Here is a 72,089-nt window from a genome sequence, read left to right as displayed (position 1 = left end):
ATTCTCCACATTGTTCCTCTTTTTATGCAACAATCCAACAACCAGAATCAGAACATAAAGGCAGAGAGATGTGATATCAACGTGTTGACTTGAGTTTTCCAGGATTGAGAAACTTGTACTTGGAAAAGGGTTTCAGAGTGCAAAAGGAATGACTTTCACGGTCAATTCCTTTCATATCTTTGGCGCGTAATGTAAAGACAAGCTCGATAAAGCCTGTAATCACAGTCCACTGTGGAAGGCAAATAGATGATGTCCATTTTACTGCAGTTGAATTACAAGCATGGTGTGTGTATAGAGGCGTGGTTAAGAACTCCCTGGAGGGGTCAGCACTAATTTATGCTCTTTTCCCTTCTGTTATTGTTTCTCACGCACATACAGCAGCCTACAGAAGAAAGCTTGGTTTCATAACGGCTCTGAAAAATTTCTTGAATCGAACAAAAAGTTCAAAGCAAAGACACTTCAAGAATTCTTCAAGTCATTATCAGTAACACATGCTGAAATTATAAAGCATTTTTCCTATCAAAGTGATGGTAATTTCCACACCAATTTCCCCATCAATGTGGCAATCATTCTACAGCATATTTTTTATTTTTCGTTACAATAGCCTATGACATGATACACAAATCTGGCACTTTGCCCCACATGGCATTTGTCTAATTACTTGCCTAATTAACAACATTGATTTACATTCTGGTCAATGTAATCTAAGGCCGTAGTTGGGCAGGACGGAGTGTGACTGCTGTCATGACACCGGAGAATGGATACTTCCATAGAACCAATGGGTTCCTATAGCTCAGGTCAAAGCCCTGGGCAGAGGCATTGACTGCCTCAGCCGGATCCCGTGTGTGTGTGTGTTGTCATGGACAGTGCACCAGCCTGAGTGTTCAGAGCAAAGTGTGAAACGGTTCGATTGGAGGCCTGCTTCACTGGAACCAGCTGAGTACGTGACCAGAGAGAGCAGTGCCTGTGTGTGTGGTGATATTCTCCATGTCCCTGTGGGTCTATGTGATCAATGCTCTCATCAGTGGGTTATCATAGTCTGACCATTGATTATTGAATGAGTGTACCCTGCCTGAACCCATGAGAGATGGGTGCAGGGCCAGATTAAGAAATCATAGGCCCCGGGGCTTGGATTTTGTTTTATAGCCCCAGCAGCAGCAGGCTGTCTACACTCGTTGAAAGGGTTTAGGTTCAAAAAAAAGATCAAATATATACGACATATATAATATATTCAGTATATATTTTCTTGAATATAATTTTTTGGAAATCCCAGGGCCTTCAGCCACGTAAAGCCATTCAGAAGAAAGACTCCCCTCCCTCCCTCACCATCTCATGCTTGGACAGGAGAGGCCATACTATATGGAATTCGGATACCCGTTTGAGGAATTCTCACAATTCTATTCCTATAGTAGAATCAACATTCTATTCCTATAGTAGAATCCACATTCTATTCCTATAGTAGAATCCACATTCTATTCCTATAGTAGAATCCACATTATATTCCTATAGGAGAATCAACATTCTATTCCTATAGTAGAATCCACATTATATTCCTATAGTAGAATCAACATTATATTCCTATAGTAGAATCAACATTCTATTCCTATAGTAGAATCAACATTCTATTCCTATAGTAGAATCCACATTCTATTCCTATAGTAGAATCCACATTCTATTCCTATAGTAGAATCCACATTCTATTCCTATAGTAGAATCCACATTCTATTCCTATAGTAGAATCCACATTCTATTCCTATAGTAGAATCCACATTCTATTCCTATAGTAGAATCCACATTCTATTCCTATAGTAGAATCCACATTCTATTCCTATAGTAGAATCCACATTCTATTCCTATATGTAACGGCTGTTGGTGGAAGAAGGTGAGGACCAATGTGCAGCGTGGTACGTGTTCATCTTTTATTAGTTGAACTGAACACTGAATGACAAAACAACAAAGAGAACAACCGAAACAGTTCTGTCTGGTGCAGACACAAAAACAGAAAGCAACTACCCACAAAACCCAGGTGGGAAAAGGCTATGGTCCTCAAACAGAGAACGATAGACAGCTGCCTCTGATTGAGAACCACACGGCCAAACAACAAAGAAATACAAAACATAGAAAATGAACATAGAATGCCCACCCTAGTCACACTCTGGCCTAACCAAAATAGAGAATAAAAGCCTCTCTATGGCCAGGGCGTGACACTATAGTAGAATCCACATTCTATTCCTATGGTAGAATCCACATTCTATTCCTATGGTAGAATCTACATTCTATTCCTATGGTAGAATCCACATTCTATTCCTATGGTATGAGTTACTCTGTGTGTGTGTTTGTGTGGTTCCAAAAGTGCCTGTATATGGGGAAAAATGTGTGTGTGTGTGGGTGAGTGTGTATGTGCACACACAGTGGACAGAGACCCTTTGTCCATTTCTTTTTGGCTTTGCAAATCAGATGCTTGAGTGGTGTGTGTTTGTTAGGTATGGTTTCTGCTCATGACATGATAACATAGAGCCTAATTTATATATATATATATATATATATATATATATATATATATATATATATATATATATATATATATATATATATATAGAGAGAGAGAGAGAGAGAGAGAGAGAGAGAGAGAGAGAGAGAGAGAGAGAGAGGTACCTAAAAGGCCTCGCAGCACTTTCATATTTGATGAGTCACCTCATGAGGAGCTCATGCCCTGGGGGCCTCTGAGATATGTTTGTGTAAGTGCGCTGATGCCCTTGCTTCTCTCCTCCTCTTTCTCTCGCTCCCCCTCCATCTCTCTCTATCTCTACCCCCTCTTTCTATTGCTCTCTCTCTATACCCCTTCCTCTTTCTCTCTCCATCCATCCCTCTCTGTCTCTATGCCCCCCCCTCTCTCTCTCTCTCTCTGTGTCTCTATCGCTCTCTCTATCTCTATCACTCTCTCTACCCCCCCTTCTCTCTCTCTCTCTCCCTCTCCCTCTCTGCTCAGCCAGGCGGCAGTGTGTTAATGCATCATGGCACATTCTGCAGCTCGGGCTTTAAGCATTGACCACACCACGACCTCCCTCAGCTTCCATTCACGCACTGTCACTGTATGAGAAAGGGCAGGGGCATGGGGCAAGGGGCAAGGGGGGTGAGGCAGGGTGAAGAGGGGTTAGGGTGGAGCAAAGGAGGGAGGGGTGAGAGAAGGAAGAGAGGGGACAGTACACAGGTCAGAGGATGACAGGGTGGGGGGCGACGAGAGGAGAGAGGGCGTGATGGCAGTGATTGGAGGGAGGGGCGATGGAGAGGAGGTGGGAGAGTGGTGTGAGGGGAGTGAGAAAGGGAAGGGGAGGGATGGCAGGAAGAGGCAGGGGACATTGTCTCTGTCAACCGGCAGGTACTATCTAAGACAGTGCCAGTGAGACAAATGAAGGACCACGAATGGAGATATGGAGAATAAAGTCAACGTGTGATGTGATGCGATGGGATGGCTTGTGTAACATTGTAGTCTTACAGCGCTTGTGTAACCATGGATTTATATGAGTGTTCAACATTACATTAGTTAGATGAGCTAAAGACATGGAATATAATGGACGCTGTTTTGGATGAATTTACTGCAGATAATGTTTCAATTGTAGAGTTGGTAGTGGAATTTTATATTTTCTAAGAAAAATTATTTGGACTACTGGACCAACAAATATGTTGAACCGTTGATGATCAAACGTCTCATCCAACTGAGATGCACTGTATTTGTTCTCAGTGAGTAGTGGGTATAGTATACATTGTGAGTAGTATGTTTTTTCAGTATGAGTGATGTGTATACTATAGTACACACTGTGAGCCGTCATAGAAAAGCGGAGGCCTCTGCTGCTGTCCCATGAGATGCATCTTTAATGCAGTGTCTCTCTCAGCCCTCGTAGGATAAACAGCTCATCTGTTGGGCCCTGCTCCCTGTGGAGATCCTGCCATCACACTCCCATCTCCTCCCTTCTTCTCTCTTCTCCCTTCTCCTCTCTTCTTCTCCATTCGTCTCCTCTTCTCCTCTCCTCTCTTCTCTTCCCCTCCCTTCTCTCTTCTCCTCTCTTCTCCTCCCTTCTCCTCTGTTCTCTTCATCTCTCTTCTCCTCCCCTTTCCCCCCTTCTCCTCTCTTCTCTTTTCCTCTCTTCTCCTCTCTTCTCTTCCCTGTTCCTCTTTTCTCCTCTTTTCTCCTCTCTTCTCCTCTTTTCTCCTCTCTTCTCCTCTTTTCTCCTCTCTTCTCCTCTTTTCTCCTCTTTTCTCCTCTTTTCTCCTCTTTTCTCCTCTTTTCTCCTCTCTTCTCCTATTTTCTCCTCTTTTCTCCTCTCTTCTCCTCTTTTCTCCTCTTTTCTCCTCTTTTCTCCTCTTTTCTCCTCTTTTCTCCTCTCTTCTCCTATTTTCTCCTCTTTTCTCCTCTCTTCTCCTCTTTTCTCCTCTTTTCTCCTCTTTTTTCCTCTCCTCTCCTCTCCTCTCCTCTCCTCTCCTCTCCTCATCCTCTTAGCCTGCCTAAATTGTAGCACCAGAAGGGAGAGAGAGTGATAAATAAGATAATAGCTGAGGAGAATCAGGTTTAAAGAGAATGGCAGCTGGCGCTGGGTTGATGAAGAATTTATGGAGTAAATGAAGAGTGTGATAATATGGATGAAAGAGGGAGGGGTGAGAGAGAGTGACATGCTAGTCCCTGGCCCCCCGCAGTCGACCACAGTGTGTGTGTGTGTGTGTGTGTGTGTGTGTGTGTTTGTACTATATTACATGTGGGTCCCCTCCCATTGTGGCATGCACAATGCCCGAAGGTTGAAGGAGGAGTGGCCAGTGACTCATCTACCGATCGTCCTACCGGTTGATGGGCAACCTGCAGCACACACACACACACACACACACACCTCAGACAGACAGACACACTACAGCCTCTCTGTGCCGGGGGGGGGGCAGGGCGAGGCACAGTAACAGACAGCAGAACAGTAACACCAGCAATGCTAACCTTTAACCAGGCCCAACATTTCCAATTCCAAGCTTTATTGTCCTTGCAGGCAGAGTCATTCATTGTGCAGTCAGGAGCATAAAAATCCACACAGAATAAATCCAATCTGCACTGTAGCGTAAACTACAGGCTGTCTTCCATCTCGTCTCAACCCTTTACTCCTCTCCTTACCCAGACACCTCAGTAGTTTTTTGTGTAATGTCAATCTGACATGGCTTATCCTGTGCAACAGCTTTTTGATTGTTGATGTTCGCGGTTCTTTATGTGCACTGGTATTGTCATGACAATTTCCGAGGTGATTTGTGTCATGTGTGACAGGGCAGGTGTGAGAGAGAGAGAGAAGGAGAGAGATAGGGAGAGAGAGGCAAGTTAAAACTGGCTCATGGCAGAACTGTCGCTTGCCATTTATTTGTTGGGGGATTCGTTGTGTTGTACAAGAGAGTCATGTCTCTCTCTCTCTCTCCTTCTCTCTCTCTCACTCTTTCTCTTTCTCTCTCCTCTCTCTCTCTGTCTCTCCTTCTCTCTCTCTTTCTCTCTCTTCCCTCTCTCTCTCTCCTCTCTTTTGTGTCCTATTGTGATATGATGTCAAGGCTGATATGCTCGAAGGCTGTTCTGTCAATCTACTGTACTGTAGTTTTAGTATGACATCACAAATGATGTCATTTGATGATGACATCAAACGATACTCTAGTCTTATTAGTCGACTTCACATGTACATTTGTAGATCAAGGAAGTTAGGTTACACCACTTATAGCTGCTTGCGTGCATGCGTGTCTGTCTATGTGTGCGCGTGCAAATGTGTGTGAACACAGACACCATGGCCCTGCTGAATAGTGTGTGGATGGATGCAAAACATCTTAGTATCCATATAGTGGGATTAGCAATATGTTGGACGGTGGCATCAGAGTCTCTCATTGGCCAATAAATAGCATCAGCAATCTAGTGTTTATAAACATTATTGGTTGTATCCATATAATGGGTTGTACACTGTAGGAGCCTGTTTGTGCTAATTTAATGTGTTGTGTAAATATTGTCTGTCTAGGGATGTTTTCACTTGTTCTGTTACACTAGAGGCAAAATAGCTCTCACATGGGGTTATGGGTCCCATGTATATACTGTGCGGGAGAGGAGAGAGAATTATGTTAAACACATGGAAGTTATAGAGTCAACATGATGCTGTGAATTGCAGACCTGGGGTCAGTCATTTCAAAAGCTTTAGCTGTGCTTGATTGAGACTGTTGCCATGGGATCAATATACATTCCCGAAAGTGCAACCCCCCCACCTGGCAGTCCAGTAAAATAAAACACTCAAAACCACAGGACGGGTGGTGTGGGATGGAGAGGGTCCCCCCAAAGAGTGCGTCTGTCTCAGGGGATTGACTGTTGAGCCTGAGGGGTTGGAACATGGAGAGGAGCCAAGAACAACTACATACCAGCTGGGTTTTGTCTCCAGACACGATGGACTAAAAGGCTAGTAGCTCTGTGTGTGTGTGTGTGTGTGTGTGTGTGTGTGTGTGTGTTTCTCTCTCTCTCGCTGTGTGTGTGTGTGTTTCTCTCTGTGTGTGTGTGTGTGTGTGTGTGTTTCTCTCTCTCTTGCTGTGTGTGTGTGTGTGTTTCTCTCTCTCTTGCTGTGTGTGTGTGTGTTTCTCTCTCTCTCTGTGTGTGTGTTTCTCTCTCTTGCTGTGTGTGTGTGTGTTTCTCTCTCTTGCTGTGTGTGTGTGTGTTTCTCTCTCTCTGTGTTTGTGTGTTTCTCTCTCTCTGTGTTTGTGTGTTTCTCTCTCTCTTGCTGTGTGTGTGTGTGTGTTTCTCTCTCGCTGTGTGTGTGTGCAGGGTTGGGCAAGATACTCTGAAGATATAGTTTACCAAGCTACCAATTACTTCACACTGGAAGAAGTTAAGCTACACTATAGCTACCCTTAAGAAATATATAGTTTACTCATCTAAAGTTACTTTGAAAAAGTATTTCACTATATCTGAAATGATTACACATTGCAAGACAGATCACTCTGGAGTCAGATTTAACAGAATGTGTTATTTAGTCTATTAAACACAAACATATTTTTAGGTGTGAATTTGTCAGGTCTGAGGCATATTTTATTATTGCCTGAAAAGTAGTGTGTAGTTCCAGCTGAAAACTCCACCAAGATTTGAATTTAGTTAAACTACCTCCAAGCTACTGAAAAATTACTTGTCAAACTGAATTACTAGTGTGTGTGTATATATGTGTGTGTGTGTGTGTGTGTGTGTGTGTGTGTGTGTGTGTGTGTGTGTGTGTGTGTGTGTGTGTGTGTGTGTGTGTGTGTTCTGTGCGTGTCTCCAGAGTATTCAGCCACCTCAGTCACCTAATTAGCCACTTTAATAATTTAGTGTGGCGGCATCTCTCCTTCTCTTCCCTTCTCTTCCCAGGATTTGGGTGTGGGAGGGTTTGGATCTTGAGAGACAACTTTCAATGCTGATTTTTCAGTTCTTGAATTGAAACTGAACTGAATCAAATTGGAATCAACCCTTCAACAAATCATTACAGGAGCTGGAGTCTGGTGTAACTGTGTCTGTGCCCCTCTAAATCCTCCCTCTATCTTTTCCCCACTGTACTTTCAAACAAACAAAAAATATGAAAAGGGATCGGGTCTTTCATGTCCTTAAAATGTTGTATTTTATAAAAATGTTGAAATGTGAGGACAGTTGGATCAATGCATTACTCTGTCTCCTTATACTGAACTCCCCCTAAAACCACTTTGAGGACTCCCACTCTATTCTTCCCTAAAAACACTGAGGACTCCTACTCTATTCTTCCCTAAAACCACTTTGAGGACTCCTACTCTATTCTTCCCTAAAAACACTTTGAGGACTCCTACTCTATTCTTCCCTAAAACCACTTTGAGGACTCCTACTCTATTCTTCCCTAAAAACACTTTGAGGACTCCTACTCTATTCTTCCCTAAAAACACTTTGAGGACTCCTACTCTATTCTTCCCTAAAAACACTGAGGACTCCTACTCTATTCTTCCCTAAAACCACTTTGAGGACTCCTACTCTATTCTTCCCTAAAAACACTTTGAGGACTCCTACTCTATTCTTCCCTAAAACCACTTTGAGGACTCCTACTCTATTCTTCCCTAAAAACACTTTGAGGACTCCTACTCTATTCTTCCCTAAAAACACTTTGAGGACTCCTACTCTATTCTTCCCTAAAAACACTGAGGACTCCTACTCTATTCTTCCCTAAAAACACTTTGAGGACTCCTACTCTATTCTTCCCTAAAACCACTTTGAGGATTCCTACTGTATTCTTCCCTAAAAACACTGAGGACTCCTACTCTATTCTTCCCTAAAAACACTTTGAGGACTCCTACTCTATTCTTCCCTAAAAACACTGAGGACTCCTACTCTATTCTTCCCTAAAAACACTTTGAGGACTCCTACTCTATTCTTCCCTAAAAACACTTTGAGGACTCCTACTCTATTCTTCCCTAAAAACACTTTGAGGACTCCTACTCTATTCTTCCCTAAAAACACTTTGAGGACTCCTACTCTATTCTTCCCTAAAAACACTTTGAGGACTCCTACTCTATTCTTCCCTAAAAACACTGAGGACTCCTACTCTATTCTTCCCTAAAAACACTTTGAGGACTCCTACTCTATTCTTCCCTAAAAACACTTTGAGGACTCCTACTCTATTCTTCCCTAAAAACACTGAGGACTCCTACTCTATTCTTCCCTAAAAACACTTTGAGGACTCCTACTCTATTCTTCCCTAAAAACACTTTGAGGACTCCTACTCTATTCTTCCCTAAAAACACTTTGAGGACTCCTACTCTATTCTTCCCTAAAAACACTTTGAGGACTCCTACTCTATTCTTCCCTAAAACCACTTTGAGGACTCCTACTCTATTCTTCCCTAAAAACACTTTGAGGACTCCTACTCTATTCTTCCCTAAAAACACTTTGAGGACTCCTACTCTATTCTTCCCTAAAACCACTTTGAGGACTCCTACTCTATTCTTCCCTAAAAACACTTTGAGGACTCCTACTCTATTCTTCCCTAAAAACACTTTGAGGACTCCTACTCTATTCTTCCCTAAAACCACTTTGAGGACTCCTACTCTATTCTTCCCTAAAAACACTTTGAGGACTCCTACTCTATTCTTCCCTAAAACCACTTTGAGGACTCCTACTCTATTCTTCCCTAAAAACACTTTGAGGACTCCTACTCTATTCTTCCCTAAAAACACTTTGAGGACTCCTACTCTATTCTTCCCTAAAAACACTTTGAGGACTCCTACTCTATTCTTCCCTAAAACCACTTTGAGGACTCCTACTCTATTCTTCCCTAAAAACACTTTGAGGACTCCTACTCTATTCTTCCCTAAAAACACTTTGAGGACTCCCACTCTATTCTTCCCTAAAAACACTTTGAGGACTCCTACTCTATTCTTCCCTAAAACCACTTTGAGGACTCCTACTCTATTCTTCCCTAAAAACACTTTGAGGACTCCTACTCTATTCTTCCCTAAAACCACTTTGAGGACTCCTACTCTATTCTTCCCTAAAAACACTTTGAGGACTCCTACTCTATTCTTCCCTAAAACCACTTTGAGGACTCCTACTCTATTCTTCCCTAAAAACACTGAGGACTCCTACTCTATTCTTCCCTAAAAACACTTTGAGGACTCCTACTCTATTCTTCCCTAAAACCACTTTGAGGACTCCTACTCTATTCTTCCCTAAAAACACTTTGAGGACTCCTACTCTATTCTTCCCTAAAAACACTTTGAGGACTCCTACTCTATTCTTCCCTAAAACCACTTTGAGGACTCCTACTCTATTCTTCCCTAAAAACACTTTGAGGACTCCTACTCTATTCTTCCCTAAAAACACTTTGAGGACTCCTACTCTATTCTTCCCTAAAAACACTGAGGACTCCTACTCTATTCTTCCCTAAAAACACTGAGGACTCCTACTCTATTCTTCCCTAAAACCACTTTGAGGACCCCTACTCTATTCTTCCCTAAAAACCTTTAAAAGGAGAGCTTGAATCAGTTCGATGACAGCCATGTTTAAAGGTCACAGGGATCTGTAACTAATGCAGTTGTGTCCCCTTATGAGTCATCCTAACCTGGCTGGTGTGTCCCTTAACCCTCCCGGTAGGGGCAGGGGGCCTCAGAGAGACATGAGATTGTAATTGAATGTGGCACATACAGTGCCTTGCGAAAGTATTCGCCCCCCTTGAACTTTGCGACCTTTTGCCACATTTCAGGCTTCAAACATAAAGATATAAAACTGTATTTTTTGTGAAGAATCAACAACAAGTGGGACACAATCATGAAGTGGAATGACATTTATTGGATATTTCAAACTTTTTTAACAAATCAAAAACTGAAAAATTGGGCGTGCAAAATTATTCAGCCCCCTTAAGTTAATCATTTGTAGCGCCACCTTTTGCTGCGATTACAGCTGTAAGTCGCTTGGGGTATGTCTCTATCAGTTTTGCACATCGAGAGACTGACATTTTTTCCCATTCCTCCTTGCAAAACAGCTCGAGCTCAGTGAGGTTGGATGGAGAGCATTTGTGAACAGCAGTTTTCAGTTCTTTCCACAGATTCTCGATTGGATTCAGGTCTGGACATTGACTTGGCCATTCTAACACCTGGATATGTTTATTTTTGAACCATTCCATTGTAGATTTTGCTTTATGTTTTGGATCATTGTCTTGTTGGAAGACAAATCTCCGTCCCAGTCTCAGGTCTTTTGCAGACTCCATCAGGTTTTCTTCCAGAATGGTCCTGTATTTGGCTCCATCCATCTTCCCATCAATTTGAACCATCTTCCCTGTCCCTGCTGAAGAAAAGCAGGCCCAAACCATGATGCTGCCACCACCATGTTAGATAGTGGGGATGGTGTGTTCAGCTGTGTTGCTTTTACGCCAAACATAACGTTTTGCATTGTTGCCAAAAAGTTCAATTTTGGTTTCATCTGACCAGAGCACCTTCTTCCACATGTTTGGTGTGTCTCCCAGGTGGCTTGTGGCAAACTTTAAACGACACTTTTTATGGATATCTTTAAGAAATGGCTTTCTTCTTGCCACTCTTCCATAAAGGCCAGATTTGTGCAATATACGACTGATTGTTGTCCTATGGACAGAGTCTCCCACCTCAGCTGTAGATCTCTGCAGTTCATCCAGAGTGATCATGGGCCTCTTGGCTGCATCTCTGATCAGTCTTCTCCTTGTATGAGCTGAAAGTTTAGAGGGACGGCCAGGTCTTGGTAGATTTGCAGGGGTCTGATACTCCTTCCATTTCAATATTATCGCTTGCACAGTGCTCCTTGGGATGTTTAAAGCTTGGGAAATATTTTTGTATCCAAATCCGGCTTTAAACTTCTTCACAACAGTATCCCGGACGTGCCTGGTGTGTTCCTTGTTCTTCATGATGCTCTCTGCGCTTTTAACGGACCTCTGAGACTATCACAGTGCAGGTGCATTTATACGGAGACTTGATTACACACAGGTGGATTGTATTTATCATCATTAGTCATTTAGGTCAACATTGGATCATTCAGAGATCCTCACTGAACTTCTAGAGAGAGTTTGCTGCACTGAAAGTAAAGGGGCTGAATAATTTTGCACGCCCAATTTTTCAGTTTTTGATTTGTTAAAAAAGTTTGAAAGATCCAATAAATGTCTTCCACTTCATGATTGTGTCCCACTTGTTGTTGATTCTTCACAAAAAAATACAGTTTTATATCTTTATGTTTGAAGCCTGAAATGTGGCAAAAGGTTGCAAAGTTCAAGGGGGCCGAATACTTTCGCAAGGCACTGTAAGGGGAGGGGGCTTCTGTACTAATCTTTATAGTTGCCATCATCTCATTATCTGGCAACCAGAATTTGCATCCAGAATCTGGCAACCGGGCTAAATATACAGTACTAGCCCTGACACAGCTGTAACCTCCGTAGACGTCATAGTGGAGGCTACACAACCATATCAGGGTTGATGTATTTCAGGGTTGATCTCATATACACTCTTACACATACACGTGTGGTAGATGTATTCTGTGTCAGATATACATACATACTCATGTTGAAAATATTCCTACACACACTGTGCATTGGTGTGTAAGATAAACGCACACAGAGACATATGGTGATAGACCATATATATGCACAGACATACTTTTGAAAGTTCACATATGGGCTCATGTCAGTGTGTGTGTGTGTCTACCCCCAAGAGAAGGACATTTTACCAGTAACTAAGCATGCCCTGTACACTGACTGTCAGGTAATTGCTCTTCAGTCTTCTGAGAGGTGCTAATCTGAGAAACATGAGGCAAGTGTGAAAACGTTCTGAGGTTTACAAGACTAGCTCTTTAAAAACACATAAGAGTCTACGCCCTGTCTACGCCAGGGGATGGGGGGGGGGGGGGGGTTCTACTAAGCTATATGGAATTGTTTTATGAGGGTCATACCAAGGATCATTTTGCTGTTTGATTTTGAATTTCAAGACCCCTTGTCGTATCAGAAAAATATAGAGTAAGTGTGTTCTGAAGTGTCTGTCCTATAACTGACAGATATAATGTCATGAAACATGTTTTTTTAAATGTATTTAACCCTTTCTTTTTGGCACTAAACAGTCTCCATACCTACAGTGGGGCAAAAAAGTATTTAGTCAGCCACCAATTGTGCAAGTTCTCCCACTTAAAAAGATGAGAGAGGCCTGTAATTTTCATCATAGGTACACTTCAACTATGACAGACAAAATGAGAAGAAAAAAAATCCAGAAAATCACATTGTAGGATTTTTTATGAATTTATTTGCAAATTATGGTGAAAAATAAGTATTTGGTCAATAACAAAAGTTTATCTCAATACTTTGTTATATACCCTTTGTTGGCAATGACAGAGGTCAAACATTTTCTGTAAGTCTTCACAAGGTTTTCACACACTGTTGCTGGTATTTTGGCCCATTCCTCCATGCAGATCTCCTCTAGAGCAGTGATGTTTTGGGGCTGTTGCTGGGCAACACGGATTTTCAACTCCCTCCAAAGATTTTCTATGGGGTTGAGATCTGGAGACTGGCTAGGCCACTGCATGTTTGGGATCATTGTCATGCTGAAAGACCCAGCCACGTTTCATCTTCAATGCCCTTGCTGATGGAAGGAGGTTTTCACTCAAAATCTAACGATACATGGCCCCATTCATTCTTTCCTTTACACGGATCAGTCGTCCTTGTCCCTTTGCAGAAAATAGCCCCAAAGCATGATGTTTCCACCCCCATGCTTCACAGTAGGTATGGTGTTCTTTGGATGCAACTCAGCATTCTTTGGCCTCCAAACACGACGAGTTGAGTTTTTACCAAAAAGTTATATTTGGGTTTCATCTGACCATATGACATTCTCCCAATCTTCTTCTGGATCATCCAAATGCTCTCTAGCAAACTTCAGACGGGCCTGGACATGTACTGGCTTAAGCAGGGGGACACGTCTGGCACTGCAGGATTTGAGTCCCTGGCGGCGTAGTGTGTTACTGATGGTAGGCTTTGTTACTTTGGTCCCAGCTTTCTGCAGGTCATTCACTAGGTCCCCCCGTGTGGTTTTGGGATTTTTGCTTACCGTTCTTGTGATCATTTTGACCCCACTGGGGGAGATCTTGCGTGGAGCCCCAGATCGAGGGAGATTATCAGTGAGCTTGTATGTCTTCCATTTCCTAATAATTGCTCCCACAGTTGATTTCTTCAAACCAAGCTGCTTACCTATTGCAGATTCAGTCTTCCCAGCCTGGTGCAGGTCTACAATTTTGTTTCTGGTGTCCTTTGACAGCTCTTTGGTCTTGGCCATAGTGGAGTTTGGAGTGTGACTGTTTGAGGTTGTGAACAGGTGTCTTTTATACTGATAACAAGTTCAAACAGGTGCCATTAATACAGGTAACGAGTGGAGGACAAAGCAGCCTCTTAAAGAAGAAGTTACAGGTCTGTGAGAGCCAGAAATCTTGCTTATTTGTAGGTGACCAAATACTTATTTTCCACCATAATTTGCAAATAAATTCATTAAAAATCCTACAATGTGATTTTTTTTTCTCATTTTGTCTGACATATTTGAAGTGTACCTATGATGGAAATTACAGGCCTCTCTCATCTTTTTAAGTGGGAGATCTTGCACAATTGGTGGCTTACTAAATACTTTTTTGCCCCACTGTACTTCCATACATTTTTGCTTCTGGTACCGGGGTCCTAGAGCAAAACAACCTGAGTCTCACCTTTCCACAGAGGTTTCATATTAGTGTGTAGCCCAAACTGTTCAGACGCTACAGACAAGTTGGCAGATCGGCTGTAATGACGATTCCCAAGATGCTTGTGGGCGTCCTAGAGCAAAACAACCGACATGTACATGTTCATGAGAGTCTCATCTTTCCGTTTGGCCGATTTCCATGATGTCTCATGGTCTGTCAAACACCCTAGCTCTGTCACCTTTCACTGCAGATGCAGAAGTGCGACATAGGAGGACAAAGTGCCTCATCTCTCTCCTCTCCTCCCTTCTTTTGCCTCCTCCAGACTCACCCCTTTCCCTCTCATTTTCTCCTTCTCTCCTCCCCGCCCATCCTCAAATCACCATATGCTAGGGACAGTATAATATTGCAAGGAACTTTTTTGTATGTTTATGCTTCTACTGTGTGAGCTTATTCTAGCTGTAGTCTGTGTGACAGTACTTGTGACTGAGTGTTGACTTGACCTCTAATCTGTGGTGACATCAAGGTTCTTATTAGCTGTCAGGTGACTGGGTTTGAAGACCCCCCCCCCCCCACCTCCCCCATTAGCCAGCTGGATAAATCTTGGGGGAACCTCTATTTCACACTCTCTCTCACTATCTCACACCCATCCCTCTTTCTTTCTATTTTACGGTAGAAAACATCTATCACTTTCCTCTGCTATGACATTCCTTTTGCTTTTGACCCGTGTTGTTTGGTTTAAAGGACCAGTGCAGTCAAAAACATATATTTTTTGTGTTTTATATATATTTCCACACTGAGGTTGGGATAATACTGTGAAATAGTGAAAATTCTGATAATGCCATTTTAGTGTAACATGCTGACCAGATCAGATGCGTTGCGTGAGCGTTTCAAAACTACATTTACACATACATGTTATTCAATCATTGCTCCACACTGCTCTCTTGAACTTGGTTATATTTGTGATGCTCAACGCGCTGCAAGTCCTGCCTCTCCCATCTCCTCATTGGTTTTTAGGAGCATATACCCACGTGGGTGATTGAAAGATGAACTGAGGTCCACACTCCGGTCGGTTGTGTCATTTCAGGTAAAATAACAACCCAATGTTTATATCCCAGGACAAATTAGCTAGCAACAGCAAGCTAGTTAGCTAAATTGCCATGAAGGTTTAATGCTTTTCGACCTGTCCCCAAATTAATATAATTGGTTCAGAGTTTGTTTTGATATTGCAACCTGTGTGTCCTGATCCCGTCTGGTGTGGGGGGACAAAATCAAGGAATTTCTCTTTGCTAAGAAGCATTAAAAAAAAAACATTTTAATTGAAAACAATCACAGTAAGGTACTTAATTATTACCCAGAAATGATTTGATATTTAGATACAAATGTCTGCATTGGACCTTTAAAGCATGCAAGTGAAGGGGACCTCTCTCTCTCTCTCTCATACCCCTCCTTCTTGCTTTCTGTTTTACGGCAGATGATGAATGACTTCTCTCCCGCCCTCCCTTTTGCTTTTGACTTGTTTTAAAGCAGGGATGGGCAACTTTGATTGGGGTGGGGGCCACAAAAAAATCTGAACTCATCATGACGGGCCACAGTTGTTGTTTTTTGTTGGGGTGGGAGGTGAAATTGATCCAAGGACCTTCGAAAGGGGGCCGCCAGTTACCCATCCCTGCTTTTAAGAGATGCTCCTCACCTCACACTCTCCATATTCCTCCCTCTCGTTTAGTCTTTTATCTTCAAATTCCTCCCTTTGATTATTACCACTTAGTCAAGCAAATTTTAATTCAAGTAAAATATAGTTTTGTGTATTCAAATTATGTGTAACAAAGGTGAATCCTGTGTAATCTATCCAACTTGATTGCGAAAGCGTTCAACCTTTCCATTGATGAGTTGTAACAGCCCTGTTGTGTTAGAGTCTGACTGAACTGACTCTAGCTAATGGACTGAAGCTACATGTTGGGATGAAGCCATCCTGCAGTTTGCAAACTTTAGGTGGCAGGGTTCAGTGGAGCACTCATGTGCTCACACGCGCTCACGCAGACGCACGCACACACACATAGGCCTAGGGGCAAATTATTGAAAGGATGGACAACAGAGAGTCAACAGTTCACCCCCTCTCCACCGCCTCCTCTGTCCCCTCCTCTTCCTATGCCCCAGCCTGGATTGCCAGCAGTGGAATTAATTAGCTGATGGCATACATAATTGGTTTAAAAGCACTTCAAGGCATTTTCTTAATGACAGTCGGCTGTATGTAACTCCTTCTGATGATCATGAATGTCGAACCAACTTTGTTCAGCTGCAGGCCTCTAACGTTCAACCTGGGTTCAAATCCTATTTGAAATTATTTCAAGTAATTTATCTGTGCTTGATTGAGTTTGTCTGGCTTAATGGACCAATAGAAAAGTCCCAAGTCTGTATGATACTTTAGGCAGCCTATAGCAAAAGTATTTGAAAGATTTCAAATAGTAACTGAACCCACATCTGACACCGTGGTGTATAAGCTGCTGCTTCTTAGCTGCTGTTTCCTGATGCAGGTCAAGGAGAGGTCAAGCACACTAGGGTTATGTCCCAAATGCAACCCTATTCCATATGTAATGAGCTACTTTTCACCAGAACCATTTTAGAATCAGCCTTAATATCGTACATGGCCCTGCTCAAAGTAATGCATTATGTAGTGGGTTAGGGTACCATTTCAGCCTAGATATTCCATTGAACCGGAAAATACATTTCTGCCTCCGCCATTCGTACAGCATGATAGTAATCTGTCTCAGACCCAGTCTCTGCTCACTACTCCTGCGAGGTCCCTGTAGCTGTATCCAGACCTCTGAATTGTGACTGAATATCTGTGACAGGGTTGAATATGGCGATGTTGGATAGTATTGGTCCCAAACTGGTTTTTATTGTGCATTCTAAACAGGTGTATAGGCGACCTTGTGAACAGGTAACACATGCAGGCTATAGTGCGCTATCATATATATATATTTCCTGACTTGTCCTATGAAACTGGACAGCCGTTGCATTGGCAGGCTATGTGCCAAGGATGGCAGGGGCTTGGACAGACACCAATAAGTGGCAGAGACAGCGTTATCATCCTGGCTACTAGTTCAGCCGATGCCATAATGAGAGATAATGTCGTTGACTGCTATTGTACTGTTTGCTTGCCAAAAGGACGCAGGCTGAGCAAATATTATTTCCCGAACCACTTCTTCCAGTTCCATCTCTGTGTCTGGTGTTCGAAGACCGAGGCCAGAGGACGTTCACTGAGTTGCCCGCCCGCGCCCTGTAACTTGAAGCGGGGAGGCTATTTGCTATGCATCCGCGCGCTAAGTAGACCTGACAACGCTGGCTGCATTTGCTGCTTCGCGCATATAGCGATCTTAAAACGCAGTGCTATTTTCGTTGATGTTAATTTGCTCCGTGTTAGGGCCTCAGTTCACAGCTCGGTCAGCCTTCCACGATACTATATTCCCGTTAGTTTCAGTAAAGGTTCTCCCGTCACATCACATTTAGGTCGAGTACTCCGTGAACTGTGAATGCACCGCGCGCAGGGACATGGGTTGTGCAAAGGTGCCTGCCTTGCATCGCGCCCTGGGTCCTTGGCTCCGTCGGATTCAAGTGATTCCCTCGTATTCTATTTAGAAACGTTCTCTTTTCTTGTCGAAAGGCTGTATGGATGAATGTAAAACATAAAACAAAACCAGCTGAATTAATAGTTAATTAGTTACCTAAATATAAATGCGAAAATAATAATAACCTACATAAAATAGCATTATGTAGGCTAGTCAATTAACAGAAGTTTAGTCAAATTGCATCTCAAGGGATATTGTGATAAATCCAATATAGATATTGTCACAAAGTATAGGACATACATCTATCTGTATGCATGCAACAAGGCTATTCATCTCAGCACACTCGAAAATCAAATTGATTGAAGTCTAAACTTATTTTATACATTTCAATAGCCTATATATATATTTTATTTAAAAACATTACAATAATAAAATACATGTTTTATTGTTATTATTATTAAAATCACCTGGTTTTCTGCGGTTTTGTCCGCTCAACAGACTGCAAGTTTGATCAGCATGTACGCCCGCACGTGGTTGATTGTCCGAACGCATTCTAGGAAGAACGTAGCCAGGCTGGAGTCTCGTGGCAGTCCTTCTTGAGTAGTGCGCAGGTTTCATTTCATTCTCCTTTCTATTTTCATCTGATGTAATAAATGATTCAAATGTATCCCTATCCTCGAATCATAATCAAACTAATGGAGTCTAATCCATCTCAAAAGAAGCATGTAAAATACATGGGAAATAAATATGTATGCTATTGCATTCATTTCATAGGCTATGAAAACAGGAATTTATTGCAAATTAAATTGAATTGTACAGTATTGTATGAGCTAAAATAATGATACAATTGTATTGCAGTTTTAACATTAGGCCTACAATTGTAGCATATTTCAAATTGTGTATAGGGAGAATATCGGTAGATTATCTCTTTCAACGGTTATTTAACCATTGATTTACTCAAGAGCTTTTATAGAAATATTATTGTGCAGGTATTGTACTATTTTATAGGCTACTATAATAACATATATACTCTATACCTTATCAAGACTATCTAACAGGAAAAACCGCATCTGTTTATTTAGTAGCTAATAATTATTATAATTACAAAACCACAATCCACTTCCCAAAGTGTAATCCTAAAATGTCAAGTAACACAAAATACGTTTTTAATTTCTTTCCCTAACCTCTGTTTTTACAATATATATTTTTTATTAAAATGTAATATTGAGATCTTTTACAATTGTGATATGGAGCTAATATGGGCTAATTTTATATTATTTTCATGATAGTTTATAATTGAATCTGTCTTTCCAATGAAGTAGTTTCCTCACACGAGTAGGCTAGAGTAACATAATATAGAATGACTGGACATACTTGGGTTCAGCCGAGCCTAGAGACAGAATGCGCGTGGAGGAGAAATGATGTTTGGCCCCTAAAATTTCATGTCACCTTTCCACTTTAAACAGCCGATGGCAGTTGTCCCAAAACGTTGAAACCGAGGCTACATGTTGTTACAACACAGCACAATAGTCATCCTAACCTCCTGGAGGATTATATACTTCATAAACACATATTGCCAAAATATTTAGGCCCGGGGTGCAAAGATGAAAACACATTTTAATGTTAGCTTCACTACATTGAACATTCATGGCGACAAGCATAGGCACTATTCATGCATCTGTCTCCTATTGTTATCAGACCTCGGTCTATGTGATGGAATAACGAGGGCAACAGCACACATACATTCAAACACACACACACACAAACACACACGTTTATATTGAATGTCTTCATTTTTCCTAGCATGATGCAGGCAACATGAATGCACCATTTTATTCCATTAGGGAAGGTATAAACTCAACAACAGCACAGAGCGTTTAGAATGCAGACCGTGAAGTGCAGACTGTGAAATGCAGACTGTGAAATGCAGACTGTGAAGTGCAGACTGTGAAGTGCAGACTGTGAAGTGCATTCCCCCCATTTCGCCTGCAGACATGAAACATGTTTAACAATAGTAGTAGACGAGGTTGGGATAACCCAAACATGGTTTAATTTAACCATTTATTTTTTACTCTCAAGATTGGTTGACCTAGCAGCTGGGTCTTTTTGAATATAATCCTTAGGTTATTTTCAAGAGGCGGGGCTTATTAGAGGCTGTCTTTCAGCTAGATATTATTGGCTACCTATGAGAGTAAATGTCATTCTTGTTCATCATATTAAATTTACACATTCTTCTATAATATTATTTATTAAATATTATAATAAGGTATAGCATCTTGTTGCCTGATAAGGCATAGACTTTTAGGGAACTCCTACACATCTGTACGCCTCATTGAAGCTATACAAATGGCAATGTTCAACATTAACATGTGATAACTATACAACAGAACAGATGAACAGGAATTACATTTATTCTCATGGGTGACTAAAAATAACTATCTGAAAGCCACGCCCCTACTAAACATACGCCTCCAGTCTTCTGATCTGACCTGCTGGGTCACATCTTAATAACCTAGCACCAATAACCCAGGACCCATCATCAATAACCCAGCAGTTTTGAAAGAAAACAACCCAACTAAGTGACTCAATGCCTGCAACCCAGCACAGCAGGTGGGTCAACCAAACAACCCAGCACAGCAGGTGGGTCAACCAAACAACCCAGCAGTTTTTAGAGTATGCACGTTTTCCGTCAGAGCACATGATCTGCACCTGGGCTGGGACATGGGCTGGAAGATAGCTATGCTATGCATCTCTCACTCTCTCTCTCTCTCTCTCTCTCTCTCTCTCTCTCTCTCTCTCTCTCTCTCTCTCTCTCTCTCTCTCTCTTTCTCACTCTCCCACCAGACCAGACCAGCCCCTAGGCTAGGCAGCAGTCACCATGGTAACAGCAGCAAATGTCAAGCTCTCTCTCTCTCTCTCTCTTCGTGTGATGCGATGTGAACTCTTGACCTCGCTGTTAAAATCCCCCAGTAATGGATCTGGTTTATGAGTATATGACTATTCTCCTGGCCACAGCTTGGCACACCATATGTCACTGTGTCTATTTTACAATAGATATCTTTCCAAGCAGGGACAGGATGATATGGACTATAGACCTATCCCTTACTAGCTTACTTCATAGACAGAAAACAATAATTTTTATCCAACTGTGACTATGATATAGTATTCAAGCAGGCATATCATTTTTGTCTAAGTAAGCTATAGAGAAAATAACCTACAGGCCATTGTAGTGTGTCGGTACACTCACTGTAGTTTGGAGAACATCTTCCTATAGGCACCATCTTCCTATAACTCTTAAATTGACTTGACTGGGATATAGCTCTGCTCTTCTCTGCACTAGATTCCTCTTCTCTTCACTGTGTGTATACACTCTTAGAAAAAAAGGTGCTATTTAGAACCTAAAGTTCTTTGGCTGTCCCCATATGAGAACCCTTTGAAGAACCTAGTTTTGTTCCAGTTAGAATGCTTTTGGGTTCCATGTAGAACCCTTTCCACAGAGGGTTCTACATGGAACCAAAAAGGGTTCTACTTGGAACCAAAAATGGTTATCCTATGCGGACAGCCGAAGAACCCCTTTGGAACCCTTTTGTCTAAGAGTGTAGTCCATTAGTCTGTTTTCACTGGGACTATGTGTTGTGAAATCACTAATGAAAATCCACTGTGGTGGAGGGAGCTAGGGGGTACTCACTGCCAAAAGCCATTTCTGCCCTGGCCGGCTGGAGCCCCAAGCCGCCAAGCCTCTTACTCTACTCTACTCTACTCCACTCTACTCTACTTTCTGCCAGGCTATAGGCTAGGCAATACAAGCCCTGCCACCGATACATCAAAACAAACACAACCAGAGCAGACACACTCAGATCCTTCTTCACGGCCTGGCCACCGAGCCAATGACATCCCTCCATCCCCCTCCCTCTCCGTTAGTCTACTGTATTTGCCTCTGGTCCGTTTGCTCATTGCTGCTTTCTGCTCTCTCTCTCTCTGTCTCTCTCGTTCTCTCTCTCTCTGTCTCTCTCTCTCTCGTTCTCTCTCTCTCTCTCTCTCTCTCTCTCTCTCTCTCTCCTCTCTTCTCTCTCTCTCTCCTCTCTCTCGCTTTCTCTCTCTCCTCTCTTCTCTCTCTCTCTCTCTCTCTCGTTCTCTCTCTGTCTCTCTCTCGTTCTCTCTCTCTCTCTCTCTCTCGTTCTCTCTCTCTCTCTCTCTCTCTCTCTCTCTCTCTCCTCTCTCTCTCTCTCCTCTCTTCCTCTCTCTCTCTCTCTCCTCTCTTCTCTCTCTCTCTCTCTCTCTCTCTCTCTCTCTCTCCTCTCTCTCGCTCTCGCTCTCCTCTCTTCTCTCTCTCTTTTCTCTCTCTCTCTCGTTCTCTCTCTCTCTCTCTCTCTCTTCCTCTCCGATTTCACCCAGTCCCAAGGTAAAGGAAGACTACTCTCAGAAAATGTTGTATTATTCTGTATGTCAATCCGAGACATTCTATTTAATATATGTTATGGTATGTATTCATTTGTGGATGTCCATCACCCATTTTGTTAGGTTAAAGGGTTAAGGATAGGGTTAGTGTCCACTAAAAGGTTTAAATTAGGGTTAGCGGAAGGATTAGCTAAAATGGTTAATGTTAGGGGAAGGGTTAGCTGACATGCTAAGTATTTGCAAAGTAACAAAAAAGTAGTAAGTGATTTAAAAGTTGCTAATTAGCAAACATGCTAAAGTTGTCCGTGTTGAGATGAGATTTGCTAGACATTTGCATTACACGCCCACTCATCCACCCCGACCAACCATCCTACCAACCATCGGTCTTATTTAATCATATTAAACGTAACATGTCATACTAATTTGATTGTCCCGGAATTACAGTACATTTACTATGTTACGTCTAGTCTATGAGACCAGGCTGCCAGGCCAGACCAGGCAAGAGTACCTTCATTATACATAATCAATGTTTAATCTCCTCTCCTGAACCTGACGTGGCTTTTCACACTCTCTGCACAAGCATTACATTTTAATGGCGGTAATCGAGATAAAACCAAAACTGAATCACTTTCCCTTCTATAACCCACCAAGAAAGAGAGAGAGAGAACTTTCACAGGGTGTTAGACAGTGCCAGACAGCACTCTTAGAGTTAGGATTTTTTTGATAAAACTTGTTAATATTTGAAGAGTACCTACATAAGAGCTTCATAACACGTTCATAACCCATACATAACACGTTCATAAGCTGCTCTCTGGCAGAGAAACACACCACTGTGTGAAATTCATTGTTCTGAGCAGAATCCTCCTGTATCCCTTCTAGAACATTCTAATGTTCTAAGATTCTATCTTGGATTCTCACAAACGGACATCCCTCCAAGAACTGCAGATAAATATTCAATAAATATTTTGTTAATGTTTGGACTATTTTACTGTTACACGCAGAAAAACGTACAGAGTAAATCTTGTTCAGATTTAGGTTTGAGGGCACTGTGGTGTGTGCGTGTGTGTGTGCATCCATGCATGTGTGTGCTTATGAGTGTCCATGTGTGTGTGTGGGTGTGTATGTGCATCCATGTGTGTGTGTGTGCTTATGTGTGTCCAAGTGTGTGTGCATCCATGTGTGTCTGTGTGTGTCAGTGTGTGTGTGTGCGTGTCTATCTAATTCTCTGTTAGTCTGTCATCAGTATTTGTTTTCCAAAGCGCTGTGCTGAGCTGCATCATTCTTTAGTGACAGGGCAATAGGATCAGCCCCCCTGTTTGGAATTGTTGTGCGTGTGTGTGTGTGTGTGTGTGTGTGTGTGTGTGTGTGTGTGTGTGTGTGTGTGTGTGTGTGTGTGTATGTGCGTGTGTGTATGAGAGAGAGAGTGACAAATACAAGTAATTGAGACAAATACATCTAAATAAATAGTGCCCAAGGCTTCTATGTGTGTTTTGCGTGTGAGTTTGTCTAATTTATATCTAACTATACACATCTCTAATTGAGTGAGTGTGCGGATAGGTTATCTAGGTGTGGCAGAGGCTGTTTTTAGATGTTTCCAGCAGTTGGACAACCCTAGGGCCTCGGGTAACAGCCATCAGGTGAGCTGTTTCGATTAATTAGGCAAATGCGATCACACACGCCAATAATGACTACATCAAATTGGGATCGACTCCACCATGCACAGGTACAAACAATCATTAAAAGGAAAGAAATTATGCACAAATTTGAAAAAGACAGCGAGATAAACAGAGACAGAGAGGATGAGAGAGATACATATAGACATCGGGGAAAAAGGGCGGTTATAGATGCCAATGTGTTCGTCTGTTGATCCAGCCTGACATTGAGAGAAGCGATGATCTGAATTGAGAATTGCAATGCCTGCCTGGCTTTGACCTGACCCCTATGCATTCCAGACCTGGGTTCAAACAGTATATGAAACAGGTTAAAATACATAAGAGGTGCTTGCCTGGTGCAATAGAACCAATTTAATACTCCTCAAAGTGCAAATCAATCTTGTCTATCTGGCACTCGAGAACAAGCTCAATAAAATACTCAAAAAAGTAATGTAAAAAAAACTCAACTGATTTGAACCCAGGTAGGTCTGATGAATTCTTCCCTGTCCCCTCTTTCCTTCCCCTTTCCCCCTCTCTCTCTGGGTTAGGGTTACGGGGTGGCAGGTAGCCTAGTGGTTAGAGTGTTGGGCAAGTAACCGAAAGGTTGCTGGATCAAATCCCCAAGCTGACAAGGTAAAAATCTGTCGTTCTGCCCCTGAACGAGGCAGTTAAGCCACTGTTCCCCGGTCGGCTGTCATTGTAAATAAGAATTTGTCCTTAATAACTGACTTGCCTAGTTAAATATCTATATTTTAAATACCCAGCCATGTGAGTTCTGTTGACCTCTCTATCTAGCCTTGGGTCCCCTCATTAGCTCCCTTGTTCCAGCGCCCCCTCTCAAGGTTTTAGAGGGGTCTGTGGCGATGACATCGTTTGTTCATTTGGGGAAGCTCACCTGGGACCCGACGGTGTGATGTCACGCTTGTCACGTTGCGTAACCGCCCCTCCCGCCCTGCCACCTGACCTCTCCGTCAACCGTAGCGTTGTCGCCAGGGGTAACATCCCGATCGGGAGGCGAGGACGAGCGATGAGCAACAGCACCTCACCCTTCCTCCTCCTCCTCCTTCTTCTTCTTCCACAAGCAGACGCTGTGGATACAATGGGGTCAGACACTTTCTAAGAGTGTATTGGGGTTTGGGTTGATGAACGGGGAAATATTCATGGTCATAAAAAAACATACAAAAATACAGTGGCGCTGTATGGGACAGAGGCACTCGTCCTGAAATAAACATTTTAAGTATTTAAAGTACAGTTGTTTTTTTAATACAATGAATGGAATCTCAATACAAGAATGAACAGAAGTGGGGAATAAAATGAAATAAAAAGTGTTGAAAAAACATATTCTAGATTCAAGAGCAAGCTGAACAATCTATTCAAGAGAGAAGTGACAGTGAAGGGAAACCATCTCCATGACACCATCTTATGGACAACAACAGTCACTGCATTTCAAACCATCTCCATGACACCATCTTATGGACAACAACAGTCACTGCATTTCAAACCATCTCCATGACACCATCTTATGGACAACAACAGTCACTGCATTTCAAACCATCTCCACGACACCATCTTATGGACAACAACAGTCACTGCATTTCAAACCATCTCCACGACACCATCTTATGGACAACAACAGTCACTGCATTTCAAACCATCTCCATGACACTATCTTATGGACAACAACAGTCACTGCATTTCAAACCATCTCCATGACACCATCTTATGGACAACAACAGTCACTGCATTTCAAACCATCTCCATGACACCATCTTATGGACAACAACAGTCACTGCATTTCAAACCATCTCCATGACACCATCTTATGGACAACAACAGTCACTGCATTTCAAACCATCTCCATGACACCATCTTATGGACAACAACAGTCACTGCATTTCAAACCATCTCCACGACACCATCTTATGGACAACAACAGTCACTGCATTTCAAACCATCTCCATGACACCATCTTATGGACAACAACAGTCACTGCATTTCAAACCATCTCCATGACACCATCTTATGGACAACAACAGTCACTGCATTTCAAACCATGAAACCCAAAATAATCTCCTCCAACCCCTTTCACAGATCTGTTTGAAAACAGGCAAATATTGTTGACTAAAAATAAACTAAGCCATTCTTTGCTATCAGCTCAAACCAATCCAATAGTATTCATGAGATATGAATTAGGCTCACAGACAATTGCACACAGGATTTTAGTAGTCACTCCAACCTGTATATCAACATGGACAAATCCAGACAGATGTAGATTTTCATTGTAAAATGCCTACTATATTTTGAGATAGTCAGAGTATAATTTCTCTCGGATTTAGATGCAAGCTGTATTGGAGCTGGACATACAATACGGTCTCCCTGCCCACCCCATCCGCCCCCTCTCGGCCCTCTCAGCCAATGGGAGCTCGGCAGACCCTCAGGGGTGTGTCTCATTAGCTAGATTCCAGGACCTGGCTCTGTCCCACTGCACGCGCTCAGTCGGAAGAGATGCGCTCCAGAGGGGCCGACATCATCTGCATCATCTCCTTCTGTTGGAAACGGCAGGAGAGGAGATGGAAACGGCAGGAGAGGAGAGTGGAGGAGAGGAAAGTAGAGGAGCGGGGAGGAGAGGAGAGGGAGGATAGGAAAGGGGAGGAGGGCAGAAGAGATAAGAGAAGTTCTGCCATCCAGGTCAAACACTCGCTGTTTATTCATGTCCATCTCTCTCTCAATTTCAATTTCAATTCAAGGGGCTTTATTGGCATGGGAAACATATATTTACATTGCCAAAGCAAGTGAAATAAATAATAAACAAAAGTGAAATTAACAATAAAAAATGTACATTAGACATTACACTCACAAAAGTTTCAAAAGAATAAAGACATTTCAAATGTTATATTATGTCTATATACTGTGTTGTAATGACGTGCAAAAGGTAAAATAAATAAACATAAATATAGGTTTATTTACAATCGTGTTTGTTCTTCACTGGTTGCCCTTTTCTTGTAGCAACAGGTCACAAATCTTGCTGCTGTGATGGCACACTGTGGTATTTCACCCAATAGATATGGGAGTTTATCAAAATTCGATTTGTTTTCGAATTCTTTGTGAGTCTGTGTAATCTGAGGGAAGTATGTGTCTCTAATATGGTCATACATTTGGCAGGAGGTTAGGAAGTGCAGCTCAGTTTCCACATCATTTTGTGGGCAGTGTGCACGTAGCATGTCTTCTCTTCAGAGCCTTGTCTGCCTTCAATTTCTCAATAGCAAGGTTATGCTCACTGAGTCTGTATATAGTCAAAGATTTCCTTAGTTTTGGGTCATTCACAGTGGTCAGGTATTCTGCCAATGTGCATTCTCTGTTTAGGGCCAAATAGTGTGCTCTGTTTTTTTTTGTAAATTCTGTGTCAAGTTTTTGTTTTCTCATGATTTGATTGGGTCTAATTGTGCTGCTGTCCTGGGGCTCTGTGGGTTCTGTTTGTGTTTGTGAACAGAGCCCCAGGACCAGCTTGCTTAGGGGGCTTTTCTCCAGGTTCATTTCTCTGTAGGTAATGAATTTGTTATGGAAGGTTGTCAGGATTTTGATAATTAGCGGGTATCGGCCTAATTCTGCTCTGCATGCATTATTTGGTGTTTTACGTTGTACACAGCGGATGTATATATATATTTTTTTGGATGCTCTACTCTGAGCTTTTAGATAGGACCAAACCTAAGACCTGGCAGGAGAAGAGAGGACAGAGAAGACAGGGCTTGGTGAGTGGGTTTAAATAGCCATGAAGAAAGCCGCCTGTAGCCCAAGCCAAGCGAGCTACCTAATTCAGAGATGCCCCTTGGCGGTGGCAAAGGTAGGTGGGGGGGTGGGGGGGGGGGGGGGGGGGGAGAGATAGGGGAGATGAGCCCCTACCTCATGGTCCATCAGCTTTAAAACATCCTGTACCCCCATGAGACCTGACCTTTCTCGCCAGAGATCTCCCATCTTTCCATCCACTATACTCACATCTATCCCTTCCACCAATGCTTTCAAAACAATTAACTCTCCAATGCCCAAAACTAGGGTTTTCAAAACAATTAACTCTCCAATGCCCAAACCTAGGGCTTTCAAAACAATTAACTCTCCAATGCCCAAAACTAGGGCTTTCAAAACAATTAACTCTCCAATGCCCAAACCTGGGGCTTTCAAAACAATTAACTCTCCAATGCCCAAAACTAGGGCTTTCAAAACAATTAACTCTCCAATGCCCAAAACTAGGGCTTTCAAAACAATTAACTCTCCAATGCCCAAACCTAGGGCTTTCAAAACAATTAACTCTCCAATGCCCAAAACTAGGGCTTTCAAAACAATTAACTCTCCAATGCCCAAACCTAGGGCTTTCAAAACAATTAACTCTCCAATGCCCAAACCTTCAAAACAAGATATAATCAATAGCTTGCCTTTTTTGGGGGGGGGGTATTAGAATACTACCTCGTCACAACTTCCACACTCCAAAGGCTTTCAAAAGCATATATTTAATCAATTGCTGAAAAAGTGTTTGCATTTTTTAAAATTTTATAGATGTTGTTAGTTAAAAAATAAAATATATCGACCATGGCTAAAATGTATTTTAATTCGTCATTCCGAAAGGCTCATCAAAATCTGGCATCTGTTCTTCGTCGTTGAGCATCCGACAGACTAAGTAGGCTTTATTATCTTTACTGTCTATGATGTTGTACAGTAAGCTACTAGCTATTTCTTTGGAAAGCTTCATGGTTTTGAATAATGCATGTGGTGAACACGGTGAAAGGTATGCTAATTGTGTTGGAATATAAGCTATTAAAACCACTTGAATATTAATGGGAACGTTGAAGCAGCATCACTGTCCACATCCCAAATGGCATCCTATTCCCTTGTTCCCTGTTGGCTCTGTTCAAAAGTAGTGCACTACATAGGGAATCGGGTGCCAATTGGAACACAGCACAATGTTTCTTCTCTTGGGTCGAGTGGAGGAAAAACTCCATTGTTCCAAAAGCCATTATTCAAATTCGTTTTTTTTTTGTGTGCATTTTCTTTAATAGAAATCAACCAAACCATTAACTCCTGTGTTAACAAAGCCATAAAATACATCCCAAATGGCACCCTATTCCCTACATAGTTTCACTACCTCCCAAATCGCTCAGGTCAAAAGTTATTCACTATAAAGGAAACCATTTAGGACACAATCATAGATAGATATTTTTTTACTACAGCACCACTTGTGGATGGTAGGTAGGCTAGTGAGTGTTCATTGGGTACACTGTTCTGATCTAGTCTATGTAAATGAAGCTTTACAATCACACAAGCTCTAAAAAAGGTGAAAGGTCATTGTGGACCAATCTAAGCTCAGTCCACCTGGAACCAGTAAGAGGTTGCCTCAAAGTGGCTCCATCTATTTCTATTCGGGCATCCCAAGTGGCACCCTAATTCACTGGGCTCTGGTCAACAGTACTGCACTAAATAGGGAATAGGGAATTATTTGGAGAGCCATTTGGGAAGCAGACTATGGTTCTATCAGCCACCATTATTCCCACCACACCAGGGATACAGGTACAAGTAGGCCTACGCTGATGTGAGTAAAGATGATCTTTGTCTCCCTGCATTAACATCATGGTGGTGTCCCAAATGGCACCCTATTCCTCATTTAGAGCATAGGGCTCTGGTCAAAAGTAGTGCACTGTAAAGGGATGTGGGTGCTATTTGGGTATGCAAGCCATGAGAGTAAGCCTGAATGGATAGAAGGCAGGGAGAAAGCATATGATATAGTGCAATGGGATTCTATCGCATAACATGAGTCACTACATGAGGTTATCAAAAAAAAAACGCATTTTGGTGCAAAACGATAGTAGCCCATGCTATGGTTCTAACGTTTCTCTGAATACAGTCAAAGCTAATGTGTAGCTGAAAAGCTCCAAGGTAGTATTGCCATAGTTCTGAATAAGAAATACCGTACAGTATATGTTAAGTAAACAGCTGTAATGTAGGCCTATATCTAAGACTTTCATTGTGATATCGCCATTGATCATTCATGTTGGGATGTGCCAGTGACACATACGTGAAGTGATGGAAAATTGGAAATAACCTGGGCTCGGTTTCCCCAAAGCATCTTAAGGCTAATTCATCGTTAGAGGTTTCCCCAAAGCATCTTAAGGCTAATTCATCGTTAGAGGTTTCCCAAAAGCATATTTACGTCTAAGTTAATCGTTAGAACCATATGATCCAGTTCTATCAGTGAATTAACCTCCAGATACCTTTGGGAAACCGGGCCCTGCTGTGCCACTGTTTGCGCTGCTGCTACTTGGACGCATTAAAACTGTGGAAAGCCACTTTATTGTAACCTGACTCTTTATCATCAGAGAAGGTGATAGATAATTACATATAGAAATGAGGGTTAGAGACCGCTGGTGACAGCGATTCTAGCTATGCTAAGCTAGCATCAGCGGTACTTTTTTTTTTCCGACCAAGGTGGTGAACTATGAGTGGGTGACTTGGCTATCCCACATTGTTGCAGTGGTGAGTGGACTTTAAGTAAATGATTCAAAGTGGACATTTCGACCTACACAAGCATTGTTTTCACCACACATTCAATATTTGCAAGTTTAGTGAGCAATTACAGTGTAGGCCTGTATTAGCCACTACATACATTTCAATTGGAAATTGAAAGAGTGGGAAGACGAGGACAAGCCATGTATCTTTAAAAAAATCTTCAATAAGTGGTTGATTTAAAACAAAACATTTATCTGAAAGATGGTTGCCCCCTGCAGTGATGTTCAAACACAAATGGACTTCTTTGAAAGAGCATTTCCCGCGTCCACTCCTTGCGCCATGACAGACAGCTGGCATTGTACGATGATTGGTTACAGAAATGGCAACATTCGCAGCAATGACGAGTCGACCACTCCACAATTACCGCTGATTGCGCCGTGAGTGTTTTGGCTCTCCTAGCGGTCTGTGAGCTAGAAAAGCAGTTTGTTTCCATATCTTTTACTTTGGCATAAAAGCTTGATGCTTTTAAAAGCCATATAGACTAGAACCTCCTTTTCTAGCCTCATAATTTACCTGTCAATGGCAGAGCTGTCTTCAGTGAGAGGGCGATTCCCTGCGGTGATAATTGCGGCGGAAGGGTTGGCTCCCCTGCCCTCCTCATGACAAAATATTAGTCAACATTCTTTATAGAGAGCAATTGAAATTCTATGAAAGCCTGTCTAACGCTCTCCCCGACCAATATGTCGTTTTTATTTCTGTGGAAACATGTTAAATTCTCTGGTAGGCCTATCAAATAAAGATCGATGTAGCTCACAAGTTATAGGCCTATCAATCCTGTCTGTAAATACGGCAACAGTGCCTTGTGTGCTTCAACACCAACAAAGCACAGTAGAATAACATCTCAAAAGATTCACTGCAGCAATTCAGTAATATTTAATCATTCACATCTTATGATTGTACAGTTTCTTATATTTTTCTAAATGCTTAAAAAAAAAAAAACATTGGATATCTGTGCCTGTACTCACAAAGCAGCTCAGTGTATGAGTGCTGATCTAGAATCAGTTTAACCTTTTTGATCATAATGAACAAGATGTCATGGAGAGGGGGAACCCGATCCTTGATCAGCACTCCACCTTTGATGTACTTTGTGCATACGGGCCCTCTATGCCCATGTATGCTACTTTATATTTAACCCTGTATACTACCTTATATATGTCCATGTCAAACATTTCTACACCTGTACTGGTGCTGGATACATTTCAACACTCATGAAATGTACTAGGCCCAGTTTCCCAAAGGCATCTCAAGGCTTAAGGCTACGTTCATCGTTAGAATCATAGGATCCTATGGACTTAGCCTCAAGATCCTTTTGGGAAACTGGTCCCAGGTCTGGGCCCAGGTCTGTCATCTACAGAAAGTGACACAAGATCTCCATATTGTGGTAAAACTATAAGCGGTCATATTGGTAATTTTGCATGAAACTGGAAAAAAAATAGTCTTTATTTATGTTTTTTTTTTTTTTACATGAAAACATATTTTGGAGCAAGATTGTTTGTTAGCCCACATATTTGGCATTTGTATGTAAAAGGATTGTTGAGGAATTAATAATTACATTTGGAATATTTGTGACATTTGTGAACGACCCACATGAAAAATCTGTGTTTCCTTTCCTTCTGTTGTTTGGCTCTGTATTTGGTAACTGTAACATATCTGTTTATCAGTGAATTATTTAAAAAAATCTCATAATAAAACATTTAAAAAACACATTCAATACAACTCATCCCACCATTGATCTCTTCACAAAGGTTTCTTTCCAAACAGCTTGTGAGGATTTTCTCTCATCCCAGTCCACCCTCTCATCCAAACTGAGGATCAGTCTCCGTTGTATTGATAGTCACTGGTTCTCTATCTTCTCCATTAGCTCTGCTGTTTGGGACTTGGTCTTCCTGCTGGCCAGAACATAGTACTATATATACCCCCAAGTTGTCCCAGGAGCCACTGGAGGTCCCTGACTTTAAAAAAAAGTTAAGAACAAATTCTTATTTACAACGACGGCCTATGATTGGAGATTCAATCTAGCAACCTTTCAGTTACTGTCCCAACGCTCTAACCACTAGGCTACCTGCCACTTGGAGGTAACTTCTTAATGTCTTAAATGTCCTTATAATTCTCCTCCTCTTCCTCAATTGTTAAAATCACACAATACACACCAGATGATGTAATCAAAAACACGTGTCTTTCTCAATTTTATTTTACTACAAAACATAGAAACGTGCCATTTTAACATATGATGTTGGGGTAGTGCTGGAGATGATGAATAGAAAGTTGAAGATTTGTTTATTTCCCTTTAAGATTGGTTATGTAAATGCTTGTATACAGACCTTCATTTTGTTGTGAACCTGTCTATCTTGATGATTAATCAACTATATTGCATACATATATATATTCTATTTGCAGTTATAGGAAGTATAGAGCAGGGACCGCTACCACACTGCCCTGTGGTAGCAAGGATGGCTCCTCCATTTTGGGTAAATTGTGCCCTCTACTGGGCTTCAATACCAGATTCCTTATGACATTACTGTAGCATTATTTGTACTTAAATGAACATGCACTGTATGTAGATAATTCAAAAAAATAATAATTAGGACATTCTATCAGTAATCAAATAATATTATGCGTTAACTTACACCCTAAGAACACAGACAGTGTTGACTGTGACCGGTGCCCTACAACATCAACGGAGAGAGATGTAGAGGGGAGGCAGGCGTTGGATGACTACTCCCTTTCCACAAATCAGCAAGTGGCAAACATAAGGTAGACACGATCAGATAACTTCTTCTTCTTTAAAGTTTTATGGCCACCACCTACTGTACTGGGTCTTCTTCTTTTATATTATGGCAGTCCATAAAGAAATGCCACAGTTGTATGCCGCCACCCACTGCCCAAATGCTGTAATTAACCAAATAAAACTTAACAAAATAAACAAAAACAAAACGTAATGTACTCCTTTATTCAGATTCAACTGCCTGAGAAGGAAGAACATCTTTGGAAACTATTCTTTGCAATGTTTCGACAGTGAAGTTCTGGAAACCCCAGAAACCATTCAGCAGCAAGTACTAGTATGTCCAGTTTCTTGGCCTTTTTTGTTTGTTTGTGCTGTACAATTAAACACATGCGCAATAAACACCATACAATCCACTTTCTTCACAATCAGCATATCAGTTTCCTTCAACAGTTGGACAACACTGAATTTCCACAGTGTGCGGAGCATCCACCGCCATATTTTCAGCTCCCCTCGCTCCTTCAACTATTTCACGTGCCTCTGTGTAGGAGACCTGCTGTATACCCCTGACCCTTGCCTCTTCATACTCCTTTACCCTAACCGGGCACTCCGGTGAATCACACACTTGATACATCTCCAAAACTTCTGTAATTATGGCAAAATAACTTCTTGGACACAAAAGCTCTCATCACATATTTGGGCTCCAGAGTGTCGCAGTGGTCTAAGACACTGTATCTCAGTGCAAGAGGTGTCAATGTAGTACCTGGTTTGAATCCAGGCTGTATCACATCTGACCGTAATTGGGAGTCCCATAGGGTGGCGCACAATTGGCCCAGCGTCGTCCGGGGTAGGCCGTCATTGTAAATAAGAATTAGTTCTTAACTGACTTAACTTAAATAAAAGTTAAATGTATTTTTTTTTTTTACATATCCATCTTCACATGTGAGATACAGACAGGCTTTCTTATTTTACCCCATCCACGACACGGTTCAGCCGGCGGGCTCCAACTCTTCCTGGTATGCGCCTCGTAAACCACAAGGCATCCACATCCAATGCGACACCAGAGAAGACACCTTTTAACGATGCTCTGTTACAAAAGTCTCCACTTCATAAGTCGATAGTTTGTCGATCCTTAATGCCTTTTCCTTCTGCTCTTTCGACACACAAAAATTAGAAACAAAACCACTTCTGGTCACGCTAACCTACTCTACCTTTCCCAATGCATCGCTTACCATCCTAGAAACTTCAAACGAATCCCCCCAAAAAAGCATCATTGTCAGTGAAACTTATTCCAACCAAAAACTATACTCATTAACAACTTTAGCCCTTTTCGTTCCATTTTCCTTTATCACTGTTTTCCACTCTTCAGCCAAACTGCAAGGGTCCACTCTCTCCACCAATCTCACTCCCACTGGGCCAGAATAATTCTTTACATCCTCGGAACGAGGCCCGAACTAGGCAGTCCTCACCGCGGGTACTTCATCCACGCCAGGTTCCATCTCCGAACTACTAGAGCACGTATCCCTCTTTTAACACTTGTCGCCAACCTTCCTTACCCCTGCTTCCCTCTACACTCAGCTCATTCTCGGCTGTTATCATTACACTTGCCACCGCAGTTGATTCCCCCTCACTCTTTGCACGTTCTATTTCCTTCTCCAGCTCTTCCAGAAGTTCTGTGCAACCCTCCATTTCATATTCACTCAGGACATATTTCACTTTTCTTCTATTTCCCTTGTCTACCATGCAGTGTATGGATCATAAAAAAATATATATATATTTTAGGACATTCTCTCAAAAATCAAATAATATTAAGTTTTAGCTGGCACCCTAAGAACACTCAGTGTTGACAGTGACAGGTGCCATAAGCCAACCCTTTTCCTGGAGATCTACTGACTACCGTCCTGAATGTTTTCAGTCCAACCCTAACATAACAGGGGCGTATTCATTATACTGGTTATGTTGCAAAATGTTAATTAAATGGAATAAAACAGAGTGAAGTGTGGAGTGACCTACCTGAATTTGTCCAATATAAACTCATTTTGCTCTGTTTGCTTCCGTTTGGTTCTTAAATGGTCAACGGTTTTCGTAATGAATGCGCACCAGGGTTATATTCATTACGTCTTGCAACGAAAACCGCTTACCATTTAAGAACCAAACAGAACAATCAGACGTGATGTGACACCTCCCTCAAGGGGTATACCACCAGCAGGATTAATGAGTTAGCCAGCTAACTTTGAAAAACAAGCAGAAATAACTCGATTTTTTGGGGTCATAAAGAAAGCTAAACTTAGATATGTGTTTTTGGTTAGTCAGTTAGACAAGCTTCTCTTTCTAAAAAGTAAAAGTTATTTCTGAATATTTTGGCAAGGTAGCCATGATCTTCCTTTGTAGTATACCCCTCTGGACACAAGTCAGGATGTGGTACAGCACATATCAGGTAGACAGCAGTGGAGGCTGCTGAGGGGAGAACGGCTCACAGCAGAGCAAATGGAATGGCATCAAACACATGGAAACCACGTTTGATGTATTTTCTACCGTTCCACTAATTCCGCTCCAGCCATTACCACGAGCCCATCCTCCCCTATTTACGTGCAACCAACCTCCTGTGGTAGACAGGATACGTTACAAAGAACCAATTTGGACACATTTCGACAGAAGAGTAGATGACAGAAACATTTTAAATCTAGAAAAAAATCCTGACAAAAAGAGAGCGTGGATAGGCAAGGACTTAAATAACTATATTAAAGTTTTCTACACTCACAAAGTTTGTTTAGGTAAGTCGTCAGCGTAGCTTTCAAGGATGACTACAATCTAGGGTCAGCTGTCGTATAAATGGATGAATCTCCCATGAGCAAGCGTGATGGAGAGATCAGAAAGAAGTGGTGCATTTTGTACTTACACACCAGTGTGTTTTATGACTGTTTGTTCTCACAAATACCTGTAACCTGCGTTGTGCTTTGACTGATTGGTTGTTCAAATACAGACCTCAATGTGTTGGGAACCTTTTTATATTGCTGATAAACATTTGTTATTGTGCTGTATTGTATACATACAAAGTATATTTTATTTTTTACCATTATGGGCTGTTTCCTCATGTTAGTGGGTTCTTTGTGACTCTGGGAATGTTGAAAAAACTGATTTAATCAATATTGTAAGCAGCAGTAACATCTCATTCCTGTTGGCTTTCAACATGCAGGTGTTTCTCTCTGAAAGGTACAAACAATTTTAGAGAGAACTGTACTTGTGTATATACTTATGCATATACAGTGCATTCTGGAAGTATTCAGACCCCTTCACTTTTTCCACATTTTGTAACATTACAGCCATATTCTAAAATGTATCAAATAAAGTAAATTCCTCATCAATCGACACACAATACCCCAAAATGACAGAGCGAAAACAGGTTTTCAGACATTTTTGCTAAAGAATACCAGAAATAGCTTATTTACATCAGTATTCAGACCCTTTGCCATGAGATTCTAAATTGAGCTCAGGTGCATCCTGTTTCCATTGATCATTCGTGAGCTGTTTCTACAACTTGATTGGAGTCCACCTGTGGTAAATTCAATTGATTGGACATGATTTGGAAAGGCACACACATGTCCCAAAGTTCACAAGTGCATGTCAGAGCAAAAACCAAGCCATGAGGTTGAAGGAATTGTCCGTAGAGCTCCGAGACAGGATTGTGTTGAGGCACAGATCTGGGGAAGGGTACCAAAACATTTCTGCAGCATTGAAGGTCCCCAAGAACACAGTGGCCTTCATCATTCTTAAATGGGAGATGTTTGGAAACACCAAGACTCTTCCTAGAGCTGACTGCCCTGGCCAAACTCTGCTATAGGGGGAGAAGGGCCTTGGTCAGGGTTGTGACCAAGAACCCGATGGAGATGGGAGAACCTTCCAGAAGGACAACTATCTCTGCAGCACTCGACCAATCAGGCCTTTATGGTAGACTGGCCAGATGGAAGCCACTCCTCAGTAAAAGGCACATAACAGCCCGTTTGGAGTTTGCCAAAAGGCACCTAAAGACTCTCAGACCATGAGAAACAATAATCTCTGGTCTGATGAAACCAAGATTGAACTCTTTGGCCTGAATGCCAAGAGTCACGTCTGGAGGAAACTTGGCACCATCCTACGGTGAAGCGTAGTGGTGGCAGCATCATGTTGTGGGGGTGTTTTTCAGCAGCAGGGACTGGGAGACTAGTCAGGATCGAAGCAGAGATGAACAGAGCAAAGTACAGAGAGATCCTTGATGAAAACCTGCTCCAGAGAGCTCAGGACCTCAGACTGGGGAAAAGGTTCACCTTCCAACAGGACAAAGACCCTAAGCACACAGCCAAGACAGCGCAGGAGTGGCTTCGGGACAAGTCTCTGAATGTCCTTGAGCGGCCCAGCCAGAGCCTGGGCTTGAACCGGATCGAACATCTTTGGAGAGACCTGAAAATAGCTGTGCAGCTCCCCATCCAACCTGACAGAGGTTGGGGATCTGCAGAGAAGAATGGGAGAAACTCTGAAAATAACTGACATATATGATGAACATTTTTAATATATTTAAAACCTTAAATACATTTTCTTGAATTACAATTATTTCATTATCAGACAAAGTGGATGATACTGCCACTAGAAATATCACTGCTTATACAAACTTGTTCTCCTAAAAATGTGCCTTTAGAAGTGAACAAGCAATTACCCACTTAGTGTCTTCCTCATTATTGTCCACCTTGAAAGATCCATATAAATGTTTTTTTTTAAATCTATAATTATATTAAATTAGAAATTGAACATACAAGTGTTTTGGAGGAGAGTCACTGCTATGTCATCTCTCATGATGTTAACATCTTTGTCCGTATTTGAAAAGACAATCGACTCCTCCTTCAGAACACGTTCAGCAAACTGGGAAAAAAATGATGGGCATTTCAGTTTTCCCCAACAAAATTATGTTACACTTAAGATTCTAATTCGCAAGTAAACAACGACACAGCTATGATATAATTTGACAGTTCTGTTTTTCCTTTTAGTCCGTATACTTTCAGTAGGTTAATTGTACATTACTCATACTCTCATACTTACTTTCAAGGCAAAGACCCCACAAGAAGTAAGATGTTGTTGGCATGTGTGAGGAAGGGTACCACACACCCATCTGGAGATATTACACCCCTTCTCTCTCAGGAATGATCAGAGCATATATGTTAATAAAAGTACAGCATTTTGAAACACTTTATTGATTACAATATAGAGATGAATAACAGAGGGGAATCTGAGAATGCAGGGATTCCAGCAGGGTGTGAGATGAAGTAGTCAAATCTGGAGCTCTGACTTGGCATCTTGGGGGCATCGCTGGGTGGTGTGGAGGAAGAAGCAGAACGTTCAGGTTAGGGCTGGAATGTAAATGACATGTGATCATCTCGGATTATCTAACATCTGAGAATGGGCAGGCATTCCCTCGGATGAAGAGCATCTCTGTCTTGCTGATTATGTGCTGTCATCCAGGTGGAAATGTCACCTGTAACGTTGGGAGATTCTATTTTATCTTTGACAGTCTCACAACAAAACATCAGGGTGACATTAACACTCTGATTATGAGTCAAGTTGGCTTGTCTCCAGTACTTGCCCATCTTTCACTGTCTGTCAAACAGAGATGACACATTCCACACCTTCATCCCAAGTTGGTCGAACCGCCTACCCAAAGAGCCCATTGCAATCTAAACTCCTTATACACACAACCACTAACACTGAGACTGTCTCTCTCGCACACACACACACACACACACACACACACACACACACACACACACACACACACACACACACACACACACACACACACACACACACACACACACACACACACACACACACACACACACACACACACACACACACACACACACACACTATCTCTGCCATGGAGAGGGCCCTTCCCTCCCCTGTATATAAGTGGATGCAGAGGGTCCCCATACAGAGAGCCCGTAGCAGCTTTTCTGTGTGAGAGAGACACACTCAGCCGACTGAGGAACAATTCTACCAGTCTACTGCAACCTTCCCCTCTTCAACTTCTACAGAGGTGAGTTTAGTCTTCACTGGTCACTGTAAGACCTTTAATTCGGGCCGTGTCTCCATCTCTTGATTTTGTTACATACTACAGCACCTTAACATTTTTTCTAAACGCTAATAAAAGCCTATTTTAATGTGGGGACCTGGGGGCTTATGAAAGTCCTAAATGGAATGTTCCAGTTCCAGCATGAGAACAGAGTGCTGGTTTGAATTGTTATTTATTCCACACCATGATCTGGTTCAGTTTATTCCACACTGTGATCTGGTTCAGTTTATTCCACACTGTGATCTGGTTCAGTTTATTCCACACTGTGATCTGGTTCAGTTTATTCCACACTGTGATCTGATTCAGTTTATTCCACACCGTGATCTGGTTCAGTTTATTCCACACCGTGATCTGGTTCAGTTTATTCCACACCGTGATCTGGTTCAGTTTATTCCACACCGTGATCTGGTTCAGTTTATTCCACACCGTGATCTGGTTCAGTTTATTCCACACTGTGATCTGGTTCAGTTTATTCCACACTGTGATCTGGTTCAGTTTATTCCACACTGTGATCTGATTCAGTTTATTCCACACTGTGATCTGGTTCAGTTTATTCCACACTGTGATCTGGTTCAGTTTATTCCACACCGTGATCTGGTTCAGTTTATTCCACACTGTGATCTGGTTCAGTTTATTCCACACCGTGATCTGGTTCAGTTTATTCCACACCGTGATCTGGTTCAGTTTATTCCACACCGTGATCTGGTTCAGTTTATTCCACACTGTGATCTGGTTCAGTTTATTCCACACCGTGATCTGGTTCAGTTTATTCCACACCGTGATCTGGTTCAGTTTATTCCACACCGTGATCTGGTTCAGTTTATTCCACACCGTGATCTGGTTCAGTTTATTCCACACCGTGATCTGGTTCAGTTTATTCCACACCGTGATCTGGTTCAGTTTATTCCACACTGTGATCTGGTTCAGTTTATTCCACACTGTGATCTGGTTCAGTTTATTCCACACTGTGATCTGGTTCAGTTTATTCCACACTGTGATCTGGTTCAGTTTATTCCACACTGTGATCTGGTTCAGTTTATTCCACACCGTGATCTGGTTCAGTTTATTCCACACTGTGATCTGGTTCAGAATCAGGATTATTTGATGCTTCTGCGTCTTTTTCTTTTCCTTTACTTTGGCATTTGGTTGTAAAATGCTGTTATACTATTAATGCAGGAGTCACGCTTGCACAAGTGTGTATATTTAATGCATGTACACACCACACTACATACAACTGTATGGGGACATTTTTGTAGTGCAAAGGCATGGCGCAAAGTGGAAAACATGATATAAAGCTGGTTATAATCTGACAGCATGACTACATTTGAAAAATGTCCTCAACCTTCTACCAATACTTTTGGTCTCCTAAAATGGGGGGACAATGTACAAAAAGTACTGTAATTTCCAAATTAAAGCTGAAAATCTGCACTTTATTGAAAGAAAACAACCTAACTAAGTGACCCAATGCCTGCAGCCCAGCGTTTTAGTGTGACTCTATTTCCTCAATATCACTGTGTGTCACATTCTGACCTTAGTTCTTTTGTTATGTCTTTGTTTTAGTAGGGTCAGGGCGTGAGTTGTGTGGTTGACTATGTTCTTTTTTCTATGATTTGGGATTTCTGTGTTTGGCCTGGTATGGTTCTCAATTAGAGGCAGCTGTTTATCGTCGTCCCTGATTGAGAACCATACTTAGGTAGCCTGGTTTCACTTTTGAGGTGTGGGTGCTTATTTCCTGTTTAGTGTTTTTGTCTTTCACCTTACTGGACTGTTTGTTTGTTATTTATTGTTTTGTTCAGTGTTCTAGTACGTCATTAAAAGCTATGAACGCTTACCACGCTGCGCATTGGTCCTCCTCTCTTTCTCCCAACGTTACAGAACACTTACCACGCTGCGTATTGGTCCTCCTCTCTTTCTTCCAACGTTACAGAACACTTACCACACTGCGCATTGGTCCTCCTCTCTTTCTCCCAACGTTACAGAACACTTACCACGCTGCGCATTGGTCCTCCTCTCTTTCTCCCAACGTTACAGAACACTTACCACGCTGCGCATTGGTCCTCCTCTCTTTCTCCCAACGTTACAGAACACTCACCACGCTGTGCATTGGTCCTCCTCTCTTTCTCCCAACGTTACAGAACACTTACCACGCTGCGCATTGGTCCTCCTCTCTTTCTCCCAATGTTACAGAACACTTACCCCGCTGCGCATTGGTCCTCCTCTCTTTCTCCCAACGTTACAGAACACTCACCACGCTGTGCATTGGTCCTCCTCTCTTTCTCCCAACGTTACAGAACACTTACCACGCTGCGCATTGGTCCTCCTCTCTTTCTCCCAATGTTACAGAACACTTACCACGCTGCACATTGGTCCTCCTCTCTTTCTCCCAACGTTACAGAACACTTACCATGCTGCGCATTGGTCCTCCTCTCTTTCTCCCAATGACCAACGTTACAGAACACTTACCACGCTGCGCATTGGTCCTCCTCTCTTTCTCCCAACGATGAACGTTACAGAACACTTACCACGCTGCGCATTGGTCCTCCTCTCTTTCCCCCAACGACAAACGTTACAGAACACTTACCACGCTGCGCATTGGTCCTCCTCTCTTTCTCCCAACGACGAACGTTACAGAACACTTACCACGCTGCGCATTGGTCCTCCTCTCTTTCTCCCCACGTTACAGAACACTTACCACGCTGCGCATTGGTCCTCCTCTCTTTCTCCCAACGTTACAGAACACTTACCACGCTGCGCATTGGTCCTCCTCTCTTTCTCCCAACGTTACAGAACACTTACCATGCTGCACATTGGTCCTCCTCTCTTTCTCCCAACGACGAACGTTACACTGTGACCCCCTAATGTTATAAAGTATAATAATATAGATTATGTAGGTAATATAGAAGTAGGTAATGTAGATGTAGGTAATGTATATAATGTACAGTAGATAATGTAACTAATTCTGTATGCTGAGGCTACAGTGTAAACGTGTGTTTAGTTTACGTCATTCTATTTTATCTTTGACAGTCTCACAACAAAACATCAGGGTGACATTAACACTCTGATTATGAGTCAAGTTGGCTTGTCTCCAGTACTTGCCCATCTTTCACTGTCTGTCAAACAGAGATGACACATTCCACACCTTCATCCCAAGTTGGTCGAACCGCCTACCCAAAGAGCCCATTGCAATCTAAACTCCTTATACACACAACCACTAACACTGAGACTGTCTCTCTCGCACACACACACACACACACACACACACACACACACACACACACACACACACACACACACACACACACACACACACACACACACACACACACACACACACACACACACACACACACACACACACACACACACACACACTATCTCTGCCATGGAGAGGGCCCTTCCCTCCCCTGTATATAAGTGGATGCAGAGGGTCCCCATACAGAGAGCCCGTAGCAGCTTTTCTGTGTGAGAGAGACACACTCAGCCGACTGAGGAACAATTCTACCAGTCTACTGCAACCTTCCCCTCTTCAACTTCTACAGAGGTGAGTTTAGTCTTCACTGGTCACTGTAAGACCTTTAATTCGGGCCGTGTCTCCATCTCTTGATTTTGTTACATACTACAGCACCTTAACATTTTTTCTAAACGCTAATAAAAGCCTATTTTAATGTGGGGACCTGGGGGCTTATGAAAGTCCTAAATGGAATGTTCCAGTTCCAGCATGAGAACAGAGTGCTGGTTTGAATTGTTATTTATTCCACACCATGATCTGGTTCAGTTTATTCCACACTGTGATCTGGTTCAGTTTATTCCACACTGTGATCTGGTTCAGTTTATTCCACACTGTGATCTGGTTCAGTTTATTCCACACTGTGATCTGATTCAGTTTATTCCACACCGTGATCTGGTTCAGTTTATTCCACACCGTGATCTGGTTCAGTTTATTCCACACCGTGATCTGGTTCAGTTTATTCCACACCGTGATCTGGTTCAGTTTATTCCACACCGTGATCTGGTTCAGTTTATTCCACACTGTGATCTGGTTCAGTTTATTCCACACTGTGATCTGGTTCAGTTTATTCCACACTGTGATCTGATTCAGTTTATTCCACACTGTGATCTGGTTCAGTTTATTCCACACTGTGATCTGGTTCAGTTTATTCCACACCGTGATCTGGTTCAGTTTATTCCACACTGTGATCTGGTTCAGTTTATTCCACACCGTGATCTGGTTCAGTTTATTCCACACCGTGATCTGGTTCAGTTTATTCCACACCGTGATCTGGTTCAGTTTATTCCACACTGTGATCTGGTTCAGTTTATTCCACACCGTGATCTGGTTCAGTTTATTCCACACCGTGATCTGGTTCAGTTTATTCCACACCGTGATCTGGTTCAGTTTATTCCACACCGTGATCTGGTTCAGTTTATTCCACACCGTGATCTGGTTCAGTTTATTCCACACCGTGATCTGGTTCAGTTTATTCCACACTGTGATCTGGTTCAGTTTATTCCACACTGTGATCTGGTTCAGTTTATTCCACACTGTGATCTGGTTCAGTTTATTCCACACTGTGATCTGGTTCAGTTTATTCCACACTGTGATCTGGTTCAGTTTATTCCACACCGTGATCTGGTTCAGTTTATTCCACACTGTGATCTGGTTCAGAATCAGGATTATTTGATGCTTCTGCGTCTTTTTCTTTTCCTTTACTTTGGCATTTGGTTGTAAAATGCTGTTATACTATTAATGCAGGAGTCACGCTTGCACAAGTGTGTATATTTAATGCATGTACACACCACACTACATACAACTGTATGGGGACATTTTTGTAGTGCAAAGGCATGGCGCAAAGTGGAAAACATGATATAAAGCTGGTTATAATCTGACAGCATGACTACATTTGAAAAATGTCCTCAACAATGTGCTTCATAAAGAGAACTTGATGTATTGCTTAGTTTTAAAAAAAAGTTTTAATAATCAGCTCCTTATAACACACATTGTTGAAGAAAAGTTACAAACTAAATCACACTGCGAGATTATAATGAGGTTCACTGTATTTAAAAAAAAAAATGTAGCCCTATACAGTATATCTATGGTATAATCCATTGATTTATGGCTGAAAATAGTAATATCCTGAAGCATTTCCACAACAAATAGGCACAGTCCCAAAGAACATCTATAAAAACCTGTGGTGATGTTGTTTCTACAGAATGCACGTTTGTGTGCACTCTAAATGCACACAAAAATGCTGGGTTGTTTGGTTGACACAAATGCTGTTCGGTTGACATAAACCCCAAACCTGTCTCCTGGACCAGCACAGCACACGCCCATGATATAACGACTCCATTCTCAAATAGGTGTTTGTGCCACAAAGCTGCATGACGTATGCTGTGCCATACTAACATTTTAGGAAAACAACCAGTGTATTGAATTATTAAAACTCTTGCATACTCATTTCAATAAAACCCACCCCCCTCCTCCCAACCTATAATAAACAGGCTGTGAAAGTAAAGACCCCCGGGGGGGGGGGTGGTTGGGTGGGGGGATCTTTATCTTAATGCTGCTTTATCAAATCAAATGTTATTTGTCACATGCGCCGAATACAACCTTACAGTGAAATGCTTACTTACAAGCCCTAAACCAACCATGCAGTTTTAAGAAAAAATACATAAAAAAATAATAAATAAAAGTAACAAATAATTAAAGAGCAGCAGTAAAATAACAATAGCGAGGCTATATGAAAGGGGGTACAGAGTCAATGTGTGGGGGGGGCACCAGTTAGTAGGTAATTGAGGTAATATGTACATGTAGGTAGAGTTATTAAAGTGACTATGCACAGATAATAACAGAGAGTAGCAGCAGCGTAAATAGTCTGGGTAGCCATGTGATTAGATGTTCAGGAGTCTTATGGCTTGGGGGTAGAAGCTGTTTATAGAAGCCTCTTGGACCTAGACTTGGCGCTCCGGTACAGCTTGCCGTGTGGTAGCAGACAGAACAGTCTATGACTAGGGTGGCTGGAGTCTTTGACAATTTTTAGGGTCTTCCTCTGACACCGCCTGGTATAGAGGTCCTGGATGGCTGGAAGCTTGGCCCCAGTGATGTACTGGGCCGTGCGCACTACCCTCTATAGTGTCTTGCAGTTGGAGGCCGAGCAGTTGCCATACCAGGTAGTGATGCAACCAGTCAGGATGCTCTCGATGGTGCAGCTGTAGAACCTTTTGAGGATCTGAGGACCCATGACAAATCTTTTCAGTATATTGATGGGGAATCAGTTTTGTCGTGCCCACTTCACGGCTGTCTTGGTATGCTTGGACCACGTTAGTTTGTTGGTGATGTGGACACCAAGGAACTTGAAGCTCTCAACCTGCTCCACTACAGCCCCATCAATGAGAATGGGGACGTGCTCGGTCATCTTTTTCCTGTCGTCCACAATCATCTCCTTGTCTTGATGTCGTTGAGGGAGAGGTTGTTGTCTTGGCACCACATGGCCAGATCTCTGACTTCCTCCCTATAGGCTTTCTCGTCATTGTCGGTGATTAGGCCTACCACTGTTGTGTCATCGGCAAACTTAAGGATGGTGTTGGAGTCGTGCCTGGATGTGCAGTCATGAGTGAACAGGGAGTACAGGAGGTCACTGAGCACACACCCCTGTGGGGCCCCCATGTTGAGGATCAGCGTGGTGGATGTGTTGTCACCTACCCATACCACCTGGGGGCGGCTTGTCAGGAAGTCCAGCATCCAGTTGCAGAGTGAGGTGTTTAGTCCCAGGGTCCTTAGCTTAGTGATGAGCTTTGAGGTCACTATGGTGTTAAACGCTGAGCTGTAGTCAACAAATAGCATTCTCACATAGGTGTTCCTTTTGTCCAGGTGTGAAAGGGCAGTGTGGAGTGCAATAGAGATTGCATCGTCTGTGCATGATCGACTTACAGTATGTGTCTAGAGACTTAATTTACTTCCATGGTTTTGATGTTAGTCCCTATTAGATGGAAGCTTATGGCTCAATGGAGTTTGAACTAATCCAACATTAGTAACTTTGCACCACTGCTTGTAGTTTATGATGGGGTCTAATAGCTTGTTGTTTTATGATGGGGTCTAATAGCTTGTAGTTTATGATGGGGTCTAATAGCTTGTAGTTTATGATGGGGTCTAATAGCTGGTAGTTTATGATGGGGTCTAATAGGTTGTTGTTTTATGATGGGGTCTAATAGCTTGTAGTTTATGATGGGGTCTAATAGCTTGTAGTTTATGATGGGGTCTAATAGCTTGTAGTTTATGATGGGGTCTAATAGCTTGTAGTTTATGATGGGGTCTAATAGCTTGTTGTTTTATGATGGGGTCTAATAGCTTGTAGTTTATGATGGGGTCTAATAGCTTGTTGTTTTATGATGGGGTCTAATAGCTTGTAGTTTATGATGGGGTCTAATAGCTTGTAGTTTATGATGGGGTCTAATAGCTTGTAGTTTATGATGGGGTCTAATAGCTTGTTGTTTTATGATGGGGTCTAATAGCTTGTAGTTTATGATGGGGTCTAATAGCTTGTAGTTTATGATGGGGTCTAATAGCTTGTTGTTTTATGATGGGGTCTAATAGCTTGTTGTTTTATGATGGGGTCTAATAGGTTGTAGTTTATGATGGGGTCTAATAGCTTGTTGTTTTATGATGGGGTCTAATAGCTTGTTGTTTTATGATGGGGTCTAATAGCTTGTAGTTTATGATGGGGTCTAATAGCTTGTAGTTTATGATGGGGTCTAATAGCTTGTAGTTTATGATGGGGTCTAATAGCTTGTAGTTTATGATGGGGTCTAATAGCTTGTAGTTTATGATGGGGTCTAATAGCTTGTAGTTTATGATGGGGTCTAATTGCTTGTAGTTTATGATGGGGTCTAATAGCTTGTAGTTTATGATGGGGTCTAATAGCTTGTAGTTTATGATGGGGTCTAATAGCTTGTAGTTTATGATGGGGTCTAATAGCTTGTAGTTTATGATGGGGTCTAATAGCTTGTAGTTTATGATGGGGTCTAATAGCTTGTAGTTTATGATGGGGTCTAATAGCTTGTAGTTTATGATGGGGTCTAATAGCTTGTAGTTTATGATGGGGTCTAATAGCTTGTAGTTTATGATGGGGTCTAATAGCTGGTAGTTTATGATGTGGTCTAATAGGTTGTTGTTTTATGATGGGGTCTAATAGCTTGTAGTTTATGATGGGGTCTAATAGCTTGTAGTTTATGATGGGGTCTAATAGCTGGTAGTTTATGATGGGGTCTAATAGCTTGTAGTTTATGATGGGGTCTAATAGCTTGTAGTTTATGATGGGGTCTAATAGCTTGTAGTTTATGATGGGGTCTAATAGGTTGTAGTTTATGATGGGGTCTAATAGCTTGTAGTTTATGATGGGGTCTAATAGCTTGTAGTTTATGATGGGGTCTAATAGCTTGTAGTTTATGATGGGGTCTAATAGCTTGTAGTTTATGATGGGGTCTAATAGCTTGTAGTTTATGATGGGGTCTAATAGCTTGTAGTTTATGATGGGGTCTAATAGCTTGTAGTTTATGATGGGGTCTAATAGCTTGTAGTTTATGATGGGGTCTAATAGCTTGTAGTTTATGATGGGGTCTAATAGCTTGTAGTTTATGATGGGGTCTAATAGCTTGTTGTTTTATGATGGGGTCTAATAGGTTGTAGTTTATGATGGGGTCTAATAGCTTGTAGTTTATGATGGGGTCTAATAGCTTGTAGTTTATGATGGGGTCTAATAGCTTGTAGTTTATGATGGGGTCTAATAGCTTGTTGTTTTATGATGGGGTCTAATAGGTTGTAGTTTATGATGGGGTCTAATAGCTTGTAGTTTATGATGGGGTCTAATAGGTTGTTGTTTTATGATGGGGTCTAATAGCTTGTAGTTTATGATGGGGTCTAATAGCTTGTAGTTTATGATGGGGTCTAATAGGTTGTAGTTTATGATGGGGTCTAATAGCTTGTAGTTTATGATGGGGTCTAATAGGTTGTTGTTTTATGATGGGGTCTAATAGGTTGTAGTTTATGATGGGGTCTAATAGGTTGTAGTTTATGATGGGGTCTAATAGGTTGTTGTTTTATGATGAGGTCTAATAGGTTGTTGTTTTATGATGGGGTCTAATAGGTTGTAGTTTATGATGGCGTCTAATAGGTTGTAGTTTATGATGGGGTCTAATAGGTTGTTGTTTTATGATGGTGTCTAATAGGTTGTAGTTTATGATGGGGTCTAATAGCTTGTAGTTTATGATGGGGTCTAATAGCTTGTAGTTTATGATGGTGTCTAATAGCTTGTAGTTTATGATGGGGTCTAATAGCTTGTTGTTTTATGATGGTGTCTAATAGCTGGTAGTTTATGATGGGGTCTAATAGGTTGTAGTTTATGATGGGGTCTAATAGCTTGTTGTTTTATGATGGTGTCTAATAGCTGGTAGTTTATGATGGGGTCTAATAGGTTGTAGTTTATGATGGGGTCTAATAGCTTGTAGTTTATGATGGTGTCTAATAGCTTGTTGTTTTATGACTGCTGGACCTGCGCTAAATGCAAAGCCCATTTCGTGAACTGCCAGGTTTGGACTTGGATATAGAGTATGTAGTTTGTTCATTTATATTATAACCGCCTACTTACTCTTATTACCTCCTACTTTTAAATCTGTTCCATAATATTACTTAAGTTTACCACAAATACTGGCATATTTTTATTGGTGCATAGTCTTTTTCACTACATGCCCAAATTATATAAAAAAAAAAAAATGAATCCAACATGTTGATTCTAAACAAAGAAATGTGATGACATCACTGTTGTGACCCCCAGCTGACACAAAATCAGGGATGATTCAAGTTTAGAATTCCTTGATGGTTAACAACCATTCTTTCATTTTAGTTTGTTCAGCTGAACTGCACAGTTTAATGGCACTCAGAATAACACAACGCCAAAACAAACAACACAAAAATGTTTGACTTTGCCAACCGCTTTTTGGAATTGCGCCCTCGTTTTATTTATACAGCACATAAATAAACAACAAGACAAAAACAAACACAGGCTCCTCTCAGTCAAACCACAAAGCATTTCATACCTAAGTTTGCTGATCTAGTCACTGATATGCAAATAATTTATATATATATATATATATATATATATATATATATATATATATATATATATATATATATATATATATATATACACACATGTGGCTTGTGTTAAAGTTTGCGTGTGTCTCGTCCAGCTCCGTACTTACGTTCACTACTGCTGCCATAACTCAATGTGAAACAGATGGTTGTCGGAACAGTTAATCCCTTGGCATCCACAGTACAACTGTCCTCTCAAAGGGTTAGCTGAATATGAATGGAGTTGTCAGTGATATGCTACCATGGATGGAATTCAGGACCGGTGTTCATTAAGCATCTCAGATTGCTGATCTGGGATCAGATCCCCTCCTGCCCATTTAATATTATTCTTTATGAACTTCTGAACTGTTCTGCGGTGTATTATAACATTATCACTCTGTCTGTCTGCCCGTATGTCTGTCTGCCTGTCTACCTGTCCTTCTGCCTGTCTGTCTGTCCGTCCATCTGAATGTGTCCCAGGCCTGTGAGGTGACATTTCAGCGCTAGTACCATGTCTAACCCGGAGCCCGCAGCCCAGCCACCGCCCCAGGTGTCCCACCGCGGCCGCAGCGCCGCCCCCATCGCCAGCTCCAATGCAGAGGGGGAGGAGGTGCCTGAGTTCGATTCCTTCGGCATAATTGGACCCCGAGGACCTCCTCCACTCAGGGGTGAGGAGGAGAATGAGCTTGTGTGTGTGTGTGTGTGTGTGTGTGTGTGTGTGTGTGTGTGTGTGTACGTGTGTGTGTGTGTGTGTGTACACGTGTGTGTGTGTGAGGAGGATAAGGAGGCACTGTGTGTGTGCCCCCTCGGATGTGTGCTGTTTTAAAACAAATACTACAGTATAGCCACCTAGCAATTTTATGAAGTTTGCTTTAGCTAGCCCAGATAGGAGATTGGGAGATTGGGGACCTAACTAGCTACCAAGAAGACATTTCAGGCTATCGATCAAGTTAGAGTAGCTGGCTTGTTTAACTATCTTAGCTGGCATGCATGCTGGCAAGGTTGGTAGACTTTAGAAAAGCAAGCAATAAATAAATGTACTGAACAAGACTCACATTCCTTTCAATATTTTACCCAGATTTTAGCAGAGATGCAGAAAACCCTTTTCTTTTTTTTATATATTATATATATATTTTAAAAGAACCAGCAGTAAGGAGGACACAGACAGCACAAGAAGTATGCATAGATATGCTGAAATACATACATATTATTTACTTAAAATTAAGCATAAGGATTATGGCTCTAAATTGTTTCATGTGTTTGAAAAATGAAAAATTCTCAAATTTATGGACGTGGGGGGGCATGGCCCCACATTCGGACCACTTCGAACAATACTTCCCACTCTTAATGTGGGGTTTTAATTTGAGTAAATTTGCTACTGCAAGAAAATAATCCTGCAGCAACAGGAAATGTGAATTATGTGGATTATAAGTCATTGACATTTTGGAAATTACAAACTTTCAGAAGCCTTTTTAAATCTCAAATACACTTCAATCGATTACAGGCTTAACTGAATGACAACAAAGATTGAATAGTTTGGGGTATGGCCTCGTCTCACAGGAATGCTCCTTGGAGCCAGATAATGATGACAGGTTGCCCTTTGCAGGTGAATCAACATGAACACTCCCATATAAATACCTGCTATGCTTATGAGGTAACATTATAAACTCTACCACATTTGACATTTTCCACATTGCATCCTGCTTCTGTGTTTCTACTGTATCCCATAAATGTAGGGCCCAGAGTTTTCCATGACCACCTAACTTGACCAGGATAAACTCAGGGCCCAAGTTATGATGACAAAAGTCAGTAATTCCAGTCTTCTTCAAGTCTCTCCTCTTACCTTATACACTTATATATTCTCTCCCTCTCTCTCCCACCCTCCCCTCTCTCTCTCTCTCTCTCTCTCTCTCTCCTGCCCTCTCTCCCACCCTCCCCTCTCTCTCTCTCTCTCTCTCTCTCTCTCTCCTGCCCTCTCTCCCACCCTCCCCTCTCTCTCTCTCTCGCTCTCTCTCTCCTGCCCTCTCTCCCACCCTCCCTCTCTCTCTCTCTCTCCTGCCCTCTCTACCGCCCCCCCTCTCTCTCCCACCCTCCCCTCTCTCTCTCTCTCTCCTGCCCTCTCTCCCGCCCCCCTCTCTCTCCCGCCCCCCCCTCTCTCTCCCGCCCCCTCTCTCTCTCCCGCCCCCCTCTCTCTCTCCCGCCCCCCCTCTATCTCTCCCTCCCGTGCCCTCTCTCTCTCCCTCTCCCCATTTCTCTCTCTCCCGCCCCCCCCTCTCTCCCCCACTCTCCCGCCCCTCTCTCTCCCCATCCTCTCTCTCCCGCCCCCTCTATCTCTCTCTCTCACCCGCTCTCCCGCTCCTCTCTCTCTCTCACCCGCTCTCCTGCCCCTCTCTCCCGCCCCCTCGCTCTCACTCCCGCCACCTCTCTTCCGCTCTCCTGCGCCCTTTCTCTCTCTCTCTTTCCCATCTCTCTCTCACTCTCCCTCTCTCGCTCCCTCCCTCCCCTTCTCCCTCCCTCTAGAGTTCTTGGACATCTGGGACGTGAACATGCTGCGGAGGCCAGATGAGGTCAATACGCCACAGCACAGCACACACCTGTATGCCAGTGACCACCTCATCGTCCGTAGGGGCCAGGAGTTCCAGCTCAAGGTGACCTTTGACCGTCCTTACAAACCCTCCGATGATCAGTTTGCTGTGGAGTTCGTCATTGGTGAGATAAATAAACCCCCACCTAAAAAGCTTCCCAGAATCAAAAACATCTCACTCTGTATGCATAGTTACTAGTTTAGAAGCGGTTCAAAAGTAATGTCATGGAATAAATATACACTGTTAAATGCTCCTGCAGTTTTTAATCTAACAGCTTGAAACATAATCAAACTAAGGAGGGATTCAACAGTGTGCATGTAGTACTGTATTTATCTTTCTTTCTTGAATCAGTGGTTAGGTCTACCATAGCTCTAGTCCAGGGTGTTACCATAGCTCTCGTGCAGGGTTTACCGTAGCTCTAGTCCAGGGTGTTACCATAGCTCTAGCCCAGGGTGTTACCGTAGCTCTAGTCCAGGGTAATACCCTAGCTCTTGTCCAGGGTGTTACCATATCTCTAGTCCAGGGTGTTACCATGGCTCTAGTCCAGGGTGTTACCATGGCTCTAGTCCAGGATTTTACCATGTCTCTAGTACCACATCTCTAGTCCAGGGTGTTAACATAGCTTAATGCGAAGGCTCGGTGTAAGGTGAAGTTGCTGATCTGGGGTCAGTTTTGCATACTCCCCACTAATGGTTAAAGGTCCAATGGGTAACAATGAAGTGCCATACTATGATTGTTTTCAATTAAAATGGTAAAAAAAATAATACAAAATAGCTTCTCAGCAAAGAGTAATTTCTCAAACAAGAATTTTGCTAGAACTGTCTGGGAGTGGTCTGAGTGGGGAGGGGAAAACTGAAAATGAGCTGTTATTGGTAGAGAGGTTTGGAACTCTCTTTCTTAGTGGTCTATTAACTCATTTACCACATGGTGATGCTGCCATGGAAAGCCAAAACCCCATCCCAGCAAAACAGGCAGAAATTTAAAACATTTTCAAACAGTTCTTACACTAAAAGGACATTATCATAATTTTCACAATTTCACAGTATTATTCCAACCTCATAGCATAAAATGCAATAAAATCTAGTTTTTGACTGCATTGGGCCTTTAAGGTTACAATTGGGGAAGGGGGAGCTAATCCTAGATGAAACTTCACCCCCGGAGCGGAAGTCTCAGTGTTAGCAAGCTAGCAAGACATGTCATTCCTCTTGTTCCACCAATCCACCAGGGGGCAGTCCCCAGTACAGTAAGGGCACCTACATCCCCGTGTCTGTGGCCAAGGACCGCCAGAGCCCGTGGGCTGGCCGGGTGGTGGACAGCACCGACAACGTAGTCACAGTGGGCATCACCCCCGCGCCAGACTGCATTGTGGGAAAGTGGCGCACGTACGTGGCGGTGGTGACGCCCTACGGAATCCGCAGGACCAGGAGGGACGAGAGTCGAGACCTCTACGTTCTCTTCAACGCCTGGGCAACAGGTCTGTGATCGACACTGACTGATGACAGCTATTTTGAATTTTGAATTCCATTCTAAAGTTCTGTTTTCCTTCCATCAGGTGATTCTGTGTTCCTGGATGATGCCGATGAGAGGGAGGAGTGTGTTCTCAACGAGGTGGGGGTCATCTACCACGGGGCATATGACGACATGTCTGAGCGGCCCTGGAACTTTGGTCAGGTACACATCATTTTACATTGTTTGGACAATCATTTCAAAACACAATTACATAGTGTATGTCTGTTAATAAAGCCCAAGAAGCCATGCTGTGTTGTGAATATAGTCACAGATAAATTGGGTTGGTTGGCCCGACGTGCAACAGAGAATTCCCACACATGTTCCACACTAGATGTTTTCCACGCATGTATTACTTTGAATACAAAGACTGACCATAAAATCCTCAGACGCATATTTACAAGTTAATCCACAATTTTAAACATTGCTTGTTGCAGTTTGACTATGGGGTGCTGGATGCCTGTCTGTTCATCATGGATAAAGCTGCCATGCCCATCACCAACCGGGGCGACGCCATCAAAGTAGCCCGGAAGGCCTCCGCCATGGTGAGGGTTACGTGGTTACCACCAGTCAATACAATACAGAGAACCAATTCAGATAACATTCTTACAACCTTTTCACATAGTACAAGTAAAACTCAATGGAGAAATGAAAAAGCCATATTAGAAGACAGATTTGAACAGAAGAGAGATTTGTACAGAAGGCAGATTTGTACAGAAGAGAGATTTGTACGGAAGAGAGAGTTGTACAGAACAGAGATTTGTACTGAAGACAGATTTGTACAAAAGAGAGGGATTCCCTATAAAGGGAATTGGGTGCCATTTCAGACTCAAACTACAGCATATTTACCTCTCTTTCTCCCAGCTGAACTCTCATGACGACGATGGGGTGCTGGTGGGGAACTGGAGTGGTGATTACACCTACGGAGTGGCACCCACCTCCTGGACAGGAAGCACTGAGATCCTCCTCAACTACTCCAGCAGCAAGACACCCGTCTGCTACGCCCAGTGCTGGGTCTATGCTGCCGTCTTCAACACCTGTGAGACTCGCAACACCACCGTTCATCCCCCAGTACAGTGTTTTCCAAGACATTCATACTAAGGTATCCTGGTCCTGGGGACCCAAAAGCGGTGCACATTCTTGGTTTTGCAACTAGCACTAATACACCTGATTCTAATCAAAGGCTTGATGATGAGATGATTAGTGGAATCAGCTGTTTTAGTACTCGATCAAAAACTAAAATGTCCACCCCTTTGGGTCCCCAGGACCAGGATTTGGAGACATTGCCTTAGTATGAATGGCTATACCACCCATTATTAGAGAATGAAGAGTGTTAGAATAGGGTTGGGGTTCAGTAGCAGTCTACGGTTTGGAGTGACAAGCTGCTGCTGTTTAGTTTATTGTAACAAACATAATTGAAATAACTTATTCCCCTCTTTGATGTGCAGAATTCCTTATATTTCTTTTCTATTTGCTGATGAAATCATTTCCCTTCCCTTCCCACTCTCCAGTCCTGCGCTGTCTGGGCATCCCCGCCAGGGTTGTCACCAACTTCTTCTCTGCCCACGACAACGACGGCAACCTGAAGACTGATGTTATCCTAGATGAGAATGGCAGAATTGACAAGCACCGCACCAAGGACTCCATCTGGTAGAACTGATTCAGAGTGACAGACGACAATTGAAATCATTTGACAATCAGTGTTATTGAATGTAACATCATATTCTGTGTAACAATTGATCATTTGGAAAATAATCTTGATTTTTTTAATGCTGGTAACCCGTTGTATAAAAGCAATAATCCACTTGAGGCCATGTGTTATGGCATTTTATCATGGCTGTGGTGGTCTAGCTGCTGCTTTTGCAACAGCTAATGGGGATCCCAATAAAATAACATAGCCTCGTGGCTATGACCACATCACAGTCATGATAAAATGTCATAACACACCGCCTCATGTGTTATTGCTTAATTAAGTAGTTCATTACCACGTTTCTGCGCTGAACTAGCTTGAATATTTGCTTAATGAACACTACAACTCCCTTCAGCCAGCATCCCACGTAGTTCAACTTTTTTTTTGTGAACTATTGTAAATGGAAGAAAGTAACCCTCCCAAAAAACAACATTTTGGTGAATCGCTCAACACTACTTCATTTGGTAGAACTGATTCAATGACAGACAATGCTTGAAATCACCTTCTGATTTGAATTGACCATTTAAAAACACAATTAATCCACAAGACTACATACACTGCATTTAGAGTACATACACTGCATATAAAGACTACATACACTGTATTTAAAGAGTACATACACTGCATTTAGAGTACATACACTGCATTTAGAGTACATACACTGCGTTTAAAGAGTACATACACTGCGTTTAAAGAGTACATACACTGCATTTAGAGTACATACACTGCATTTAGAGTACATACACTGCATTTAAAGACTACATACACTACGTTTAAAGAGTACATACACTGCATTTAGAGTACATACACTGCATTTAAAGAGTACATACACTGCATTTAGAGTACATACACTGCGTTTAAAGAGTACATACACTACGTTTAAAGAGTACATACACTGCATTTAGAGTACATACACTGCATTTAGAGTACATACACTGCATTTAAAGTACATACACTGCATTTAGAGTACATACACTGCATTTAAAGTACATACACTGCATTTAGAGTACATACACTGCATTTAAAGTACATACACTGCATTTAGAGTACATACACTGCATTTAAAGAGTACATACACTACGTTTAAAGAGTACATACACTGCATTTAGAGTACATACACTGCATTTAAAGAGTACATACACTGCATTTAGAGTACATACACTGCGTTTAAAGAGTACATACACTACGTTTAAAGAGTACATACACTGCATTTAGAGTACATACACTGCATTTAAAGTACATACACTGCATTTAGAGTACATACACTGCATTTAAAGTACATACACTGCATTTAAAGAGTACATACACTGCATTTAGAGTACATACACTGCGTTTAAAGAGTACATACACTGCGTTTAAAGAGTACATACACTGCATTTAGAGTACATACACTGCATTTAAAGAGTACATACACTACGTTTAAAGAGTACATACACTGCATTTAGAGTACATACACTGCATTTAAAGAGTACATACACTGCATTTAGAGTACATACACTGCGTTTAAAGAGTACATACACTACGTTTAAAGAGTACATACACTGCATTTAGAGTACATACACTGCATTTAAAGTACATACACTGCATTTAGAGTACATACACTGCATTTAAAGTACATACACTGCATTTAGAGTACATACACTGCATTTAAAGAGTACATACACTACGTTTAAAGAGTACATACACTGCATTTAGAGTACATACACTGCATTTAAAGAGTACATACACTGCATTTAGAGTACATACACTGCGTTTAAAGAGTACATACACTACGTTTAAAGAGTACATACACTGCATTTAGAGTACATACACTGCATTTAAAGTACATACACTGCATTTAGAGTACATACACTGCATTTAAAGTACATACACTGCATTTAAAGAGTACATACACTGCATTTAGAGTACATACACTGCATTTAGAGTACATACACTGCATTTAGAGTACATACACTGCATTTAAAGAGTACATACACTGCATTTAGAGTACATACACTGCATTTAGAGTACATACACTGCATTTAAAGTACATACACTGCATTTAGAGTACATACACTGCATTTAAAGTACATACACTGCATTTAAAGACTACATACACTGCGTTTAAAGAGTACATACACTACGTTTAAAGAGTACATACACTGCATTTAGAGTACATACACTGCATTTAAAGACTACATGCACTGCATTTAAAGGCTACATACACTGCATTTACAATCATTGGATGTTACAGTGAAATGATGGGATGGTTATGTTGCCATAGGAACTACCATTGCTGGAACGAGTGCTACATGAGCAGGCCGGACCTTCCTCAAGGGTTTGGGGGCTGGCAGGCTGTGGATGCTACACCCCAGGAGACCAGCGATGGTGAGATGCGCACACACACACATGCGCGTGTACACTTTTACTGATCTTGCTGACCATGTTTAAGAGGTAGTAACTATGTTATACTGTACTAATACGTATTTGTAATAAAATACCTAATGTGTCTTTCCATAGGGATGTACAGGTGTGGTCCTGCATCTGTCCAGGCCATCAAACACGGACAGATCTGCTTCCCGTTCGACGCACCATTCCTGTTTGCTGAGGTAAAGACTGCAACGACGAGCCATCCTAGTGGAGCAGGGCACTAACTGCACAGGACAGTATACAAAATGTTACAACCCTTACTGACCACTTACCAAGAAAGCTAATTTAAAGTTTGAATTAGTGAACTGTTAGTCTAACAGTGAATATACAGTAACTATACATATTTGGGGGGTTATTACTATGGTAATATATATATACAGTGGGGCAAAAAAGTATTTAGTCAGCCACCAATTGTGCAAGTTCTCCCACTTAAAAAGATGAAAGATGCCTGTAATTTTCATCATAGGTACACTTCAACTATGACAGACAAAATTAGAAAAAAAATCCAGAAAATCACATTGTAGGATTTTTAATGAATGTATTTGCAAATTATGGTGGAAAATAAGTATTTGGGGAGTTTCTCACATTCTTCTCTGCAGATCCTCTCAAGCTCTGTCAGGTTGGATGGTGAGGCCTCTGGCTGGGCCACTCAAGGACATTCAGAGACTTCTCCCGAAGCCACTCCTGCATTGTCTTGGCTGTGTGCTTAGGGTCGTTGTCCTGTTGGAAGGTGAACCTTTGCCCCGGTCTGAGGTCCTGAGCAAGTTTTCATCAAGGATCTCTCTGTACTTTGCTCCATTCATCTTTCCCTCGATCCTGTCTCCCAGTCCCTGCCGTTTGAATTTAGATTTTTTTTTAAATTGAACCTTTATTTAACTAGGCAAGTCAGTTAAGAACAAAGTCTTATTTTACAATGATGGCCTACCCCGGGCCAAACCTACCCCTAACCTGGACAACACTGGGCCAATTGTGCACCACCCCACAGCATGATGCTGCCACCACCATGCTTCACCGTAGGGATGGTGTCATGTTTCCTCCAGAAGTGACGCGTGGCATTCAGGCCAAATAGTTCAATCTTGGTTTCCCATGGTCTGAGAAGTCATTTAGGTGCCTTTTGGCAAACTCCAAACATACTGTCATGTTCCTTTTACTGAGGAGTGGCTTTCGTCTGGCCATTCTACCGTAAGGCCTGATTGATGGAGTGATGCAGAGATGGTTGTCCTTCTGGAAGGTTCTCCCATCTCCACAGAGGAACTCTGGAGCTTTGTCAAAGTGACCATCGGGTTCTTGGTCACCTCCCTGACCAATGCCCTTCTTCCCCGATTGCTGAGTTAGGCCAGGCGGCCAGCTCTAGGAGTCATGGTGGTTCCAAACTTCTTCCATTTAAGAATGATGGAGGCCACTGTGTTCTTGGAGACATTCAATGCTTCAGAAAAGTTTTTGTACCCTTCCCCAGATCAGTGCCTCGACACAATACTGTCTCAGAGCTCTAAGGACAATTCCTTTTACCTCATGGCTTGGTTTTTGCTCTGACATGAACTGTCAAATGTGGGACCTTATATAAACAGGTGTGTACCTTTCCAAATCATGTCAAATCAATTGAATTTACCACAGGTGAACTCTATCAAAAGTTGTAGAAACATCTCAAGGATAATCGATGGAAACACGATGCACCTGAGCATGTACATGTGATATTTCAGGTTTTTCTTTTTTTGCATAAAAATCTAAAACCTGTTTTTGCTTCGTCATAATGGGGTATTCTGTGTAGATTGATGAGGGGAAAAATATTTAATAGATTTTAGAATAAGGCTGTAACATAACAAAATGTGGAAAAGGGGGTCTGAATACTTTCCGAATGCACTGTATATTACCATACATTACGTTATTACAATAATGACTAAATATGTGACCAAATATATGACTAATTGACTAATGACTGGTTTTACATGATGAACGTGTTCCATTCTTCCTGTTCTGTAGGTGAACAGTGATGTGGTGTTCTACTCACGGAACCCCAGAGACGGAACTCTGGATCCGGTCAAGGTCAACAGCAGCCATGTTGGCAGGATGGTGGTGACCAAAGTGCCCGGCCAGGATGCTCGCCGTGACATCACTGATCAGTACAAGTTCCCTGAGGGTAGGAGAGGAGGGGTGGAGGGGTGGAGGGATGGAGGGAGAGTCACAGAGCAAACATTTAAAGGGACGGTTTCCCAGACACAGATTAAGCCTATAGTCCTGGACTAAAAGGCATGTTCGATCAGAACTAGGCTTTGTCTAGGTCCGGGATACCTGCGCAAAAAAGTGTCAGTCTTTGTCAGTTCCTGCTAACTCCCGTGTCATAAAAAGTATTAACACCCTGCCATATCTGACTTTCCATCACGGGAATCTTACCCCCGTGGTGGTTAATTTCTTTACTATCAAATGAGGAGAGACAAACTTATCACACAAGTCAGAGTTATACTTAAACTAAATCTTTATTTACTTATTAATAAGGGAACAAGTCAATACAACGCACACATATAATGTTAATCGATTGAGTGCTATACGTTACCAACGGCTGGTCGATGAATCATTCGTTGAGAGCCCCGAGACAAATGTACAAAGGTCTTTTATAGCCAAGATACACGCTCTTCAGGCTACATGACAAACAACAGATGTATGGAATGGGTCACAAGGTTAAAATTTGTATGAAAGATACTTATAATTCACAGCTTCCCAGCTGCTGCAAAAACAGTTCTCATTGTGTAGAGAGCAAGGTCTGGCCCTGGAGTCATCTCTCCCTGTTACCTTATAGAACAGAAACATTAACTCATGCTCTGGAATGCGGTATCACCCAAAGACATCGTAAATCTTACAGACTCCCCTCCTCAGTAGAACACACACAGATCAGTGTTCTAACAACCCCTATTCTGCTGCATAAAACAACCATTTGATGCAATAACAGCATTATAACATAATCTTGTAATTTCTGTTCTGACACCCACTAAAGAAGGTAACAAAATGGAAAAACAAGGGGTTTTGTCTCTTTGCAAATGGGGTACCACCACTCTAGAAACTTCTGTGAGAGGCCTTATACTCTCTCCCTCTCATCACATCAACAGGTAGTCCCGAGGAGCGCACGGTGCTGGAGAAGGCAGAGGAGTACGGCTGTCATCGTGAGAAGGCCACCCCTCCGGAGGCTGACGTGGAGCTAGACATGCCCCTGATGGAGGTGAGGGTGGGGGATGACTTTGAGCTGAAGCTGGAGTTCAACAACACGAGTGACCAGGCACGTACCGTGGACGTGTACGTCAGTGGCAATGTGGTGTATTACACTGGAGTCACCAGCTCTGAGTTCCTCTTCAAAACACCTAGAGTGATTCTGGATCCCAAGAAAGGTAGGCGGGTTGAGGGAGGAGGAGGGGCTGAGGAGGGTGTGTGTATGTCCGTATGTGTTAACCGCTCTAGGGGGTGTGGGACGCTACCGTTCCACCTGGCCAACATCCAGTGAAATTGCAGAGCGCCAAATTCAAAAACAGAAATACTCATTATAAAAATTCATAAAACATAGAAGTGTTATACATTGGTTTAAAGATGAACTTCTTGTTAATCCAAACACGGTGTCAGATTTCAAAAAGTCTTTACGGCAAAAGCATACCATGTGATTATCTGAGAACAGCGCCCAGCAGACAAATCATTACAAACAGTTACCAGCCAAGTAGAGGAGTTGCACAAGTCAGAAATAGTGATAAAATGAATCACTTACCTTTGATGATCTTCATATGTTTGCACTCACATGACTCCCATTTACTCAATAAATGTTAATTTTGTATGATAAAGTCCCTCTTTATATCCAAAAACCTCAGTTTTGTTCACGCATTTTGTTCAGTAATCCACAGGCTCAAAGGCAGTCACAACAGACAGACGAAAAATCCGAAAAGTATCAGTAAAGTTCATAGAAACATGTCAAATGATATTTATAATCAATCCTCAGGTTGTTTTTAGTCATAATAGTCAATAACATTTCAACCGGACAATAGCTTCGTCAATATTAAAGGAAAACAAGAAAAAAACAAGAAAGGCGGGACACTGCAGTGTCCACTCATTCAAAGTGGTTTTACACCCTCATTTTTCAGAATATAAGCCTGAAACAATTTCTAAAGACTGTTGACATCTAGTGGAAGCCATAGGAAGTGCAATTTGAGTCCTAAGTCAATGGATACTGTAATGGCATTCAATAGAAAACTACAAACATAAAAAAATCCCACCCCCTGGATGGATTTTTCTCAGGTTTTCGCCTGCCATATCAGTTCTGTTATACTCACAGACATTATTTAACCTTTTGTGACTAGGGGGCAGTATTTTCATTTTTGGAAAAATAACGTTCCCGTAGTAAACGGGATATTTTGTCAGGACAAGATGCTAGAATATGCATATACAGTAATTGACAGCTTAGGATAGAAAACAATATAAAGTTTCCAAAACTGTAAAAATATTGTCTGTGAGTACAACAGAACTGATATTGCAGGCGAAAGCCTGAGAAAAATACAATCCGGAAGTGACTCATGTTTTGAAAGCTCTGCGTTCCAATGCGTCCCTATTGAGCAGTGAATGGGCTATCAACCAGATTACTTTTTCTCCGTATTCCCCAAGGTGTCTACAGCATTGTGACGTAGTTTTACGCATTTATGTTGAAGAATACCCGTAAGCGGCTCACCTGATGGCTCTCAGAGTGATTCTTGCGTAAAATACAGAGGTAGCCATTATTCCAATCGGTCCTACTGAAAAACCAATTGTCCCGGTGGATATATTATCGAATAGATATTTGAAAAACACCTTGAGGATTGATTATAAACAACGTTTGCCATGTTTCTGTCGATATTATGGAGCTAATTTGGAATATTTTTTGGCGTTTTCGTGACTGCAATTTCCAGTCGATTTCTCAGCCAAACGTGAACAACAAACGGAGCTATTTCGCCTACAAAAATAATATTTTTGGAAAAAAGGAACATTGGCTATCTAACTGGGAGTCTCGTGAGTGAAAACATCCAAAGCTCATCAAAGGTAAACGATTTAATATGATTGCTTTTCTGATTTCCGTGACCAAGTTACCTGCTGCTAGCTGGACAAAATGCTATGCAAGGCTAAACTTACACAAATGCTTGTCTAGCTTTGGCTGTAAAGCATATTTTGAAAAACTGAGATGACCGGGTGATTAACAAAAGGCTAAGCTGTGTCTCAATATATTTCACTTGTGATTTTCATGAATAGGAATATTTTCTAGGAATATTTATGTCCGCGTTATGCTAATTAGTGTCAGTCGATGATTACGCTCCCGGACCCGGGATAGGGAGTCATTAGAGGTTAACCGTTTTGGAAAATGTAGAGTGTTTTCTATCCAAATCTACAAATATATCTAATTATATGCATATCCTAACTTCTGGGCCTGAGTAGCAGGCAGTTTACTTTGGGCACGCTTTACATCCGGAGGTGAAAATAGTGGCCCCTACCCTAGTGAGGTTAAGGGGTGCATGTAAGATCAACATTCTCTACTAGCAGCACGCTAGTTGCTCTACAATATTTCTTAAGCAGGTGCCCCAGAAAATACATGAAAATGAAAATAAAACTCATGGAGACAAAGCATATCCTAAGTAATCTCTGTGTTTTCCCAGCTGAGAAGCAGGTGATGGAGGTGCGTTCCCAGGACTACATGAGAAAGCTGGTGGAGCAGGCCAACCTCCACTTCATCGCCACCGGGAAGGTCAAGGAGACCGGCCAGATCATCACCAGCATGAGGGTCGTCACCCTACACACCCCCAAACTCTCTGTAGAGGTAGGTCATATAATGCTACATACCCCAAACTCTCTGTAGAGGTAGATCATATCATGCTACATACCCCAAACTCTCTAGAGGTAGGTCATTTAATGCTACATACCCCAAACGCTCTGTAGAGATAGGTAATTTAATGCTACATACCCCAAACTCTCTAGAGATAGGTAATATAATGCTACATACGTCAAACTCTCCATCCAACCAATGTTCAACAATTAATTTATATTGGATTAAGTTACATTCAATAAAGAAAACGTATTAATCCACATAGGGGACATCTTTGCTGACAGTCATCTGAGGCTGAGATTTTTTTGTGACCTGACCTGGTTTGATGGACTTTTTCCTGGTCTGGTCACCTGGTGGTAACTTTGTGAACATCGTGGAAAGCACAAAATGAATCAATTTGTACTGTATATAAAGTACACTGGATTTTACAAATATGCTGCATTTCTCGATCCTAGCTGGGTCTTCACGGCTGGGGTCAGGACTGTTCTAAACTGTCATCCGCCTCCCTGTAGGTGTCTGGTCTGGCCAAGGTGAGTGAGGAGATGATGGTGACCGTGGAGTTCACAAACCCATTCAAGTTTAATCTGGAGGATGTGTATGTTCGTGTGGAGGGGCCAGGAGTCATGCCACCCAAGTATAAACATTACAGGTGAGCAGAGTGTGTGTGTGTGTGTGTGTGTGTGTGTGTGTGTGTGTGTGTGTGTGTGTGTGTGTGTGTGTGTGTTGTGTGTATATCAAACCAAACTTTATTTGTCACATGCGCTGAATACAACAAGTGTAGACCTTACCGTGAAATGCTTAGGTGGTGTACAGAGGCCCATTATCCGCAACCATCAGTCCTGTGTTCCAATGGCACGTTGTGTTGGCTAATCCATGTTTATCATTTTACAAGGTTAATTGATCATTAGAAAAACCTTTTGCAATTATGTTAGCACAGCTGAAAACTGTTGTCCTGATTAAAGAAGCAATAAAATTGACCTTCTTTAATCTAGTTCAGTATCTGGAGCAAGAGCAAGAGCAAGAGGACAAGTACATTAGATTGTCTAGTTTGAAAAACAGGTGCCTCACAAGTCCTCAACTGGCAACTTCATTACATAGTACCCGCAAAACACCAGTCTCAACGTCAACAGTGAAGAGGTGACTCCGGGATGCTGGCCATCTAGGCAGAGTTGCATAGAAAAAGCCATATCTCAGACTGGCCAATAAAAATAAAAGATTAAGATGGGCAAAATAACACAGACACTGAACAGAGGACCTCTGCCTAGAAGGCCAGTATCCCGGAGTCGCCTCTTCACTGTTGACGTTGAGGCTTGGCCCCAGTGCGTGCGGCCCCAGCCAAATCTTTTCAGTCTCGTGAGAAGAAAAAGGTTTTGTGCCCTCTTCACAATTGTCTTGCTGTGTTTGGACCATGATAGTTCATTGGTGACACGAACTAGTTCGTTGGCAACAAGGAACTTGAAACTCTTGAGCCGCTCCACTACAGTCCCGTTGATGTTAAGGGGGGGCCTTTTGGGCCACCTTTTCCTGTAGTCCACGATCAGCTCCTTCGTCTTGCTCACATTGAGGGAGAGCTTGTTGTCCTGGCACCACATTGCCAGTTCTCTGACCTTCTCCCTATAGGCTGTCTCATCGTTGTCGGTGATCAGGCCTACCACTGTTGTGTCATCAGCAAACTTAATGATGGTGTTGGAGTCATGTTTGGCCATGCAGTCGTGGGTGAACAGGGAGAACAGGAGGCATACTAAGCATACACCCCTACACCCCCCAGTGTTGAGGATCAATGTGGCAGATGTGTTGTTGCCTACCCTTACCACCTGGAGGCGGCCGATCAGGAAGTCCAGGATCCAGTTGCAGAGGGAGGTGTTTAGTCCCAGGGTCCTTAGCTTACGTGGGTGTGTGTATGTGTGCGCTTGTGTGGGATTGCACTCATGTACTGTATGTATGTTTCTATTCCAGTCTGATCACGGCAGGCTCGTCCCTGACGTGGACCGAGGGTGTCACCCCCCGTAGGGCGGGGCCAACTAAGCTGATGGCCAGTCTGGACTGTGCTGCCCTCAGACAGGTGTACGGACAGGCCCAGCTCACCGTCAAGCCCTGAGCAACACAGGAGACAACACATCTACAGCCCTGTTACAGCCTTGTTACAGCCCAACTAGCAACAGTTTAGAGATTAGGGGCTCTATTCAATCCGCATCTCGGAAATTCAGCTTTACTGCGTGATTAAAATTTAAAGGCAATGTTACCCTTTTAGTGGAGTCTGCAATCACGTTAAACGCTGCATGTCGGCTCAATCGGAAATGACCTTATCGCGGAATCTATATCGCTTCAGCAATACAGATTGAATAGAGCTCTAGGGTTGAATTGTTGCTTTTGTTAACTTTAGTACACTGATCATGTAGCTTCACAAAATATATATATTTTCTAACTCTGCAACATTTACTGTAATTCAATGCAGTTGTTTTGTTTTCACATGACTTCTATAGCTTTCAAGTAAAAGACAACTACATCATACATGTAGCTACTATAACCCATTTACCAACAGTTTAGAGATGGGGTTGCTTTGTTGTTAAATATGAGTGAATGCATCTATGGTCATGTTTCACAAAATAGAACTACAGTATGTAATGCAATGACGTTAAGGACAAGTTAAGTGTCATTGTTTTGTTTTTACTTTTGACTTCTAGCACAACATGTTTTATATCACGCAAATAAAATAATACACGATGGTTTGGAAATATTCTGTGCACTTCTATCTGTAAAACAGTGATGTACACATGCAAATGAAGCAACAAAGTGATTCATCATAGTGTAAAGTGAAGTTTTATGATGGGAGGCAAAGTGAAAGATCCTTTACAAACTCTAGCAACTAGAAAAACTAAATGAACAATAGCTGGAGGGAGGCCCTTTCCATCATTCTGGATCAACTCAGTGATTAATCATTTTATGACATGACGTTTCATTTGCCCGTAACTCCAAAAGGAAAGCGGAACAATGCTACAAGAAAGGAAGTAACAGACTGGATGATTGAATTGTGGGGCATGAACTCAGTAGACAGAGCAAAGGCTCTTATGGAGAAGAAATTATGCTTTGATAACTTTAGTCATGAACACAAGTTATATGTTTGAAAGAGACATCGAGTTTAAAAAGGAATCATTTTTCCACATTCACAATCCATGGTGGACAATTACCGTAAAACTTAAATTACTAGCCCAGGCATTTATTTGAAGTTTTACGGTACAAATTGTGTAGTATTCCCCTCTACATGATGATGACCATTTTGTGTAAATGTTTTCATGCTCACCCTGAAGTGTTCTGGGTACATGATGAACAGACTATAATTACTTTTCAGTAAGGGTGAATTTTATTTGATATTGTCACGGCTCTTGTCGGAATGAGGATCGGACCAAAGCGCAGCGTGGTAAGTGTTCATGATATTTTATTTCTCAAAAAACACTTGAACAAAATAACAAAGTGAAAAACCGAAACAGTTCTGTCAGGTGCAGACACAAAACAGAAACTAACTACCCACAAAACACAGGTGGGAAAAAGGCTGCCTAAGTCTGATTCCCAATCAGAGACAATGATAGACAGCTGCCTCTGATTGGGAACCACACTCGGCCAAAAACAAAGAAATAGAAAACAAAGAAATAAAGAACCTAGAATGCCCACCCTAGTCACACCCTGGTCTAACCAAAATAGAGAATAAAAGCCTCTCTATGGCCAGGGCGTGACAGTACCCCCTCAAAGGTGCGGACTCCGGCCGCAAAACCTGACTCTAAAGGGGAGGGTCCGGGTGAGCATCTCTTCACGGCAGCGGCTCCGGTGCGGGGTGTAGACCCCCCTCCGCCCGCATATCCCTCCTCTTTGGTGGCGGCCCTGGTGCATGGACCTTCACAAGAGGAATCCGAACCGCCGTCACCGGGGTCTCAGGACTGGGGACCGTTGCCGGGGGCTCTGGACCGGGGATCGTCGCCGGAGGCTCTGGACTCACCAGGCTAGGGAGACACACAGGGGGCCTGGTCCGTGGAGCATTCACAGGACTCACCAACCTGGGGAGACACATAGGAGGCCTGGTCCGTGGGGCAGGCACAGGACTCACCGGGCTGGAGCGACACACTGGAGGCCTGGTCCGTGGGGCAGGCACAGGACTCACCGGGCTGGAGAGACACACTGGAGGCCTGGTTCGTGGAGTAGGCACAGGACTCACCAGGCTGGAGAGACACACTGGAGGCCTGGTTCGTGGAGCAAGCACAACCCATCCTGGGTGGATACCCTCTTCAATCCAGCAAGTGTCGAGGCACCAGCACAGGATGCACTGGGCTGTGAAAGCACACTGAGGTCTGGAACTTAGAGCTAGCACAACCCTACCTGGCTGAATCACCACTTTAGCCCGGCACATTCGAGGCGCTGGCACAGGACGCACTGGGCTGTGCAGGCGCACTGGAGACACCTTGCGCAGAGGCAGCGCAGGATATCCTGGTCCGAGAAGGCGCACTGGAGACCAGGAGTACTGAGCCGGCACCACACTTCCTGGCTGGATACCCCTCTTTATGCGGCATGTACTGCATGCACCGGGCTGTGACTGTGCACTGAAGGCACTGTGCATAAAACCGGAAAACATGGCACTCGTGTGCCCCTCCCAATTTTTTTTGGGGGGGGGGGTTGGGTCTCGTGCTCCTGTCTCTGCCGTAACTCCTGATCTCTCCACTCCTCTCTATATGCCTCCGCCTGTTTCCATGGCAGGCTTTTGTCGCCTGCCATGATCTCCTCCCATGTCCACAATGTCCTAAATTCCCTTCTCTCCCGTGCCCAGGATCCCTTCTCCTCCTGGCCACACTGCTTGGTCCTTTTGTGGTGGGTAGTTCTGTCATGGCTCTCGTCGGAATGAGGATCGGACTAAAGCACAGCGTGGTAAGTGTTCATTATATTTTATTTCTCAAAAAACACTTGAACAAAATAACAAAGTGAAAAACCGAAACAGTTCTGTCAGGTGCAGACACTAAACAAACAAACTACCCACAAAACACAGGTGGGAAAAAGGCTGCCTAAGTATGATTCCCAATCAGAGACAACGATAGACAGCTGTCTCTGATTGGGAACGACACTCAGCCAAAAACAAAGAAATAGAAAACAAAGAAATAAAGAATTTAGAATGCCCACCCTAGTCACACCCTGGCCTAACCAAAATAGAGAATAAAAGCCTCTCTATGGCCAGGGCGTGACAGATATAGCACAATTTATTTTCAAACCCTGGGATAGCAGAAATCTATTGTTTGTATAATGTTGTAACATGGTGAAAATTCCCAGTTACTGGTAGAGGTTTTTTTGTATTTTCATTTGTGTTGAATGTGTTCTGTGATTGAATATGTTTGTCTGCCTGCTTCCAGGTAACGAGATGATTGGGCACAGGTGCCCCTCTAAAAAAGGACCGCATAATGTCAGATCAAGAAGCGGTAGCGGCTAGACCCCAAGCTGCCACAGTGGTTGCAGTATTGGTGCGTTGTTGTTGTATTGTTGATGACAACCTTTGGTAAGCTATATTCATGTGGCAGCTGAGAGCCCAACAAGCTAAAGCACAACCTATTGACTTGTTTGTATTTTAATATGTATATTCAAGGGGAACATTTGTCTAGCACATTTGTTTACAGTGTCGCTTAGTGTAACTAACTATTGCAGCCCTATGTGGTACCTCACTGTCCACAGTTTGCTGTGCTATTCACCTGTAACCATTGTGTGTCTTCGGCACGGTGTAATATGCCCTACCTTATTATTTTTTATAAAGTGTATCCTCCTAACTAGATTGTATTTAACCAAGCTGCAACATACTGGCAGGTAGCGTTAGGGCAGTAACGGCAAGGTTGCTGGTTCAAATCCCAGAGCTGGCAAGGTGGACAAATCTGACGTTTTGCCCTTGAGCAAGGCGATTAACCCTCAACAACAACTGCACCGATGATGTTGATTTAAGGCAGGCCCCCGCACCTCTCTGAATCAGTTGGGTTGGGTTAAATGTGGAAGACACATTTCGGTTGAATGCATTCAGTTGTGCAACTGACTAGGATCGTTGCCGAGGACCGTGGATTTTCACCTGAGGAACTGGACCATGGAACGATCGTCAGAGGCTCCGGACCATGGATCGTCGCCGGAGGAACCAGGCCGTGGATCGTTGAGGCTCCAGACTGCCGACCGCCGACGGAGGTTACGGACTGTGGACCGTCTCAGGAGGTTACGGACTGTGGACCGTCTCAGGAGGTTCTGGACTGTGGACCGTCTCAGGAGGTTCCGGACTGTGAAACGTCGCTGGAAGCTCTGGATTGGAACTGTCACCGGAAGCTCTGGACTGTGGAGGCTCACTGGAGGCCTGATGCGTGGGACCGGTACAGGTGGCACCGGGCTGATGACACGCACCTCAGGGCGAGTGCGTGTTATAATATAATTCAATTATAATTGAAGAACATTGCTAGGTATGCGTGAATGGCTTAAAGGGAGTCAGGCGCAGGAGAGCAGATATTGGGTAGCAAAACTGAACCTTTTTTTTGCCGAACCAAAAACACACGGCACAACAAACACGAAATACAATGCAGGTTGACATAACCCAGCGCAACCAGCCTAACGTGCGCATACATGAAACAATAAACAATCCCACACAAAGACATGGGGGGTAACAGAGGATTAAATACACAACAAGTGATTGAGGGGATTGAAAGCAGGTGTGAGGAAAACGAAAAGTGGATCGATGATGGCTAGAAGACCGGTGACGCCGACCGCCGAGCACCGCCTGAACAAGGAGAGGACCCGACTTCGGCGAAAGTCGTGACAAACCTGCAGATTACGCTACTGACTATAGCCAATGTTCACATAAAAAATAAAGAATATATAGATTTATAGTTCCAATGCTTCTACAATATCACTGGTTTGCTAAAATGCAAAAAACAGATCCCAAATATAATGAAACTCTGGGGCTTCTTTTTCACTATATAAGTAAAGAAAAAGAAGACGACTGAAGGAGTAGAGATTACTAGAATGTAACTAGGTTTACCCTTTCATCTGTGGATTAATTGTCATAGTATTGGACCTTGTACATTTCAGATCAAATAACAACCCAATGTTTATATCCCAGGACAAATTAGCTATCAACAGCAAGGTAGCTAGCTAAATTGCCAAGAATGTTACATGAGTTTCGACCAGTCTGCAAATTAATATAGTTGGTTCAGAGTTTGTTTTGATATTACAACCTGCGTGTCCTGGTCGTGTTTGGTGTGGATGGAGAAAATCAACATGCGCGGAAGCACGTGCATGCCCTGTCTAGTTAGCATGGGTTCTATTGCTAAAAAAAAAAGAGTCCTGGACTGGCCGGAAATCCTTGTCGCGTGCCAAAAGCTTAAAAGATTGTGATATCAAGTTGTTAGTGGCAACTTCTGTAGTGGGGTTGGTATATAACATCTTAACCCATTTACATAAGTACTTCCCAAACTCAATTATTTTAAGCACTTGATAAATGAGACCACTCAACTCTATCAAATGCCTTCTCTGCATCAAGCGAGAGTATAGCAGTATCAGGGGACCCTTCACAACAAGGTGAGTCCAAAAATGTATTGTATGCTGCTGCATAAATGATGTAATATGCCAGGGAGATATGTATATAGTAGTTAAGAAAGTAATACAAAGTGTATGTTGTGTAGTAAGCTGTTAGTGATAGAATAATTTGTATGTTTAAGATAATGACTAAAGTATTCCACCCTGAAACTGTTTAACTGTGTGAAATGTGTTAGAATCAGAAGAATATCATTTGGTGATGTGTGTTGCTTGGTTAGAATTATAACTAGGGCATTGTATTCTCTTGTAGCTATGCAAGCAGGGTGCAACTGTGAGACGAGATGTGTGTGTGTGTGTGAGTGTGTGTGTGTGTGTTTGTGTGTGTGTAAAAAGAGTGGCTCGAGGGGCAGAGCACTCTCTGAAGAAAGTATTGAACTATTGCAGAATCTGAGACTTTATCTAATTCTTTATTAACCGGAGATTTACGACCTCTGGGGAAATAGACAAACGCTTGAGTGATAGTTGAGTTCAACCATTGAGACAGCAAAATTCTCGCGACAGTTAGTAGCCCATGTGCCTCACCCAAATAATTTGTTTCCTTTCCCCCTCACACCTTAGCCTACTGTTCTGACTTGGTGGTGCACATGTAGCCTATAGCCTGTTTAAGAGAAAAGTAATCATTGAATATTGTAAGAGCTTTCATTGTCTGCTTATATGTCCCCTTTATTTATCCTACGTTCTGACTTGGTGTAAAGGGAGAATACTGTAAGAACAGCCCATGTTCTGAATTCTGTCTCTGTACATTTCAAAAGTGCAGAACAAATAGTTATATTGATTACATCTGTCCTAGCTGGCTCATTAATGTCTTAATCAAAATTACGGTTTGCCTCTTATCTGCTCGTCACTCATTTATGCCATAGTTTGTCAATCTCAATTATCAGTAGATTACCACATGTATTTAAGCAAGTCAGCCATATCAGCTATGTTTTTTTTAAAGACAGTAATTGAGGGTTATGGAAGAAATGCAGCTAACTGATTAGCACATACAGGCTAAAAATAATATAAGCACACTTTAAGTGGATTAGCTCGCAATATTATTCACTTAACTGTTATGCTAGCTACAGGAGTAGCTATTGTTAGTAAGTTTTCCAACAGTCACTTAATCCAATGCGGTTTAATTCTCCGTGGTCTAGAGTGGTGGTAAACTTCACAGTGGCAACATGACTAGGAAGAAAATT

At 42.4% G+C, this 72,089-nt stretch overlaps 1 protein-coding gene across 1 annotated transcript; it reads left to right on the top strand.

The window, feature by feature from the left end:
• The first annotated feature begins 42,555 nt into the window (after positions 1-42,555).
• Positions 42,556-66,053, top strand: LOC110532935 (coagulation factor XIII A chain). Its single transcript, XM_036987431.2, has 15 exons — positions 42,556-42,728; positions 49,791-49,978; positions 51,831-52,019; positions 53,121-53,369; positions 53,448-53,566; positions 53,839-53,946; positions 54,266-54,440; positions 54,913-55,051; positions 57,355-57,458; positions 57,591-57,679; positions 59,481-59,637; positions 60,602-60,877; positions 63,152-63,312; positions 63,831-63,967; positions 65,275-66,053. The coding sequence occupies exons 2-15, from the start codon at positions 49,822-49,824 to the stop codon at positions 65,414-65,416; spliced, it is 2,202 nt and encodes a 733-aa protein (XP_036843326.1). The 5' UTR covers positions 42,556-42,728; positions 49,791-49,821; the 3' UTR covers positions 65,417-66,053.
• Positions 66,054-72,089: the final 6,036 nt, after the last annotated feature.

Source organism: Oncorhynchus mykiss, chromosome 9 (assembly GCF_057628025.1).
Source record: "Oncorhynchus mykiss isolate SJ-2025 chromosome 9, ASM5762802v1, whole genome shotgun sequence".
NCBI classification, from domain to species: domain Eukaryota; kingdom Metazoa; phylum Chordata; class Actinopteri; order Salmoniformes; family Salmonidae; genus Oncorhynchus; species Oncorhynchus mykiss.
Note: the sequence above shows the minus strand (reverse complement) of the source record. Positions and strands in the feature narration are given on the sequence as shown.

What these genes read in the sequence shown, in the direction of transcription:
- LOC110532935 (XM_036987431.2), top strand. Translation starts at nt 49,822, where the DNA reads ATGTCTAACCCGGAGCCCGCAGCCCAGCCACCGCCCCAGGTGTCCCAC. An exon ending in TGCTGCCGTCTTCAACACCT is followed by an intron (nt 54,441 to 54,912) that starts GTGAGACTCGCA and finishes CCCACTCTCCAG; the next exon opens with TCCTGCGCTGTCTGGGCATC. An exon ending in CGCACCAAGGACTCCATCTG is followed by an intron (nt 55,052 to 57,354) that starts GTAGAACTGATT and finishes ATGTTGCCATAG; the next exon opens with GAACTACCATTGCTGGAACG.